We start from the raw sequence: 60948 nt of genomic DNA, 5'->3' as shown, positions 1-60948 counted from the left end.
CAGCACCTAAGATGTCCTTATGCCTCTGGCCACAGAGCTCCAAGGCTGCAGAAAGCAGAGACGTCACAGGTCGGGACGCGCTGCTGTGCAGGTGAAAGCTGCACGGCTTCCTCCTGCCGCAGGTCTGGCTGGCAGGGAACGGAGGACCAAAAGTCACCAACTGGGGCATCTCTTCCAACCAGCTGCTACTGCCAACTATCAAGCCATACGGTCTCCTTTATTTTTCAAACTTAGCTAATTCACCTTAAAACTAGCTAGATTTTTCTGTCTATTGCTCCTATGGAGAGGGTGTTCCAGGACCCTGCTGTGGTGCTTGGAAATTTTACTTTAATTCCACCCTAAATATATTCTTAGACATTTCATTTTGTACCTGTATTGTCCTTCATTTTGAGCAGTCTTTGCTTTCTCTTCTCTCTATCCCCCAATGCTATATCTCTTCTTAAGCCGTCATTTCTTCACACCAAGATCTTTCTTGTAAGGTAAGCTTCCACATTCCCTTGATTTTCTTAGGTCCAGTTTGGATTAATCTTCCCCGAACATGTTTGACTAGGCCTTATCCGTGTATGTTATGGAGGTATTAATGCATTCCTTCCTCTTCGTCCTAGGAACTTATACCTTCTTCCACTACACTATATACCATATGGCTGACTGATACATCTCTTTTCTTCTCCTCTGCGCTTTCCACATGCTTTTAGAAATTGTTTTTGGTCCCTACAATCGTGACTTTGCATTTACTATTGAATTTCATCCTGTTTCTGTTACTGCAGTCCTTGAGGTCATGGAGGTCTTCCTCTATGATATTCCAAGCCTCTTCTGTATCACTAGTGGCTTCCAGCTTTGTGTTGTCAGCATATTTCATTAGCTCATTGAATTTCTGCTTTTTGTGCCAAGGTCATTAATGAAAAGATTAAATAAGATTGTTCTCAGAGTGAGTCTAGGAAATTCCATTAATAATCCTCTTCTCTCTTGGCAGAGGGCTCTTCAGTCAGTTTCTTGTATGCTTTACAGCTCATATATATATATTGATCTTTGTCTTAATTAATATTTTACTATGTAGTGTTATACAAAATACTTTCATATGGTTCAGCAAAATTAGGGCTAGTGTCTTTCTGTAAAGACACTCATCAAATATATCAAATCATCCTGGAATGATTTTTTATTGGTAAGAGGGTATTTTTATTCCATTTCCATGTTTGTCTTTATCTTTTATTATGCCTTCCTTCCAAATGCGTCCTAAAAACTGTATTTTTATTTTGTACAGACTAACACGCATGGACTTTGAGCCTGAATGACTTATTCTCTTTCTTGAATATATCTAAGATTTAATTTTAGGATACTGGAATTTTTTATTTTATTAGTAGTAGATTATTTCCTAGATATTTGGTACTTTATTCAAAATAAAAATGTGTAAGAGCTGGAACAAATTAAGTGATTTTGTAATATTCTGTTGAAAATTATAAAAGTGTCTCAGGGATGCACAAAAGCAAAGAAAACAGGAAAGCAGTTAAACAGTTACCATCTTTATTGCGAGCAGCGACCACAAATTCTATTAGCCTCAGTGCTTTCAGGCAGCTTGCAGCTCTGGGGCACAATGTTATCTTGCTGTAGTGCCCTCCACGTCAGCCTTGTTGCCCAGGATAAATCAATTAATGACAGTTCTTCAGGCTCAGCTGTGGTGCTGAATGTCCATTAAAAAAAAATGTTAGTGTGGGTTTTAGATTCAATCCAGATGTGACCCAGAGAGGAGGGTTTTGAAGAGCTGCAGGAATCCTAGGATGGTGCTGGAGCTGATGAAGTTGTGCAGATTTACCAGAGAGCCTAATGAACCCAACTGAGCGCCACTTGCTCCTGATATTTGCCCTAGCTCATCACGAAGGTGACATGTGTCACACACGGTCACATCAAACGCAGCCAGGACACCTTAGGGTTAATCTACAAGTCAGCCCCCATCGTAGGCTAGGGCTCTGGTTCCAAATCTTTGCTCAGGGAGGAGCATCATCTAGTGAATCACTAATGTGATACCTTTTGCTGTACTTTCCATCGGCTGGTCCCATGGGGGTGCTGACTCATTTTAGTTGTCCTTGCAATATTAGTGTGCTTTGCGGAGCTGAAATTCATGTATGTTCTATACAAAGTAGTCATGGTCAGGCTAAGATTTTAGCTGTTGGGGGTGAAGAGCTGATTTTACAGGCGACCAGGAGGTAGGATGGCAACTGTTGAGTCCAGAGCTAAGGAAGGTCAGTGCAGGCTAGAGGGGGAATCCATTGGCTGTGTGTATCTCTGCAACTCCTCTGGCTTCAGTGCTACACTGGGGAGATTATGTGGAAATACAGAAAAAAAAAATGGCAGCAAGAGCAACAAGGAGGTTTTTTTTTTCTTTCCATGAAATGTGAAAGGGGAAGTTCTACCTAAAACTTCTAGTCTGGTGCACTTATAACTGGGGTTTTCTCCAGTACCCACCTTCGTCCTCAAGTGCTGGTTCTCTGGGTGGGGAGATTTCAGAGAGCAAATTCCAAGAATAGCATTACCTTAAATGGTGGGAAAGGAGCAGCGCAGCAGGTTTGGTAGATCTGAAAGTCTTATTCAGCCACTTAGTCATAACTGCCCCCTCAAGTAAGAAAAAACAGGAGGGTCTTTTTGAGGAGGTGGGAACTAGAGCAAAGTGTAGTGAAGTGAAACTGTATGAGTCCTTTGGCTTTTGTGTAAACAAGCTGAGGTAAGAGAGCTCCCATGGTAAAGTATTATCCGATGACTAGAGCCAATAAATTGCACCTAATGATGTCAAATTCACGTAATCCGCAAAGCTCCGTTCACTTTCATGGAAAAACATTGATTTGTACTAGCAGAGGAGCTGAGTGGAAGAGAGTGCATTCCTGACTATCTTGCTTATGCGGGTAATCTGCCTGAAATAATTCTCAAGATTAAAGGTTATTAAGGATCTTTGTTTCACTTGTAGCTCCATTTTGCAGGTCCTTATATGTGAGTGCTGAAGTTGTCACAATCCAAGCGCACCAAGTGCAAGGAACTGCAAGGAAGAGGGTCTGAATTAACTCCCTTTCTCCTGTTCCTGTGAACTTGCACAGTGCCTGCTGTGTGGCTGGCAGGAACCACACATGGCTCACGCAGATCCATGGGAACTCAGCCGCACATCGACAGCACCCTGAACCCCCTGCATTTTGCATGCAGTCAAATAGGGCTTTGCTGAAAGAATTTTTGGCACCCATGGGGATGCAGGATTTGGCCCTACAGTATCACAGTCAGTGTGCTAGTTGTGGGCAAATCTGAACAGAGCAATCTTCATAACACAAGTGACCTATCCAAAACCCAAATTAATGCTTTGAATTCTTCTTTTGCACCTTTGGGAGAGGAAGCCTTGCTCCCAGTGGGAGGAGTGGAAGCATTTGCTATGCTCTTGCTCGTCGCCTGGCTCCCATCCCCGAAGCTGCCCATGTGGCCCAACATCCCCTTGAGCCATGTGTAAAATTCTCAGTGACGTTGGTTCAGCTGCTCACCATCAGATCCACCCACTCAGATTCAAAAATCTGTACGTCAAAAGGAAAGATGTGGAACAAGAAAAATGGAAAGTTATAGTGCCAGTGCTCTCAGTTCTCCCTCCCCTCACATACACTGAGCAGCTGGAACGAAAAGCAACCTTCACTGTGTTCAGTTTTTTCGCAAGACCTGATCTAGGACCTGCTCGTGAACTTCGACAGCTCTCTTTTTTTGACCACATGCATTACAGGTCTTTGCCTCAGGCCCTGAATGCTTCAATCCTCCATATTGCAACACAAGACTTGCTTGGTGTTAAGTACAAAATTATAGTTCTTATTTCCACCTACAATGATATAATCTCTCCTGGTACCATTAAGGAGTCTCTCCTTTACTGTGAGACTATTGCAATTAAATAAAGTGTTAACGGAAAGCTACCTGTTATTTCTTCCAGATTCATTCTTCCAGGTTATAGCCAGCCCTGGTCAACATCATAAAGTCGTGCTGTTTTAGCGATGTTGGCTGGGAGTTTGCAAGAAAAAGATCACCCTCAGCTGGCAAAGAGAGGCTGATGGACAAGTGCTTTTGTGCTCCATGGTGGCGTGGGCTAGTCCAACTGACTTGGCTCTCTCCGCATTTGCCAGAAGCGAATCGCGGGGAAGCGCCGTGTGCTCCACTGAAACCCCACAGCGAGATCTGCACCAGCACTTTCCTTGTGGTGCAGGAGCCAGATGCTGCCAGGAGGTGTGTCTGCACCTACGGGCAGAGGGTAAAGTGTTGGGGATGTAATGTATTTGTGGCACAGAAAGAGAAGCATGGGAACAGCCCTTCTTTATCCCTCCACAGCCAGGCCACAAGAACGTGCTGGTCATGATCTTCCCAGTGCTGCAGCACAGTAGGTTCAGGCTGGTCTAACCCCAGGTTGTCAAGGAAAAAGGCAGGGGAGCAGCACTCTGCCTTCACCCAAATGTGCACCCTGCACAGGCAGCAGGCATGGCAAGGCAGCCGAGGGCTGGAATGAGTCACAGATCCAAAGGAAAACTATCCATTTTTTGATAGGAAAAGGAGCAGGGTGATCCCTTTCGTCAGTCAGCCAGAGCATCCAGTGCCAGAGCAGTTTAAGCGCTGTGCAAGAAGGCACCGACCCCTGCGGAGGCGCCCGGGGGCCGCCGAGGGCCGCTCTGCGGGCGCGTGCTGAGGAGCGTGGCGGTGGGTAACGCAGAGCCCCGCGGCGCTCCCACAGCGGGCACCTGGGCTGCAACACACCTGCAGCTCAGCTTTGCTCAAGTGCAGGTTGAAATAATGCGTTAGCAACACCCCAAGAGGCCTCCTGAGTGGTTTAAGCCAATTAAAACCTGTACTGCTGCTGAAAAATGTGGTCCTATCCCTTGTTATCTCCCTATGTTCCTGTTGTGCTGGTACAAGGGATCCATCTGAAACTGATCCCTCAGGAAAGCAGGTAAGCTGGATCAGCTGCCGATCCTTGTGGCTGAGATGCGCGGTGGCGGCGGGAGGCCGGGCCCTGCCCTGCGAGCGGCCTGACCCCCGCGCCGCTCGCTCGAGGGCTGCTCCCATTCCAGCCCCAGCAGCAGGGACGGTGTGAGGAATCGCACGGAGCTGCCCGGTCTGCAGGTGTGGGCAGGAGCTGAAGTGCTGCTGGCTGTGCTACGGAAGGAGCTATTCAGTGCTGCTATGAGAGCCGCCTCTGCGGCGCAGCCCTGAGCCCCCCGAGCCGGCCGCGAGGCGCCGCAGAGCCTCGTGCCGAGCACGCCACATGGCTGCACCTCTGCCGCGTCCTTTCTGCCACCAGCTGCCCCAACACGGCTTGAAAACAGCAAGTACCTGCGTGGCTGCTAAGTCAGGAAGAGCGAGCCCAAAGATGCGTGCTTAGCCAGTCAGTGTCTGTGCGGGTGAATTTTTAGCGTATGTTACACATGTTAGGCTGTCTTATTTTTCTTCTGACTAATCCTCATGTCAGTCCTAAAGCCTCTGTCTGTGACGATAACCTACAGAAAGGAATACATTTGAATATAGTGTGGGTTATTTTACTTGGACCACTGGGAAAACAGGCCTTAGACTGTGAGTGAAACACAGGATGCAGCTCAGGGTGGCTGCTGCTCTGCTGTAAGTGCCATGGTAGCTTCACGTGGAGATGGAGGCAGCTCTGCTTTTGAGTCACGTAATGTTAGAAGAGCCATTCCTGGCCTTTAAAGAATGCCTCATTTTACTGAGAGGGACTGATTACAGAGAGGACTTGAAGCCTTGGGAGGGAGGGGAAACATGGCATTTTGTGATGAGTTGAAGAGAATAGGCAATTGCTCTCAGGCAAAACTGAAAAAAGGATGAGGAATGGGAAGAGAGGGCCTAACAGAGCAAAAGAAAGTGATCAGCAGAATGAGAGATTAGGAAGGAAAAATACTATATGCATATATATATATATTTATATATATATAAAGGAAAAAAAATCCTGAAAAGCAAACAAAAATGTAAGGAGAAAAGGAAATAAGAAAATCGGGATAAAAAGACAAAAAAGGATGATTTTTCTTTACCATGAATAGGTATACACTGAATTAGGCAGAAAGCGTCACTCAATCGATTGTGGTGGGAGAGGCGGCATTGTGAGGTCCTTCTTGATATCCATTATTGTGCCCATGACAGGACATGACAAGCGCTGCTTTGTCTAGGCAGCCTGGTGCTGCCCTGCTGAGGCAGTCGGCCTCTGCGGAATGACGTGCGCAAGGTCAGTTTTAGCAAATCTGCTTTTTATCCCTCTCGGTCAGGCTTTCTTCAACAAGGCCTTATTTATACAGAGAGGCCTTTTTGTTGTTCTGTCTTTTTCTGAAACTCTTACGAGTCCCTAACCCTGACAAATATCATGAGCGCTAGCCCTGATGAAAGCACTGCTATGAATGGACTTCTATTTTTTACTTCAAACCTATCCACATTGGATGCGAAAAGAGTGATTAAAACACCTAGGAGAAGTCTCTCATAATGCTTCTGTCATAGCAGCTACTGACTGATAGATTTAAGGCTCTTTCCTGTGAGGCTGATGCCCCAAAGCAGTCACATTGCCCTCCACGCCCCTGGGATTAAAACAAGCAGCTCTGAAATGAAAAACCTGGCATGCGACATGGGAATAAAATCTTTCTCATTTCAGTTGTGATGTCAACAAAACCCTTTTTTCTGTATCTTCCACCAAATGTTTGTTTAAGCTTTAAGTAGAACAGTGACTGTCCTAAAGAATTTAGATTTTTGGTGCCAGAACTAGGAGCAAGTTAAGACCATTAGCGTGCCCCAAAGTGGGGTCAGAGATTCTGGCTTTCTCATAAAGACATTGCCAGATTTGGGAAGAGTGAGCTGAATGAGTCCTTCTGAATATTTTCTAAAGTGCTCCAGGTTTTGGTGGTGTTTGAAAAGGGATAAAGGAAAAAAAAAAAAAAAAAGTGCCCCTGGAGTTTAGGAAAAGAGCTGGGTTCAAACACTTTAATTCCAGGTTAGGCAGCTGAAATACTGCTCCCTCTGATTGTATTTGTAGACATTTCTGCACACCCCTCTGCCCCAGGGAAGGAAAGAGCCTCTATATGATGACTCCTAGACAGCCCCATATGGGACACAGACCCCTGCATCTTCTGTGGGAGATAGAGGCCAACTGTGCAATCACTTGAAATAAAGTGTTTGCATACAGTAGTAATTGCACACAATCTGCTGTAAGAAAGTGATGATTATGTTAGTGCAATCAAAGCAGAGAAAGGCCTTCTGAGGACTTTGGTGTTCAGGATAAGTGATTTTTACCTCTGTTTACTGGATAATATATTCTTTCCTATACAGCTTCTTAATATCAGTTCATGCACTTGTGGAAAATGAGCCTTTTGGTAGTGCAACTTGCCTCATGAACGCAGGTGTGTGCAGGCAGTTAAGTCCTTCATGACAGACAAGTACAAAGAAAGAATATTTCTCCAATGCCCATGCATATTAATTTTTAAAAGAAAAAAAAATCAGATTCTTTCCAGGGGAAAAGAGTACTGAATTGCACTACTATGTATATGCATACATATATGCAGCATCTGGCGTAAAGAGGCCAGGATGTTAAAACTGCGCAGTGAGCCTTTCAGGATCCCTGCAGCCTGAGCAGAAACCCACACATCCCTGTTATTTGCATGTGGCCCCATTATGCTCCGGAATTCACTGAACTCTGTTGCACAGTGAGAAGCAGATCTTTTTCTGATGGAAATTATTGTTCTTCAGAGCGGCTAGAAGTTATTAGGCACTTCCTGTACTAAGCTGTATTTTCCTTTCTTCTCTTGAATATTATATGTAATGTTTTCTCTCTGTTCCTCTAATCCTACAGGTCTCATACTCTTTTTTTTTTTTTTTCCCATAGAAAGATCAGTTTGAGGTTATTTTTTACTAGAAAGTATCTATTTCTATGGTGAATAAAAAACTCCACTGAAACAGAGTGGAGTTTTTTTGAGACCTGCTTTATAGTAAGATTTTGAAGCCTTTTTTTCTCCTTCACTTTTAATAAAATCTAATATTTAAAAGCTCTAGCTTTTCTTGGAAATAAAATGTAAATATTATTGAGTCACCTTTTTAAGATGTAATTTTCCACTGTGACACAAGAGACCCTTGCAATATAGCTTTAATGATACTTTCAGTTAGCGGAAGTAGGGAAAATCTAAATGAAGTATGTGAGGGAGTAAAGGAGTGGGAAGAAAAAAAAAAGTGAGGGGGAATGAAAGAGGCATCAATCTGTCTTTGAGATAACCGGAAGCTGGTCCAGATGTCCATGGTTTCTTTGCAAGATGTATCGGGGCTCCACATGAACAATATATGAAGTTGTTTGGCAGTTAAGTTTAGTGAGAGAAATCAAGGGAGGGGAGGGAAATAAGAATAGCTTAATGTGTCAGTTAGCTAATGAAAACAGCAGAACTACAGCACGTGCATACATCAAGCCCTTGCGTTCACCAAATCTTGCAAGTAGTATTATATGGCACGATGCCAAAGAGTGGCAGGTCTTTAGGTCTCTGCAGTGATTCCAAATAAAAGCCAAACATTTGTTAAACTGCGTGATTTCCAGGTTTCCAAGGCTATGATACTCATTTAATGCTGATGGCTCTCAAACACAAATGAAACATGTTCCTGTTGGGGTAAGCGACTCATTCTCAGGCAAAAAGTGTTCCTAAAAGTATGTATGTAGCACCCTCTACTGACATTAGAAATCTTTGCAGGTAAATATTTATAAACAATCTGTTCTTCAAAGACCTGTGTTGCAATAATGCAGCAGCAGCAGTTTCTTCATTTGCACAGGATCAGCTTCTCATTCTACTTAAACTCTGTAAACTCAGAAAAAAACAACATCTTTGTCCTCAAGAGTTTAGCTGCTCAAATCAAAACAAAATAAAATAGGGTAACAGGGTGTAAAAATACGGATTAAAAAAGAGGAAAAATGAGATAAACACAATAACTATGCGTTGGTGCATGGCCAGAGTTGAGTGCATTGCTCATAAGGGGAATAAATCCTTGTGATGTAACTGGAGAGCTCATGGACTATCTTTATCAATCAGATACTTCTGTCAAATATGTACAGTTCAAGAACACCTAACTTACTGTCCCTTGGATTTATGCTATTCTTTTCCTTTCCCTCCCTAAGGAAAATACTAGTACCAGGGTCACCCAGTATTTATTTTCATCCTTGGGCCACATACAGGTTTGCTGTGTGTGAAAATGCCACTGCTGGGGCCACCTCGGCACTGCTGGTCGCTGCTGCCTGCCTGATGGGCGCTTTGCTATCCCCTTGCTTTTGAGTATCAATTGCAGACAAGACAGTCTCATCCCCTTGGCTTGTGCCTGTCTCATTTAGAGGCCTGAAGAGCTCTAGAGAGGCAGAATTTGGGGAGTTTTAGATAACCTTTAAAATAGTCCTAGAATGAGACATTTCCAAAACTGAGAACTCACTGGTCTTTGCAAATATCACAAGGTCAAAGCTTTGCATGGTGATGTTTACAGCAATATGCCCCTTGTAACAGTTGTGAGGCAACTCCCCCTGCTCAGGGTGCATCCTATTGTTCGTACTGAGAGTCTTGGAGCTTTTCAGCAAATCCCAGTCCTCATGGCTTATTCAGCTAAAGGCAATGCCTCTCTGAACACCTGCTTTCTTATAGACTGATGGTCTGGTTTCTAACAGTGCTAATACACTTTGAGACACTGTCTCACCGAGAGAGCATCCTGCTCTCCTGTGGACCTTGGCTGTGCTTAGCTCCCAGGTGGCTGCAAATAAATGTGTATGCACAAAGCAAATGGGTCTCTCCCTCTGACGGACAGGCAGGTGAAGAGGTGGTGTGTTCTGTACCCACAAATTTAGGAATGTGCCCTTTCAATAATTTAAGTTCCAGAATTATTCTTAGCAAGCAATTACAAGAAGGAGCGCCATAAGCAAAGCTCATCCATAGCTCCTGAATACAGATCAAGTAAGAAAAACCTAAGAGAAAATACTATTGCAGAGCAGACACATTTTGGGTTGACCGTCCTGAAATAGGTGACTTATTTAAAAAAAAAAAAAGAATTTGCATCTCATTTAGCAGCAGATCTCACTTAGCAGCTCACTCTCTCTCTGGCCCTTTGTCCTCATCCTCTGGTCTCCCACTCCTCCATCCCCCTTTGGAGATATACATCTTCTCAGAGTCCATGCAACTTTTCCCTTCCTTTTTCTCTCTACTTTTTCTGCTGGTTAGACAAGATGAGTGAAGCCAGAGACTGATGAGGCTCAGAGCTGGTATAAAGCAGGTGCCAAGGTGTACACAGAAGGAAAAGGGAAATTGGATCTTACCGAAGAGCTGTCAGATTGGTTCAGCTACAACATGAAATTTTACTTTTGCTGGGCTATATTTAGTTCATTGACCTGGTTTATTATTGTTACGTAGTCATAGAGGAGAGTGTGCAAACAGCCAGGATGGAATCCCCTTAGGCGGGGTAAGCTCTGCTGTCTAAGGAAACATGATGTGATACCCCCAGCCTCAGAGTGGACTAAATAAATTGGGTCTTGGCAAGATACCACTGGAAGAAGTGGTGCTCTTCCTGCTAGCCCAGTACCCAGGATATCCTTATGGCAGACAGAAACATGCACTCAACGCCCCATTCTGGTTCTAGTAAAGGATCCGACTTCGCTTGGCCTCATTTTAACAGATTAGTGCTGGTCTTTCGAGACCTGGGCTTGCCTCTGTCCTAGAGCCAGAGATCTCTACAGTCACAGCATTTCTGCTTTCACGCTCCATGAGGATGCCACACAATGGGCAGATGAAAAAGGAGTATGTTCTCCCTCAACCTCCAAAGCAGCAGCAGCGAATGGCAGCACTGCCCCAACAGTGGGGAGGAGCGTGGGGACAGAAGTAGGACACAGGGCTGGCAGAGGTTGATCAGGGCAGGACAAAAGATTAGTATCATGGATACTGCTGCTTAGCAATTTTCGTTATTATTTGGTTCAGATTAACCTTAGAGCCAAAGTGCTTCTGTGGCAGTGGAATATGCACTTCACTCGCCTCCTTTCCATCACAAAAATGACTAAACCGCTTCTGAAACTCAACAGTACAGCCATATAACTATATTTTTGCATATGCATTTCAGTTGATCTTCCTGCAACATCCAGCCGGAACACTCAAGCCTTGGGAGCAGGGAATCGTCTTTTTATTATTTGTGAAGCCTTTGCACAGCAATTCTTAGACTAGGGCTCCTTGGTCCTACAAAAATATAATAACAATAAAAAAACAAGGTCACCTTGATTTTTTTTCCCTAAAATAGGTCAGTTAGATAAGAGGGGTAATACAGTGCTGAGCACAGATGATGAGCAAAAGAGGATGCTAAGGCACGCAGGCAAACCCCCAAAACAAGTCAATATTTAAATAACCAATATTTTGTAGCTGTAGCTTGCATGTATCTGTATCAACACAGAAATTCATTGTATACGTGAAAATTGTGTAAGAAGCAACATGTATAATGATTGGGGGAACAAAATACTGAAGGCCTCTTTCTGAAGCCATAGGATGCACATGTACCAAGGGACAATTCTCATTTTCCGAATTGCAAGCCCGTTTTAAGCAGAAAGCTCTGAAGGCTTTCTCTACATTCATCCTGAGGTTACACGAGTGGGATGCCTCAAGGATCAGCTTCCCGGCCCATCCAAATCCCTACGGCACTGCTGGAAACAGCGCTCTGCCCCACTGGAGCCCCCACGTTGTGTAAACGTGTGCTCGATATGGATCCGATTTGGACGGAACCAGCTCAGGACGATTTGTTGTGAGATTAATCTGCAGCAGGGCCGCTCTCCTTGTGCGCCGGACACCGTGCCCACCTAACGCGGCTAAAGGCGTTCGGGGTTTTCGGGAGGGAAAGAGGCCAAGGCGGCGCCGCCCTCTCCTCCTCTCAGCGGCGGGCGGGCGGCCGTTGGGAGCGGCGGCGGCCGTTGGGGGCGGCGGGCGGCCGTTGGGGGCGGCGGCGGCCGTTGGGCGCGCGCTGCTGCCTCGCGAGACGCGGCGCTCTCGGGCCCGCAGCCCCGCCCCGCCCCGCCCCGCCGCTGGGCCGGGCCGGGCCGGGCCGCGCTGCGCTGCGGCGGGCGGGGAGGCCGGGCCGGGCCGGCGGGCGCCGCGCGCTGCCAGCAGCCATGATGGTGGGTGCCGGGGCGGGCCGCCGGGCTCGGGGGTGTGTTTGCGGGTCCGTGCTAACCTGTCCCCTTTGTATCCCTCCGCCGCCCCCAGCAGGAAGGCTCGGACGACGGCCCAGATTTCCTCTCGGAGGAGGACCGGGGGGTAAGTGCCGCGGCCGGGGGGAGGGGGCAGCACCTGGGCCTCCCCTGCTGGGCCCGAGCCCCTGCGTGGCGGCCGGGGGTCGGCTGGGGGCCGAGTGGGGGCCGCTGGGGTCTGCGGTGGGAGCAGCGCGGCCTGCCTCTGGGCTGAGCCAGTGTCTGTTTTTGCCGTGATTTCTATTTATCTCTTTATTTTTCGGTCAGCCAAGTTGCTCACTAGTGCTTTCGATAAGAGTAACTTGAGGCAGTCTGTGAGCACTGCAAGAAATTGGTATTTTATCTCTCTGCCACCCACTGTCACATCCCTCCCCTCACTCCCTCTCAGGCTGCTGGGCCCCTGCCCATGTTGAGCAGCCTGGAGGAGAGCACCTGGTTCCCCCTGTCCCCATGAGCCAGGGCCTAAGGACGACGGAGCACCTAAAGCCTGGGGTGCCTCCCCGATGACAATACAAGGCTTATATTGCAGGCACGCCACATAATAAACTTATTGTTCAAAAGAAGTTCTCTCGCTGTATGGATTACTGTCAGTACAGGATGCCATGGTTATGTTTTTCTCCGGGAAAACCTTTCTATCCAGCCTGCTGAGTCTGGCCTTTGTTTATCCTCTCTTCATGACTGTGCTATCCATCTTTCTCTAACTGTCCTGTCTCAAGCAACTAATCAGCTCACGTAGTGTAACTCATCCAGCCTAATTGCTCCCATCGTCTCGAGAAAAAAAGACTTCGAGCAAGGCAAGAGAGCTGCTTTTTTTGGGAAGGAACACTGATTAACGTGGTTGTTGCAGTTATTAAAGTAGCTATACCCATCATTCCTGAAATAAAGGTGCTGAATGCTAAAAATGCAAAATCCGAATGACTGTATTGGTATACAGTCGTGTTGTATTGGTTGTATATTTGTCGTGCATGCCATACTCAAGTTTAATATTAAGGGCTTTTTAAAGATTAGCGAGAATTTTGACTGGATTCCTGTACATTTTATGCTCCAGTATGGCCATGAAGTCAAAAGGGAGTATTATCCTTGATGCCTAGTAAGGTACTAGGCCCATTCTGCCCACTGCAGAGTTTGTGCCTTAAATTATCTAATTCCTTAAGTAAGAATACTGGATGAAAAGGAGGAAAGGTGGAAATTGTAGTGCCTTAAGTATCTTAAGGACCTGGACTGTAGAATATGTTAACAGTGGAGTCATATTTTACACTTGTTGTCTCTAAATACAAGAGACAGACCTGAAAGCATGTAATTTTCCTTATCTGAAGCTGTAGGTAGAACATAAGAATGGAAGTCTGATCCTGTGTGAAACCTTTTTTTCTCCCTTTCTGACTACAGGTAGTCCAAATTCATATGTATTTTTAAGCCCTTTATAAATCTCTTAGCAGTTTTGTTTGTGCTATTGGACAACCTACATCTCTGTTGTCCAAGTGCAGTCCCACTTTTTCTTATCCCACTCACTCCAGCAACCAACGCTGAGGAGTTAAACTAGAGAAGAGTCCTTCTCCTTCCTGTTCATAACTGTCTGCCTATAAATGTGCTCCTTGTGCTTTCATCTTCAGAAGCGTAGCTTCTCTTTTTCTCGGTAGCAGCAGTAAAAAAACATTTTTTCCTAAGGTATTTCCCTGGCTTTGATTTGTCACCTTCTGCTGTGATTTAAAAAGAACGAGGGGGAGGGAAGGGTTGGGCAAGCCTCTAGTTGTAGAAAGGCCGTGTAGCAACTTCTGGTTGAAATAACCGAGCTTCCAGTTTGGGAAATAAAGATCCTTTCCTTTGTAGAACTCGGAGGCTGTTACGCCTTCTTTTTAACATGACAGAATTGTTTTGGTAAGCTACAGTTGCCTTGAGTTTAACCTTTTTGGGGAGATAGGATGAAAGGAAGACTGGAAATTATGTTGGGCCACATAAAACAGTAATTTTCTGACAAATGTGTTACACCATATGGAGCATTTTCTGGTTGGTTGTAAAATAGAGCAGAGCACTGAGAATCAACTTTGAGGAAATGGCAGTGGGTGGTCTGCAGAAGGAACTTGTTATTAATGATCTGCATAGATGAACTTGCAGGAATTGCTTTTGTGAGTCTATTGAGTCCACTCTGAGTAGCTTGGTTCCCTTTTTTTTTTTTGTGATTTCTCTCCACAAACGTGCTTGAAGAGCAAGTATAGTATTGCCCTACTAGTGCTGTCTTGTGTATTTTATAACTATATATACCTGGCTAATGTTCTTGTTTACTCTTCTAAAGGAAACCACCTATCACTTAGCACAGGTCTGGGAGAAACTTATTGCTATAGTGACACTTAGCATTTTGCTGTGAATTGTTTGTTTCCTTGCTCTGTTGCTGCTTCTTCTCTTTACAAAAAAAAAAAAAAACCTTCGGGGGGGGAAAAAAAGCACCTATTTTCTCTTAACATTTTGGAAAGGGGCTAACATATCATAGTTACTGTTAAAGGATGACATTGCTGGGGAGCAGGAAAGTAAGACTGGGTTGTTTCTCTTGTCTATAGCAACTCCCTTCCAGTATCATTTGAAGCATATCTGGTCCTTGAACAAGAGCTTAGTTGCCAAATTTCCTCACATTTTATTATTTTTCTTTTAGTATGATAGCATCACTTCTTGGCCTCTGATATTTTCTAGACCCTTAGAGTAAGGCAGAGACTTTGCAGTAGCATGGGTTAGTAGCATCGGGAGCTGTTAACAAGTAAAAAGAAGTTAGCTTTTGTTTTTCAAGATAGTCAGCAATGATATAGAGCATGTAGTGATGTATAGAATTGTTGTGCTATCTTTCAAGTGTTTGTAAGGGGGGCAGAGACAGAGGGACTCTATGCCGCCTTCAGGATTTCAGAATTTAGGGTAGTTTCACTTCAGCTTTTATCCAAACCTGACTTTGGAAGGTTTTGTAGCATTATGTTATGTATATGTATGTAGCGCTATACATTATACTCCCTGGATAACTAGAAAACCATCTGTTGGTGGCAGTTTTCTTTAGAGGTAGTGATGAAGAGCTTGCCTAAGTTTGTGGTGTGATTATATTGTTTGAGTATTTAATTCCCAGTAATACAATATGAACCATTGTGCCACATGAATAAATTTGGAGTCCTTCAACTTTCTGTTTGTCTTTTATACCTTTTATAAAATGGCTTTATTTCCATTTCAGATTCAAAAATTTCCTTTTGGCAGTCAGGCTAGATAGTATAATGTAGCATACGATTAAACTGACTTAAACTTGTGACAGTCAAGGATATAGTGCTTTAGACCTCTGGGGGATGAGTGAGGTTGCCCTGTTTGCTTTTAATTTCCTCAGCACAGAAAGACATCTTGTTTCTGAACCTGTGACCAGTGCACGTGGCCTGGGTGTGCTACACTACACACTGCAGAAGCACTAGTGACAAACAGATTTATCCTGAATCTTGGAATTTTGTGTTATGCTACTTTACAAAAAAAAGAAGAGAGAGAGAACAAAAGGACAAAGCATTTATGATCTGTGAAAGATTGCAAAAGCGCTGTTTGGATAATGAAGATTATATGCTGAGATTATTCTGTATTTGTTAATTTATTCTGAGGAATGTTAAAACTAACGATACTGCAAAGAAGCTAAGTATTAGCTTCTTCATGCTGAGATAAGGCAGACATTGCTATGTCAGATTGTATTTTTCTTTCTTAAATTAGATGCTAAGTGCATTGAAAGCTTGGTAGGAGCTTCTCCTTTGGAGGTGAGATGCACTGGATTGATGCACAGTAATATCTTGCCTTTGTGTGAGGCTGTGATCCCTAAGCCTGGGTGGGAGTGAGGAAGATTCCTGAAGCTTATAAGGGAATACTGTGTTATCATGGAGTGATTTTAATACTTCACACGTTTTGCTGAGGATGGCTTAACTATGTGTGTGGTAGATGCTGAAGTGCTACAGTTTGCTATATTTAGCAGAATATGCTAGACAAGTGATTTTGGCTTATATTAATTGCTGATTGTAAGCTCTGTTGGCAGGTTGCTGCGTATAAGCAGCAAAGTTGTGTGCACTGAGGGCAGAGAGAAGGGGGAAATAGGAGTTAGTGCCAATTACTGCAGTGTATTAGGGTAACAGGGGGCAACAAGATCCACAAGCTGGTGCTTCTTTCCTAACACTCTCTATCCCAGGTCTTAGTGCCCTGCAGCATGCCATTCAAAATCTGCTCTGGATAGGCTTTGTACTAGGAGCTGTTGATACTTAATGCCTTTTTGTACTTGAGCAGAGTCTTGAAAAAACAATCCAGACGGAACTTGTTGGGAGGGAGTGCTTTTTCTTTGTACAGCGAAATGTTTTTATGCAGTAGAATGTGGTACTCCTAGAAGAAGAGCAACAGAAGAAAATGCAATGTCTCAGTAAAAAGTGAGCCTTGTAAGCATGGAATTGCCAGAAATCATTTTAATGTGATTGCAGGGGGCTTCAGAATAGCCTTAGTATTTGTAAAAATTGTTCTGAGTTCTCGTTAATGGTGATGAAGAAATTGTTGTGCAGCAAATTGCTCTAAAACAGCAGAGCTATAAAGGGAAACATGTTCGTTTCACTGAGTACCAGTGGAGCATTGGTCCAGTTACTGCCCAAAATGACTCTGTTAGTTACAATGCACAGATATTGTTGGAATTTTCTGTATTGGATCATTGCTTCATTTTCTATTTAATGTAAATTTTGTATCACTCTTTGAGATTTTAGAGCTATCTTTTTATATGTCCTGTGTGTATATGTGAAATTGAATAACTATACTCCTTGTATTTGTAGTGCTGTTTTTTTAAAAAAAAAATCATAAAAATGCTTCCAAGGAAACTTAGCTCTATGAAGTTCGGATTTATTTTTTATTTTATTTTTGAAGCTAAATAAATATTTCTTTGTTTAGCTTAGAGCAATAAATGTAGATCTCCAAACTGATGCTGCTCTGCAAGTGGATATTTCAGATGCACTCAGTGAGAGGGACAAAGTGAAATTCACTGTCCATACAAAGGTAAAATCTTTACACTGAAAATTTTTGCAATTATATAGAAAAGAAAGTTTGCTTATATTGTTTATTAAAACAAATCCAATACCTTCCAAAGGAAACAAAAAATAGCATAATTTCTTGTTTAAGAGAATGTGTCAATTATAGAAAAAGATTGAAAAAAAAATAAGAAGATTAAAAAAAGTAATAAAAGGAAGGCAACCCCAAGACAGTTTAGAAAATAAGGACTGACAGTTTTCTGAATGGTTGTCTTGTCATGTTATTCCTATGCTTAGTAATTGGCCTATTTACAGGCATAATTTTTAATATACCTAAATATTCCTCAGTGTTGTTTTAATGAAATTAGACCTTATTTCAGATTCTAAAACTGTATTTTGTAGTGGGTTACATTCAAGTTTTGTTAGTAATGACTGATTATTTGCTTTTTAATTTTTTAAAATGTATTCAAAGGTTTCTTTATGGCAGAATCAATCACAGAATAGTTAAGGTTGGATGGGATCTCTCTCTGGACATCCCATTCCAGTTGGCTGATGTACTAATTAAGATAAGGATAACTATTACTGTACATTCATTTTCAAATCCTTATCTAGATGTTGAGATTATTTTTGCAGGGATATTTTTTATTCTTCCTTTAAGACTTTTTCATATAGTATGAAAAACTTTGATTTTTTTTTTCATCATTTCTTCTCATTTTCCTCCCTTCAGAGTTCCTTACCAAATTTCAAACAAAATGAATTTTCTGTCGTTCGTCAACATGAAGAGTTTATTTGGCTTCATGATTCCTTTGTTGAGAATGAAGACTATGCTGGCTATATTGTAAGTATTGCAGTTCTTCCACTTTATTTATACTGTTTTCCTAGAACTGCATCAAAAATACTTGCATCTGCTTTTAAATGCAATGGGAGTGGATCGTGCTCATTCCTTCTGTAATCAAACTGAAGGAGTGAGTGGTTTAATGTTTTATCTGTATCCTAGTGTAATTTTGGCCTACAATATTAAAATGTTGGAGATAGATGACCTTTATAACATGGTGCTATTGTTCTTGCACATAACTGTTCTAGTTTCATATTTCTATTGTTTTAGCTGGAATGGCAAGAGTGCAGTAGTTGAACTTCGTAATAGTTAAGCTTTTCCAGTTTTCGTTACGAAAATCAGAATCCTTTTCCCATAAATCATTTGGAAGAAGGATTAAAAAAAAAAGAAAGAAAAAAAGGCAAAATCCAGGTGGAACTATGGAGTATCTTAATATCCACCAACTTTGGCTTCATAATTTATTTAAGGTGTGCAGGGCAAGGATGTCCCCCAAATAGTTGCCATATGAAAGCACCTGTTAAAATCGGATGTTACGGTTATACTTTAAATAAAAGTTGCAGTTTTTGTTATCTTGGTGTGGAAGCTCTATATTTCATTTTGTGTTTGAGCTGAGGGTATCCACTGAATCAATACTTAATGTGTATTTCTGATTACTTTCACTGTAACATACCCATTAGTCAATCTGTGATGTTTCATACCGTTCCTGAGCTAGTCTTTTTCATTAAGAGGGGTTACCTGGGAGGTACAGACCTTCAGAATGGTAGTAATTAGTAATTAATTTTGAATGGTTTACTAAGTAGACCAGACATATTTTTATTATTTTTTTTCTTAAGATTAATATAATGGGTTAATACCAGTGAACTTAAATGTGAGCTTTGTTTTGTGTCTCTTTATTCATTGCAGTCCAGGATCAGTTTGATGACAGCATTTCCTTTTTCAACATTAATATACCATATTAAAAGAATAACTAGCTAGAGATTTGTCTGCTGTGTACTTTGTTATTTCAGCAGATGTATCTTTAATCTTAACAATTCTGCAAGAAAGAACTTGTGTCCATAAATAATACAGATGATTTTGATTAAATGTTTTCAAGAGTTATAAATGGGTGGTGTGAAAACAATCATCCAAGTTCTTCTTTTCTTTAAACAAGAAACAATCCTTACCAAATAAGTCAAAGCAAAAATAACTATAAAATTGTGATTTAAAGTTTTCATTCTCTGTATTGGTAGGTAGTCAGGTATGGTTTAATTTCTATTGCAATGGAACTACTGAATTCTTTAGTGATCTCCAAAATTGGTATAGTAATGCAGAATGTCTAACCCGTTTGTAAGAGAATGTGTCCATAAATGCCTTAATAAACAAGGAAAGGGAGAGCCGTGTTTTAAGAAGCTGCAAGTAACTTGAAAAGCACTCATATGCACACACACAAAAACTTTGATTCATTTCCAGATTCCTCCAGCACCACCCAGGCCTGACTTTGATGCCTCAAGGGAGAAATTGCAGAAACTTGGAGAAGGGGAAGGATCAATGACTAAAGAGGAATTCACCAAGATGAAACAAGAACTGGAGGCGTATGTAGACATGATTACTGCTTCCCTCCCTTTTTTAATGCTGTTTGCTTTCCTGTGTTTCTGATCTCACTGTAATGATTCTTTATGCAAGATGTAGGCATGAGCACCCAGTTACTATATAACCAGGGTTAATTTAGTGATCATGATCAGAGCCAGTAGGAAAATTGAAGAAATCGCTGCCCAGAAGTTAGAGCAATTTAATAAAGGACTTTCTAAAACAGGAAGAAAATCTGCATGTTCTTGAAACATTATTTTGTAAGGCAACACTATTAATTTTTTTTCCTTTACAAAACAAAAAAGAGGTAGCCGTTTTTAGCATTTTTTAGCATTTTAGCAGTTTTTAGTTCTGGTGTTTTGTATTTTTTAAGTATAATGGAAGGTGTATATGTGATATATATTGAACTAGTGGTGTTTTTTTTTTTTTTTTTTTTTTTGCATATGCTTGGTATTTTAAGCATAGATGCCAACCTTCTGTTTCCCAAGAAGTTTGGAGATTACTTGGAAATCTCCCTCCTGTCTTTTTTAAAAATTATTTATTTATTTATTGTTAACAAGGAGAATACGCTTCCTCAATATCTCCTGTTAGTGTGAATTTAATGTCTGCAATAAGGTTTTGTTCTATATTGAGTTAAACAGTGAAGTTTCACCTTGCTCCATCCACTTTTATTGTAATGGACTCACTGCTTTGATCTTTTTCCTGTTGTTGGTTTTAGTCTTCAAGTGTATATTTACACTGCTTCTAGACTGCTTCTCTCAAGAGCTTGGAGTTGGCAAGAAAAGAGGTCTCTCAACTGGTCCTCTCTTTCCTGCCTCCAGCTGCTGTGAGCTTTAAAAGCCCTGTATTAGGGATGCAGACAACATAATTTGATAGCGGGGTAGATGAACAATATGCAGAAAACTGGAAGTTAGCAAAACACTATAAATTTCGAAGAATCTGTGGTTTTCCAGCGGCCCTGATCATGATTCTCTTGTGGTCTGGTTAGGGGTTGGATAACACAGAAAACTTGGGGTTTCTTCTACTGCCACCTCCATCCTCTGCATCCTCCTTTTTTGTCTTCACTGAATGACTACTACACTCACGGAGATCAAACATCTCCCAACACTGGCCCTGCTGGTTTGCTGGTATGTAAGTCTTAACCTCCTTGCACATAGTGGAAGCAAAAGTGTTACTGTTTCACTGTTTGACCTGAGAAGGGGAAAAAGAGCCCCTTCGTCATTTCTGGGCAAGTTATGTTGTGTTAATTGAATTTGCAAAGCAAAATGAACTGTAGCAAACTTGTGTTGATAAGAATGTCTTCTTCTTAATTAAAGTTGAAGTTGAATTAAATTTAAAGCTTTAAAGTTGAGTTGCTTGAACTGCACAACTATGTGATTGGGATGATTAATCATGATTTTTTGGCTGTATTTACCAAGTACAGCACTTAATTTCACTTCTAGAACTCTGTAAAGCAAAACTTCCATGCAAGTTTCAGCCCCCAAAGGCTAGATGCTTTCAAAGCATTTATAAAGCATCTATAAGCATTTCCTATAAAAGACTTCTGATCCAAAGAGCCAACAAACTACATGGACACTTAAAGACAAATAAGTCTAAGACAAAGCAAATAGGTCAGGGGATGGAGATGGGGGGAAGCACTTTGCCCATCTACTATATATTCTCTATAAGCAGTATCTCAACTTCTTGATTTTTGACAAGCAGCAGTAGGACACTTAACCATGGGTTAAGTTTGTAGCAAACCAGGCTGTGTGACAGTTAGTATAGAATGTATTTACTGAGTCTTCTTTAAAAGCCTGCAAGTTAGGTTTTCAAATTTCCCCCTTGTATTTATATTTTACTATATATTTATATATGTATCAAATATCAGAGTAATAGTCTTTACTGTGTCGGGTTTGCCATCTTGTATCTTTACTAAGGATCTCTTAAAACTTCTCATTAGGCTTATTTGAAACTTAATTGCTTCATTTGAAACCCTTATGTCTATCTGTCTTCTTTTCAGTGAATATTTGGCAATATTCAAGAAGACGGTTGCGATGCATGAGGTGTTTTTGTGTCGTGTAGCAGCACATCCCATTTTGAGAAAGGATTTAAATTTCCATGTCTTCTTGGAATATAATCAGGATGTGAGTATTGAAAACTGTTCTGCTAACAAGAGAAATCAAGATATACTTTTATGACAGCCTGGAAAATTGATAAAATTGCTTTTTACCTTCCAAAGCAAACTGCATCATTTCCTCGTACCAGACATCCATATATCTTAAAGGTTAAAAATTCATTTAGCTCAATAGGAGTGCATTTTGTTGCCATCTGGGGGACCAAAATGTGCTCTGTGCTCTAGCTTCAATGTTAAAAATATTTATATGAAATGAATATACTTTAGGTTAAAAAGTTTAACCTCTGTTGGCGATTGCACATAGTATTAAACCTACCCACTCCTTGACTAAAATCCTTTGAAAAAGAAAGTACAATGCAACAAAAATGGAACACTAACTTTTAGGATTTGGAGTCACTATTTTAGTTGTTATTCACATAATTAAAGAGGATTTCTGATTAACTGTTTTGATAATAAAGATTTTTTTAATAATGCAGTTGAAACTTTGATTAATGTAGTACCAAGGTAACATCATGACAGATTGGTTCCATTGAATACATGCTTAACTTCAAAATATGTGAAAGCTGATCCTCTTGTGGCTTCATGTGGATGTGTCAGCTGCTTCAGGGACTCTGCTTTGTAAATTTGGGCAAATTTAGACTGCCAGGAAAACTGTGAGGAGACTGTGAAACTGGCACTGTCAGTACAGTGAAGTGTAAGCGCTTCTGTACTTCTTCAAAATGAAGTTGCTGTCATTTTACTACCTAGAAGAGGAAAGCCTGGTTATATTAGCTTAACTAGTCAGCAGCTTTACAGTGCACGTTAAACACTGTATTACTGAAACCTTGAACATGCACCTCCTGCATTTGCAATTATCCGTAACTGCTGGGATGTTGTTGTCTTTGTTGTTTTCTGGGAGAGCTCATTAGGTGATGAAAGACAGCCTGGTCTCTGAGGGTAGTCTGTCACTCAGAGGTACATGGGGCCTGATCCCACCGATCAGGTATATATAGGACTAGGAAGAGAGCAGGGAAAACTGCTTCAGAGGAAGCAAGTTTTGCTATGTTGTTACTGCTCGCCCCCCAAAAGCATACTTTTTATTATCTCCAGTAAATTAGCTAATGTGACAGACAACTTTATTTTTCAGTTGAGTGTTCGTGGGAAAAATAAGAAAGAGAAGCTTGAAGACTTCTTTAAAAACATGGTTAAGTCAGCAGATGGAGTCATTGTTTCCGGAGTAAAGGTGATTATCATTTAGTCTTTCAAAACTAAAAATTTGATGTTGTTGTGTCTCTTTTTTGTTTTTAATGTAAATGTAAATAAATGTAAATCACCTATTTAAATCTATCTAGCATAGTTCCATCTGAATGTTTTTAAGAAACGTGAAGAAATCTTCTTTACCTAGCACAGGTTGCACCCAGACACTGTGCAGTCTCCGTCCTTGGAGATACTCGGAAGCTGTTTGGGCACTGGGATGGGCAATGTGCTCCGGGTGTCCCTGCTTGAGCAGGAGGGGTGGACTAGCTGATCTCCCGAGGTCCCTTCCAGCTTCAACCGTTCTGTGATTTGCACAATTCATGGATCTTTCTCCAACCCTTATTTTGCTTTTAGTTAGATGTCCTATTACTAAGTAGCTAATACTTCTCCTATTTTTTTCTGTCACAAAAGTGATATTTGCTAATGAACTTTATTCCCTTCATTTCAGGTTTAGTGACATACACCTCTAGGATACTTCTTAGAGTGTGTAATATAAATCTGCAAATAAGCGAAGAAGAAATCAATATGTTAATACTATTTTATAAGACATAGATTACGTTTCATGTTACAGCAACTGCAATACTTGCAAATTCATTTATATAAATTGGACTGAAAAGAGTGAATTAAAACTTCTTTTTGAAAATGTTTTTGTAGGACGTGGATGATTTCTTTGAACATGAAAGAACATTCCTTGTAGAATACCACAACCGAGTCAAAGATGCCTCTGCCAAATCTGATAAAATGACAAGATCACACAAAAGTGAGTTCTTTTTCCAAGATGAAAACAGTATTAGCTAGAATGTAGAGAAGTGCCTGTTGAAATTCTGTTTGGAGAAGTATAGCAATGACCTGGGAAGCTGGTTTTTGAAACTGGTGAGCTGTGGTTTATGGATAACTTAGTCATGACCTACAGAGAGATGCAGTATTTGCAAAGATACTGGCTTCCTATTTGCGGCAGAAAATCAATTTTTACATTTGGGAGAGGTAAGTAAAGGGAACTCCCTAATGCTGCTATTAGTTGCAAGCAGTTGTATTAATTTCATAATGATATTATGAAATAATGAATCAGAAGGAAACTAACACACTACCTTAAAAATAAAACATAATTTAAAAAGTGACACTTTGATACGATAGAATTCATTTTAAACAACCTTGTTTTAACATATAATTAGTTCTGACTTTGTACCTTAAAAAAGGGATGATGTAACAATGTTGCACAATAAACTTCACCTAGCACCTATTAAGTGTATTAAATATCCTTAGACAAATTACATACTTAATAATTTTCCCATCCTTCACACAGAGAGAGCTGTGCTTAGAATGTGAAGTAATATAAGACATAATTCAAATTTTAGTTCATTTTTTGCATTAGACCTTGGTACCTTCTAGAAAAATGCATGCTCTTGAAAAAATAGAGGAACTGATGCTCTTCAAAACTTGCACAAAGGAGAGACATGAGGTATTAAAACAAGTATTTGTTTTTTCTTCTAGATGTAGCAGATGACTATAACAGAATTGGTTCCTCATTATATGCATTAGGAACACAGGACTCTACAGATATATGCAAGTAAGATTTTGTTATTCATTCATGTGAAGTTTGTTAAGTAGCAGTCTTTGAATAGTGGCTAATATCCCTTTAGTTATAATAAGAACAGAATTTATCATAATTGAATACAATTAGAGATTTTCTACAGAGATTCCAAAACTTTGAAAACAGGGTCTTTGCATATAGACATTTGTCCTTTAATCTTTAAACTTGAATATGAGGCATTTCAGTACCTGAAAGTGAAACTTAACTAGCTTCAAAACCTTAGTTGATGCTTATGAATGTCTGCTCTTTAACTGGAGCTAGTGTTACAATGGGAGATGTCTGTGCAAGTAGCTTCTGTCAGTTTACATGTGTCATAGTGTTATCCTTGCAAGTGTTCCCATAGTATCCATGGCGGTTACTTCATCCATAATAGCGAAATTTGAGAGATATGAGAGTCTGTGAGAGTCTGAGTCATATATCCTGTTTATCCTCTTTCAAAATAAAATGATTTTACTGTAATTGACTCTGCTGATATATTGAACCTTATGTCACCTGGATTTTCTCCTGTGGTGATGATGTGCTACACTTGCTTAAACTGCCTGAATTCCAAAATTTCAAGTAGGGCGTATGTCTTACTACATGAAGAAAAGTGCATGGAAACTCGAGTGAAGGAAGCTTGATAACATATAGGCCTGGTTCAGAGTTTAATTTTTGCAAGCATAGTCCTTGAGCTGTTTAGTTATTCTTTAGTAAAAACCATCCACTATACTTTTTGTCTTATACTTCTTAAATTGCATGAATCCCAAATTTCTGAAGCACTGCAATTTGAAACCATTGCGTACTCAGAACTCTGTAAATTATAATTCTAAAGAATTCCCTTAAAGCCTTTATTGTCAGCCATAGACTATTGTTTGACTTCTAAATTGAAGTAATTAGACTTTTCAAATTTATATTGTAATATAACCTAAATCCCATTAAAGCTGTTGATATTTCTTTCATGCAGATTTTTCCTGAAGGTATCAGAATTATTTGACAAAACAAGGGTATGTATTATGAAACCTTCTTAGATATGTTCTTTGTGTACCTCCTGGAAGTGCTGGTGTTAATTAGACATTAATATATGACTGTTTTAAGGATGCTTCTATATTGAGTTTATAAATTTACAGAACTGTCACTTTAAATACAAACAAGCAAGTTTCTTGGGAGTTGGTATTTGGGTCTATTTAATACAGTGCAGCAATTACACAACTACTCTTCAAAGAGGTCTTGGAGAAAAATGTGTTTCCTTTGGTCTCAAAAAAACAACAAAAAACTACTTGTGTCATTCTCTTATACTAATTCTTTGTTTCCCTGCAGTTTTCATAGTGCAGAATGCACATCATTGAAAACTAGAGGAAAGCTTTATTCTTTAAAATAAAGCTAGCTTTTATTTACTACTTGCACACTGGGCTATTGCTTAAATCTTAATATGAAATGCTAGTGCCATTTTTTTGTGATCTCTCCTTAAGTATTCTGTCACAAGCCCATGACCTTAATATTTGAGAAAGATAATCTGTCATGCACTATTGCCTATCTTATCCTCTATTTACATCATACAAGTGAGTATTCAAAGTCTGGATATTTTTAATTTGATATTTTTACATACTATTTTTTTCCAGAAAATAGAGGCCCGAGTGTCTGCTGATGAAGATCTTAAACTTTCTGATCTTCTCAAATACTACTTAAGGGAATCTCAAGCTGCTAAGGTGAATCTATATTTTTGTTCAGTATTCAGAAATACTATGAGTAGTATTTCATGAGAAATACTAAGTGGGTAAGTTAAGATGCTGCAACTTCTGGCCTGCTATTTCTCCCTCAACTGTAAAAACTACATCTCTACTGTTAAGTTGTAGCAACACCATTACTTAGGACTGCAGGATCCATTTGGATCTTTTACCAAATCTTGCAGTGAAATTAAAAATAGTGGAAGAGCTTTTGATGCTTGTAAACGGCAAGCATTTCTACTATTAACATTAAAAATGGATACTTTATTTCATCAGCTCTGCAAGAGCTGATACAAAAATGGAGGTTAAACTTTAGATCATTTACCTATAGTAAATTTCATTCTTAAGATGTTGCTTGAGTGAAAATGATTGATTGAAAATGATTGATTGACAAGAATGTTTTGTACTTGGAAGATCATAGAAAAGACTATGTTGTTTCTAATCGCTGTGTGTATTTCAAATCCATAATCTAAATAGTAATTTGTTTCTAACCTGAGAAGCTATGAAACTTCCTATGATGATTCTTAGGTTTTTTTGCAGCATCATCCATGCTGTCTGATGCTGGCCTCTGTCAGACAAAGAATATTAAATATGATGCAGACTAAAGAATATTAAATTGCTTGTCTTATCCAGGATGGAGATTTCTGTGACTTGCATGTGATGAGAATAATTCTGTAATAACTGAAATATAATAAAACAAAAAATTATTTCATGAAGAAAGACTAAAACTAATCTGATTGTTTTGGATTATGTGTTACATACTAGAATGCATTTTTGGTAGATATATATATCCTTCACACTTCATTTTATTTTCTTAATAGGATCTCCTATATAGAAGATCTAGGTCACTAGTGGATTATGAAAACGCTAATAAGGCATTGGATAAAGCAAGAGCAAAAAATAAAGATGTGTTGCAGGCTGAAACCACTCAACAGATATGCTGTCAGAAATTTGAGAAAATATCTGAATCGGCAAAACAAGGTATTGAGTAATCTCTTATTGTATATTAACATTTGAAAATTAACAGATTTGACAGTATTAGTGTGAGATTTTTGTTCTGTGATTCCTAAGTAGAGAGCTGTTACCTTATAATCAGTACTTGCTTATTTTGGAAAGTTTATACGGTGTTTTCCTTTGGATCCTGACAGCTCCAATACTATGAATGTCATAATTTCTTGGCTGGATTCCCTCAATGTCTAGATGCAAATTATTTGTTACCACTTCTTTAGGCACAGAGAAAGGAAAATTCTGAGCAATAAAGTCAAACCTAATCTTTTTCAAGTAGCATTGAAATACCCTTCTGATTTTATGCATTATTCTGTGAGGATAGCAGTCCGTAGCAAAACGATACTAGATCAGAAGAGGGAGAAATCATGAAATGCGATTTCACTGAAGATGCAGATTTATAGTAGCTCTGGAGAAGAGGAACCTGGTTTCTTCCCTGGAAACTTACATGTCTTCTTTAGGTTAAGGTCGTTGTGAGTACGCAGACATCTGACTCATTATTTGAGGCAGATTAGTACAAGGTTTAATCACCACCTTTTTCTGTCTTTATCAGTTAACAGAATTCTCCCTTGTAAATCTGGCTAATGATTTCTGTAAGTGAGACAGTGGAGGATCAAAGATCCTGTTAGCCACAGAGGTGAATGGTAAAACATGCTTACTTTCCCTGTTCTTCATACTAGTCACAGCATGGTAGCTTCCTTATAGTTTATCATGTACCAGCCTTGAAAGAAAAGTGCATACAGTAGAGGAGAATTTAATGTTAAAATGATCCACACTGTGGTCTTGTTTCAAAAGAGCTTTGTGTTCACAAGAAAATGGGTAGAGTTGAGGAGTTGCAGTGATCTTTTACTTCTTTATTTAACAGTGCATCAATATATATGAGCTCCCAGTGTGCTGAGATTAAACTTGATTTTTTTGTATTACCTCCTGTCACCCTTTACCCCTTCCATCCTGAAAGAAAGTCTGTTAACAGTTGAGGGCAATAACAATGATACTGTTAATGAATATATTTTTTTTATTATTTTATACAGAACTGATAGACTTTAAGACAAGAAGAGTTGCAGCATTCCGAAAAAATCTAGTGGAACTAGCAGAACTGGAATTAAAGCATGCTAAGGTAATTGTGGTCCTTTCTGGCCTGTAGTTCAACTGCTTTTTCAATATTATATGCTGGAATAGCCAAATAGTTTTGTATGATATACACTTCACTTCCAGAAAGGGGAAGCTTGAGGGTAAGCAACCTAAAGAAAGGTGAGTTTTTATCTTCAACTCTCTTGAATAATAGAGTATGAGTGTGAGTGAAAAAGCTCTGTGGGACTAGTATGTTTGAGGTGCCTTTGAAAAGCTCATTTTGAAGACAATTTTCACTACAGTTTTATGTTTGTCTAGCTATCTTAGTGCTTCAAAATTTGAATATCTCCCTATTTTAATATCTTGCCATTTTACTGGGAGATAGAAAGTGGTTTCTGTTATCCAGATGCTGGAGGCCTGATGTATAGGATAGGCTATACTTATGAAACAGTTAAGGACAAGATCACACAGAGAGAGAGAGCCTGTAGGAAGTCAGGAACTAAAGCCAGAAAATTGGGAGCAATTCTTGATTTGACTGGGCTGAGTAGAGTCAGAAGAAGCAAAAAGAACTTTTTCATGGGGGCAAGAAAATCATCAAGCAAGACCAAAAACCCCCCACTTTAATATTCTGGACATAATGCTCTGGCTGTTGCTGCTGTAACCCTTGTTGTCTTGTTTTTACAGCCACTGAAGGCATTTTAAATGTTAAATATTAAAAATGTTAAGTATTAAATCTCAGCTTCAAACTGAGAATTGTTTGGCTTGGACTATCATGTAAAGTGCAGCACTCCCAAACCTGCCAGTATGATCTGTTATTCAGCTTTATATGCTTTCTCCAGTTAAAAAAAAAAAAAAAAAAAAAAAAAAAGGCAGTATTTAAAGAGAAGAGACAAGGGGAGTTGGGGAGTTGTTTGTTGCCCTTTTTATCACTGTATGTGTTTGTTGTTTGTTTTGTCTTTTTTGCTGGAAGGAGTAGCTCCATACTGTATACATACTCATATAGATGCATCTGGTGCTGAATCTAGGTATGTAGCTTCTGGACTTGAAGCTGCCTGGAATAAAAAAACAGAGGTGAAATCTGCTGCAGCCACGGGTGCTGGAATTCACCTGGCAAGTTGCTTTTGAGAGGAATTCAATCCCACTGACTTCATCCGTGTGAATTATGGTTAAAAGTCACTTATGCTGTTTTAGTGAAAAGAAAAATATAAATCCTAAAATGAAGGCCACCATATCAAAGAAGTCAGAGCGACGGAAGTACTCAGCATTGGTTTTGAGAAGTGGCTGCTGTTTCCTGAGCTGCCTCTGGCAGTGGGGCTGCTAATAAGCAGTCATTGCTTGAGACGGATGTGAAAGTCAGGCTTTTACTAAAGCAAGGACACTGTATATGCAGATATTCAGCATGGTGACTGTGCTGGATATCTTACTAGGCTCTAACTAAAAATCAGACTGTGTTTTGAGAATAGTTTTAAATTGATGATTTATATTTAAATTGATTGATTAATATATACACTTCCTTCTGCCCTACAAAACAGAGTAATGTTTAGTGTTAGAAGTATTCTTAGAGCCTTGACTATGCTTGTAGAGTGGTTTGATGCTTGACATATGAAATTGTAACTAAATATGACAGCAATCTCTATCCAAAAATGTAAACATGATTTTTCTACAAATACTAATATAAGCTCTTGCCTCTGAGTTCTAGTGGATGAAGAATTTGCTGCCTTACTGGTAACAAATTTCTATTTTGAATTAGCAGAAGGGGAGGAACCAAAACCCAAAGCAAGTTGTTTTCATTAAATGCTTTGTCAGTTTACTGACTTTCCTGAAGAAAAAAAAAAAAAAAAAAAAAAAGATGTTTTTGCTGGCATTATTCTAGCATTAGCTAGAGTTTAGTAATCTAGGAATTGTGAAGAAACGCTGTTCTGCTAATCGGAAAGTATAGAATGTTCTACAGTTACATTGGAGTAGGCACAAGTATGTCCAATAGAGCAGCCAGAGCCATGGCTCACACCCTCTATTGTCCTTTAGTCTGTTATAATTTAAATAAGGTTGTTTCTGAGAGCTATGTAAACTTAATGAAACTGAATCTCTGTAAAATTTCACCTAAAATTTCAGTAGACCGGCTGAGTCTGTAAATGACTACTGTATAAATGACCTCTTCAGTACCCTCTTTTCTTTAGGGTGTTACCTAGTAGCCTGTAAATTGCAAATACACTTCATACTTATAAACTGAAAAGAGGCAGAAGCTCACTGGCACACTTTCATTATAGGTAATACGCATGCACAAGCATACTTCACACTGAGGAAATACTGTGTCTCATAACCTCATTCCTAGCTAGTAATCGGCTGTCACAGTGACGTAGAATTAGATTTAGGAATCCTGTACAGTGCCAAGACGTCTCTATGCATCTTGCGTGGAAGAACGTGTTTGTATCATAGAATTAGGAACTCTCTGAGGTAGCTTGTGGCTGCTTTTTTTGCTAGTAAAAAAACAATCTGTTCCAGCCTTAATGGAAATAGCAGTCTTTGGGAAGAGACTGAAAATGATTCCGTAGACACATATGCAAACTAGGGAGTCTTTTGTTCCGAAGCCTTTAACTTAGTAAATTGCTTAATTTGGATTGCAAGAATTGTAGTGGGGGATAGCTGTGATTTCTGAACTTTTCTGAGACTGCCGTCCTCACCTCTCTTTACTGACGGTCACTTTCATGTGCTTTCATCTGATACAGTAGGAATTACAAAGCCTTTAATAGTTGTGTAAACTATTTATCAAGAATATGCAAAACATAGCTACAGATACTGTTTAATTACACAAAATTTTATTTGGAGCCACCTTCAGTATTTTTTTTTATATTGAAAGATTTACTAGGTTGAAGCAGTTTCTCCCATGTTTGGGTGTTCAGAGTATTTTCTTGCATTTTGTTTTTTGTTCTTTCATTTTATTTAGTTTAACACTCTTAACCTGACATTCTGTTTCTTGCACAGAGATCTCCTATCTGGGAATAAATCCAATAGTTATTTATTAGTGAGTCGCTAGTAGTTTAAAGTGATCTAAGCATAAATGAATGCACAAAATAATGTGAGTATTGTTTGTTCTGGAAAGTAGCACTTGGCTTTCTATATCTAGTTCTTACTTGTGGACTCTATTTGCTTAATTCAGAAGGGTATCTTTATAACCATCAGTTTTTAAAATTTATTCAGAAAACAGAAAGTCAGCCTTTATGCTTTATACTGAATGTTTACCTGTGTTAAATAAGTTATCATTTCCATGCCTTTAAAAAAAGGATCAGAGCTGCAAACTTAAGTGTGTTTTGGGTAGGAGACTGTGAGTGCTGAGAAAGGGCGACCATTGCTTAAGGAATCCAGTGGTCTTCAGTGTATGAATACTTCTACTATGCATATAATATTTCAGTGATAGTAGTGCCATTAGTCTATACAAATAGAATGGTGGTTTAACTTCGCCCTTCACTGCTGAAAGAATACTCTTCAATATGTTTTTTCTTGTGTGCTCAGAGTAATAAAATTGTGAAGAAAAATGGAAAGGTTAGTAAATGCTTATTTTTGAATCCCAAGTTGTTGGGATTTGTTTTCTTTTTTTAGTTCCACAACCCAGTGTTACTGTTATCCTTCAGTGGTGAATGTAAAAAGATCTCTTTAAATAGCAGTTGCCAAAAGGGAAAAAGAAAGTAGGGAAACGTAGTCATACTTTTATTTTTTTTTTCTTTTTACAGGGTAATTTACAGCTGCTGCAGAGCTGCCTGGCAGTGTTAAATGGCGACACATAAGCAACACTCCGTCCTCCCACTAACAAGGGCTGCTCTCCTCTGGATGTTTGTTTTCGTGACTTTAAATAGGCATTTAAGATTCCCAGGAGAAATCCTTTGGCAAAGTACACATAAGCAAGCTCCTCCTCTTTTCAAAACAATTAAAAAACAAAATCTGAAAGTAGCTCCAGATTATATGAAGCAACAGCATACTTGTTATCCATAAATACTCATGTTTATTTAATCATTCTATGCTTTCATTCTTCAGAAACCAAATGCTCTGTTTGTGTGAAAGTAGCCAATATAATTATGTTCATGTTATGAATAGTATGATATGGCTGCCAATCTTATTTACCTTTGTAAGTAATTTCTGAAGTTGGCATTTGAAATACTGTTCAAATGGACAAAATATTACCATTAGATATTTCAATATTGTCACTATAATGCATTGTATACCCTGTCATAGTTTTCTCCATGTACTGATACCAAGGAATTTAATCTTTTTTTTTTAATTGTGAACATTTCTTAGAAATTTTGGAGAACTTTGTGTAACCTTTATAACTATCATTTTAAAAAGAAAAGCAAATGCATTAGTATGTTTGCCTTAACTTGTAGACTAATCCAATTATTGTAAAATAAACCATGAAATCGATGATTTTTCTAAAATATATGCACTGTATCATCTGTAAGCTTAATATTTTCTAGTAAATCACATTAATTTTATTAGCATTTTCTCTATTCATCCTGTAAAACCACTGAAAAGTACTGGATTGGTCCGACTAATTACTCGCCCAGTAACTTCTCACTTTCATTCTCAGGTTTAGCCATTTGCCTATGTGGCGGTCCATGACTTTCCTATCCCGTGTACTTAAATTGTTGTTAGGCCAAAGGCTTGGCTGCCTTTGCAATTTCTTTGGCAGAAATGCTTTTAAGAGAGCTTCTTCATTGCTTTCCAGAAGGCACAGTGGAGTAGCAGAAAGTGTGTGAAACACCAAGGAGAGGTAATATTGCCCTTTCTTTGATTAGAAAGAAGAAGCTGTACTTGAAACAGGAGAAGCTGAAGGTATAGCCCAAAAAAGAATGCCTGAGAAAGATCTCATGCTGCTAACTGAACTTAAAACTTGGAGCTATGATTTTTTTTTTTTTAACGTAGTTGAATCCTTTGTCCTTTGTATGTTGCTTTTGTCTCACTTGAACCACGAACCTTTTCCAAGAGCTGCTGTTCTGTTGTGCAATTTTTGGAATATCATAAACTTAGGCTTTACTTGCTGAATTGTTCTTCACGGTGGGACTGCTGTTTTATAGGGCTTTAATAGAGCAGCAGCTATTTGGACGGATTGGGCTTTTATGTTTGGAGATGCAGACCAGAATAACTTGGTCTGTGCTTACAAACTGTCCTGTACTGCCTCACGGTGCAGTATATGTCTCCGGTAGCACTGCACATCTAAATGTTCCTAGGGTAGCAAGTTTCGGGCCGAGCTGCGTCGTGCGGTCAGTGTGCATCAGACACGGAGGCGCACGGCGCACACCTGCGTGCCCAGCTGGAGTAGCTCCCAAGGAACTCGTCTATGTATAGCAAGGGCTGATGACCGCACTGTGGATTCCCTCAGCACGGTCCTGCTGGGGGTGAGGCTTTCTAGGGCTAGCTCTTACGCTGCTGACGTGCTGCTCCTCTCACACGTGGCCAACCGGAGTAGCTCCCAAGGAACTCATCTATATATAGCAAGGGGTGCTGCCCACACTGTATATACCCTTACCACACTTGTAAATATTTTAAGTAGGCTGTGTGGGAACAGTTTTTAGCGTAGTGCTCATTGTTCGCTGTTACTAGCTCATTAAATTTTTTTCAAGTCTCTTGGTATTGGGTGTCTCTCTTCAGCCCTTCCCTAGGAAAGGGTGATGGGAAAGGGGACGAGCGGCCCCCTCCGCAGGCCCCACCAGGGACCGTCATGGCGGCGGGCGCCGCTCGCGCTCGTGGTGAGCGCGGCTGGGCGTGGCGCTGCCGTAGCCCGCCGGAAGTGCGTGTGCGTGGGGCGAAGAGGCTTCCGCGCAGCCGCGGCGCAGGCGGTGGCGGCGCCGCCATGAACCGCCTGCGGGAGGAGGAGGATCCTTATGTGGTGGAGGAGCCGAGCGACGAGGAGCGCGCCCTGAGCAGGTGCCGTGCGGAGCAGGGGCTGTGGGCCCGGCGGGCGCCTCCCCTGCCGCCTGCGTGCTTCCCGGGGGGCGGCGCGCGGCCCATAAACGCGCTGGGCAAACGCTTCCCGCGCAGCCCTCGGGTGCGCTTTTGTGGAGCGGATCGGTCGCCGTTGTAAGTCAGTGACGGTAAGGAGGTGTGTGACGCTTGCCTGTACAGCTCGGAGGACGAAGTGGACGTGCTCCTGCACGGCACCCCCGACCAGAAGCGGAAGCTGCTCCGCGAGTGCCTCACGGGAGAAAGCGAGTCTTCCAGCGAGGATGAGTTCCAGAAGGAGATGGAGGCGGAGCTCAGCACCACCATGAGGACTATGGAAGGCAAATGGAAGGAGTTAGAAACGGGTAAGTGCGCTCTGACATCTGCCTGCCTGCGAGATGGTGAGTGAAGTGGTGCCCGCTTGAGTTAATGTGTTATTCTGTGCATGGGAATGGCAGTTAAGCGCTGTCTAAAATCATAAAATCATGAAAAGCCTGTTCACTTGTGCACAAGTGAGCACTGGGTACTAGTTAAGGGAATGCCTTTATTCTTGGCCTTACTGAGCTCCTGATTTTCTCTCTTTGTGACAGATTTTTCTGTGGTTTCTCTTTGTTGGATCAATAAGTTTTCTCCAGTGTCTATAATGCTTGTTTTTATCATCCACATACATAATTGCAAGTCTAAGCAGGTTGAGGTCTCTTGTACTTTCTCTGTCCAGTGGTTACTTATGCTGTCAGGATTTGGAGCCCTTTCTTGAAGACAGGAAGAGCATACTGTGGAATTCCAAAATCATTTGGGGAGAAAAATAGGGAAGATTTTAATCTTTCTCCCTCACCTGCAGATAGTTACAAGCTTTATCAAACAGTGCAGTGGCACTGTATGTTTTACTGTGGTGGATTTTGAGAGTAGTAGCTTGCTTGCTTTGGCATTCAAAGAGCTTTTTTTTCACCCATTATAAAGTAGCAAATTGTCCAGATTTCTTGAGAATCAGGAAATTATGGGTTTAGTAGAACAGTTTTGATTTCAGTATAGGATTTTTATTCTGCATTAAGCAGAATAGTTTGAATGCAATTAAGAAGATGTAGCCACCTTTAGACCATTAAATGCATCCACAATGAAATATATTTTTGGTGCAAACTGACAGTGTCTGATGTGTTTGGCAATTGGCCTAGTGCATTTTTGGAATTTTGTGGTCCTGAAATGCTTTTTTTTTGTGCAAATTTTGTTTTTATCAAAGTTTGTGAGACAGCATGGGAGGGAGTAAGCTGCTTTGTTTTGAGAGAGCACCTGTAAATGAAGTAACATGTGCAGTGTGGATGATCAGGGCTAGGGGATAAGTTGTAGACCTGTTACTTAACAAACCCATATAAAGCAGAACACTCTTGAGTAAAGTGACTTGGAAATGGCGGCTGGTTCTGGACCATACGTACTGCTATCCCTGTGTGGGATGTTTTTACTACTTTTCTCTAATTTTACGCACAGGTACCTCTTCAAGTACTGGACAGTCTGACCTTGCCACTACTTCAAAATACTACGATGATGTTTACTTTGATTCTGATTCAGAGGATGAAGATAAAACAGGTAAATGCTTGAGGAGAGAGGAAGACATGTTGACAGGAGCACCATCTCAGACCCTGTAGAATCCATTGGGGGACTGGGGACAGTTCATGAGGAACATCTTTACGGGGAATTTCCAGGCTCTGTCATCTCAACATCACTACTGCAGCTTTATAGTATGTTATTCCAATGTATTAATTCTTTGGGTTGTTGCTTCTGAGGAGTGGTGAGCTAGACCTTTATGTTTTAGTTCAGATTTATTGCATGATCAGAAAAGGAAGACTAGTTAGGTAAGTAGAGAATAATGGTATGTGTGATGGGTGCTGATGTTGCTGACCTGAGCTTGCATAAATCTTGCAGTGACACAGGATGCCCGGAAAAGAAGGAAACATCAGCAGCGCCGATTTCTTTCCAATGATGAACTGCTGTATGACCCAGAGGAAGACAGTCGAGACCAAGAGTGGGTAGACTCCCAAAGGAGAGGGTAAGGAACTACGAATATTTGAACTGCAAGATGCACATCATAAACGGGGGGAAAAAAAGAGAATATGCTGAATGTAAAGAAAAAGCTTCTTGTAGAGCCTGTATGGTAAAAATAGCTTTGATTTGGAATTTGGAATCTGCAACATAGGAAATTTTAATGACTGAAAAAATGGTTTATGTATGTAATGTACATAATGAATCTGTCTTTCAAAATGACACAATTCCAAAATTTTCAATTTCTTGAAATTGAAATTTCCTAATAAGCCATTTTTATTTTAGTTCTCATCAAAATAGCTGTGCTATGTATGAAAAGTTTAAAGATTTGCTAACTCCATTTTTAATACCATATGATAATGTCATTGCTATGTTAATACCGACTTCTGCTAAATACTGCATTTCTAGCTGGAAAGTTGTATTTCCTAGAATTTAGACCCAAAGCATTCAGATCAACCAGGAACAGCACAAAGCAACTTTACTTGAGGTCTTTTTGAGAGGTTGAGGAGAAAATTAACATTCTTAGGGTGTTGCAGATGAAGTAAAATTCTCCACATAAATCTGTGGAAGAGAGCAAAATATATTTATCAGCTACTGAGATTGCACTTGAAAAGTCTTTCTTCTCAAAACAGGATTATTAAGCCTAAATCCACACTTCAGATGTGTATGTCCTACCAAGTGAGAATCCTGTGTACAAAGTAAATGGAAAAATTATGGTGTTTTTTGATCACGTGCTCTGGATTAGTAAAAAAGTTGACTAGCAGCAGTCAAACACTTGTTGATGTATTTTAATATAAATAGGATTTGGCAGTTGAGTTGATAGGCCGAACAGCAACAGCAGATAGTTACCCTTGTTGCCTCTTTTGCCTCCCTCCTCCAAATGGTAGGTACCGGAATCAGAGACGAGTGCAGCAACAGCAGCAAAAGCCTCGAGCGGTTCCAAATAGCGATGCGGTCCTGAATTGCCCTGCTTGCATGACAACGTTGTGCCTGGACTGTCAAAGGTAACTAGGGAGCAATAAGGAGGCTTTTTGTAACAGCTTTTTTCTTTTTTTCTTTCCTTTTCAGTCTGTTGTGTTTTTAGTGTATCCAGTGATTTGCTCAACTCTCTAGGGAGATAGAGCTAGTCAAAAAGGAGGCAGGTGTATGTGAATCAGATTTAGGCTTGCATAGTAGTTTGGAAGATTAATGATCAGTTTAACCTGCAACATGGAGATGAGTCGAAGAGCAGGACAGAACTTCAGGCTAGTAGGGAAGGTGAAACATAAAAGAGCCCTTTCGTGTAGACTACCTGGGAAGTTCAGGCTCAATTTGTTTCTGGAAAAATACATTGGCTTGGTTTATTTAATAAAGAATTTAAGATATAAAAAGTGTTCAGGTGCATGAAGTTATTCCAGGATAACTGGTATTTTTGTGTAAAGGTGCCTTGTTTAGATGAGTTAGGCAAAAGCAAAACAGTGTGTTCTTTTTTGAATGTAAGCAAATGTGGTTTGGAGTATAGCTGTGTTACTGAGTTTCTGGAATGAATTTAGGTGTGAATTCACAGCTGTCAAGTATCTGCTGCAGGTGTGCTCCTAACTTGCGTGAGATAGAGGACTTGTGATTAAAAAAAAAGAAAAGGAGAAAGAAGCCCTGTGAAATGAGGAATAACCTACCTCTCGGTTACTGAGTACTTCTGGTAATTCAAGATAAAATTCCAGAGTAACCTAAACTTATCTAAATGCTGGGTCCTATTTCCTCCTCCTTCCCTTTTGCTTCTGTGATACTCCCATAATTAATTGTTTTTTGGGGAGCTTAGTAAGTTGAAAAGGCTCCCCAGTGCTACAGAAGCCGCAGGGCCAGCAAAAGTCAAGATAGGACTGGCTAGGATGGCCCCCTGTTATCTTGGTTGAATCTGTTGCAAAAAGGCAGTCTGAGGGAAATTATTTTATTATTGCATACCCTACCTGCTTTTTACAGCTGTTACAACGATGGCAGCTGAAAATACATTTTAAATTCTACTATAGACATGTGTTTGTTTTTTTTTCTTATTTAGTGTTATGTGTCAATGATTGTTGTTTCTAAATAAGAAATTTCCAGCATACAGGAAGTTTTGACATGTAAATACTGCTGTTTGCAAGGTTTGCACTCACAGCTTCATGATCTTTTGCCTATCAGCAGCAATAAATAGCCATATGTAATGCTGTAATGGTAATGTCATTGTGCTCCAGGGATGCTTGCTTCAGTAAGAACCAATGTATTTTTAAGTATCTTACCTTAGAAAAAAAGACTGATAGCAACAGTTCTCTTTTTTTACTTCATAGTGCTTTTTTTTTTGTGTGTGTGTGTGTGTGTGAGACTTTTTATTTGTTTGGCCTGCAGCCCTTTGGCATAGTACTTTCTATCTTTAATCCCATTTCCAGTGATGATTATGAAGCAACTTCTTGGAAGCAGTTTTTATCTGTGGTATGACTTGCATTTTCTTCCCTTCTTCCTAGGCACGAATCCTACAAAACACAATATAGAGCCATGTTTGTCATGAACTGCTCTGTGAACAAAGAGGAGATTCTGAAATACAGAAAGAAGGTAAATAAAAGAAACAAGAAAATGAAGCACAGCAAAGAGACTACCTCTATGCAGACCAATCAAGAGGAGGAGGAAATATATCATCCAGTAATGTGTACTGAATGTGCAACTGAAGTGGCAGTGATGGATAAAGATGAAGTTTTTCACTTCTTCAACGTTCTAGCCAGTCACTGTTAATGTGCAAAACCACTGAGGACAAAACCCTGTGCAATTTAAGACTTTGTGAAGTCTCAGAAATTCAGACCTGTGACCCTTTATATCTACTGCCCTTTAAAATACATCTTTCCATCAGAGAACTTTGTTGTAAAGCTTTTGCAACATTTTATGAAAGGAATCCAGTTAACTGTTTCAACTGGGGAGAAGAGTTCCTTCAAACCATTGGTGGCTGTGTCATTGAAGATGGAAATTTTTGTAAATAGAACATAGTATCTGTATATTATGATTGTTGCTGTGTATATACTATACATTATCTCCATATGTATTGGAACAGCTGCTTCGAATAAATAGTGTATAAACTGGTTCTTCATATCTGCATTGGTCATTTGTACAGTGCTGATAAACTTAGCTAGCAGTTCTCAGGCAGGATGTTTGGCGTCTTTCAGGTTGATATTCTTGACTGTTTGCATGAAGGTAGGTCTGCTAATGGAGAAATCGTTTGGATTTTTGGCCCATTAAGATGTCAAAAGGGGACATTTTTATTTATGCAAATTGGAAGATTGGGTTATATCTAATTTGCTTCTGATGTGAATCATTTAAATCAACATACTGACATTTAATAATACGATCCATAATTAAGTTGGTAGTATAAATGGGAAATTACATAAAATATCTGCTTTTTTTTGTTAATTGGTATTGTGATACACATTTTAAGAAATTCGTGGTCAGTTATATGGCTATAGAGCTAGTTTGGGGTTTTTTTGTTGTTTGCTTAATAAATTTGCTGCTTCTTTATGGAAGCATGAATACCTTCAATTCTCTGATATTCAGACTTCTTGTCTAGTCAATCTATGAAGACACTGTAATGTTAATATCATATTCTTCCTTCTGTTCTTCAAGGCAGGCTCCAAAGAAGTGAACTCTTGTTTTTGATTAATAAGTAACATCTTTGTAGCCAGGTACAGCACTTCATTTTGTACAAGAGTCTGTTGGGAAAAAGATTCTCATCTTTTTGTTTTTTTTCTTTCAACAGTACCATAAATAATTTGGTATATGTGCTTTGAGGAGTTGTCAGAAATGTTTGATCTTAAGAAATCTAAGGAAGATACCCTTGTATGTGCCTTAGATTATAATAAAATCCTCTGACTCTTTGATTATCTTTTGTTGTCCCTGGTGCTGTCTTACTGGTCCGTAAGCACTGGTTTCATAGTGTTGCATGCCAAAGAAAGAGGGGAAAAAAGATACATATTTTGTCATGACAGCAAAGGAGAGTTAGGCACCCATAGAGCCGACAGTATTGACTTCATAGGATCATCCAGTTTTTACAGTAGATGTGCCTGGGATTAATGTGAAAGAAGCTGTGATTTAAAAAAAAAAAAAATCCCAATGTTAACTTTTCCTATGCCAGTAGAGAGTAAAAAGTGAAAAACTGCCTGGAGAATGAAAGCCTGGGTAGAGGTTCAGCAGCGTGTAAGAAGCTGAAAGAAGACACGATGTGAGAAAATGGTTGATACAGCTGCTTTAAAGCAGTGTCACTGCCTGAACTCTGCTGAGGCCAGAACCCCAGAGGAGGGATGTGCTAGCAGGAAGTTCCCTTTCCCAGGCAAACCATGATGCCATTGGATGCAGTGGGTACATTCCCCCTCACCGAAGCAGTTATCATCAGTGGATAACTGCTTCGGAAATGCAGAGCGTGGGCAAAATTTTGCCTCGTCTGTCACAATTTCAGAGCTTCCCAAACATCCCGTGGCTTGGTCCTAATGCTGTAGAGTGATACTTGTGTACTTAGTAACTTATGTAGACCAGCTAATGGTTTTTATTGATGTGGAGTTGCATTTTTTTTTTTTTTAGGCAAAATTAGTATTTCAGATTTAGAGAAAGAATTTAGTACAAATCCCGCTACTTGCTCTTTTCAAACTCTAAGAAAATGACTACTAATGATGGGGGAAATGTGAACTACCAAAGTTTGTGGATTATAGGAGTAGAAAGGAGTACAAGTATTCTTGTAAAATTTTGGTAAAATGCAGGCTGTACTTCCCAGTTAGAAAAACAAAATTCTAATTAATGTTTGGCAGCTGAGGAAGTCCACTTTTAGTAAGTAGCAACATTGATTTTTTTTTTTTTAAATATTTTTGTTATATCATTCCAGAAGTTTAGCTGTGCAAGGCTGAGGACAGTGGGAGCTTGGAGAAGAGTAAATGTTGTAATTGGCTTATACAGCACCCAGAGCAGGCCTGGCTCCTCTCTTGAGGGGGCGATCCCCAAGCTTCGCAGCCTGAAGTTACCCGCGTGCTGCAGGGCCGGCTGCCGCGTTGACTTCGTGTCCCAGGTGCAGCGCGGAGCTGTCGCGCCTCTTGCCATTGCCCTTCCTCTTGTGTATCTTCTTACTGCTGCTGCTTGGTTGCTTTATCATTTCGGAGGTGCAGGTGGTTCTCTTGGGAAAGGGAGCGGTAAGGGAGATTGGGACTCATTTGCCCCATGCTCATGCTGCTCTTGCAACTCTGGATGGGAGTAATGCTTTAATTTGCTTAATCCCCTGCTTGTACGTGTTTACGTGAAAAGAAGTTTTCATAATTACTGCCACTTTTACAGGCAGCAGCACCAACCCAAGACTCCGCCAGCAGCAACTGCAACAAGAGACAGCCCTCTTGCATGGGGACAAGGGCTCCTGCAGCCGGTTGTGCGGAGGCACTAGCTGTGTGAATGCTTGCATTGCTCTCTTGTGCTGAAATAAATCTGCATACATCAAGTGTACTAAATGTATTTTGTTTAGAATAAATCCCTCTTCAGATTTTGCCACATAAGCCAGTACAGTATTCAGCTGTCTTGGCCAACAGATCTTCTTTCTCAGTTACCTCCCAGAACCACAGCTGTATCCTGCAGCTGTGTAAATAATCAGTACACACATTTTCCACACACTAGGATCCTGAGTGAAGCTGGTTGCGTGGCTGCAAGACCAGAACCACGCGGCTCGTGTAGCCGAGGGTAGTGGGTTGCCAGCGCAGTCCGTTCTGCGGTGCGCGTGGGCCCCGGCTCCTCAGCCTCACTGAGACCCGCTCCAGACGCGAGGAGCAGGACGCGCTCTCTGGCCACCCAAAACGCAAGGGCCCGGCTGGGGGCCTGACCCGCGCTCAGCTTGGCCACGGCGCCTCCTGGCCCTACACCCAGGACTTGCTAAGCGTGTCGCCCAGGCCCATCCTTCGGCTTCCTCCCTGTCTAAGGTCAGTTATCAGTTCATCGGGGGGTTTCTGACACCCCTGGGCCCCATGGCACAGGTGTGCAGTTGGCCATAGCTTTGCAGCTAAGTTGGCTGCTTTGTTTTAGCCACTCCTATGGGGTTAATCCAGTGAACCAAAGCTGACAAAGGTGGTCGAGGTCTCATTTATGGAAGCGGTATTTTTTGGGGGGGCTTTACCCCCAACAAGCAGAGACATCGATGGCCTTGGCAGAGCTTTCTCAACACGCTCTCCATGGACTCTCCTGAGCGTGCAGCCGGCTGCTCTTCCACCGCTCCCGATGCAGCCGCACAGATGCCCGGGACAGGAGGAAGGAGCCTGCGGCAGTGCTGGGGACGCCATCCGCTCGGCCCCGCGGGTACCCCGGCCCGCGGCTCGCACGGGAGCACCGCGGGGCTTCCCCGCTGCCGGCTCGGAGGCCTCGGGGGGCGACCGCCGCCTCCGCCGTGCCGCGAGCTCCTCGCGTGCACACGAAGGTCTCTGCGCGATGGGGACGTGCCGCAGCCGCTGGGCTGCCGCCGTGCTCGAGCGCTGCCGGCATCTTTTGACTCGTGCTGGAGATTTTATTTTTCCTGAGCGAAGGGGCGAGCGGGAGCTTTGGGGTTAATTTTATTTAATTAATGAATTAGGAGGAGGAGCGGGAGCCGCGCGGGGCGGCCCCGGGGCAGCCCCGGGCCAGGCGGGGCCGGCGGTGGCGGCGGGGGGCGGTGCCGCCCGTGGCCGCCGCCCGCCGCTCGGCCTGGGCGCGCGCAGTCGGCGCGGGGCCGCTCGCAGGCAGGCGGCTGCCATGGCGCTGGGCTCGGCCTGGAAGCAGCTCTCGTGGCTCTACTACCAGTACCTGCTCGTGACGGCGCTCTACATGCTGGAGCCCTGGGAGCGGACGCTCTTCAGTATCCTGGCGGCCGCGGCGGGCGGGAGGGCGCGCGGGGCCCGGGCCTGGCGGGGGGCAGCGCGGGGCGCCGCGCGGAGCCTCCCTGCGCCCGGCCCCGCTTCCGCGTGGCTCCCGCTGCGGCGGCGCCCGCCGCTTCCCTTCCCTTCCCTTCCCCGCCGCTCCCTCCCGGCGCCGAGGCCCGCGCCGGGGTCCGGGCAGCCCTTGGGCGGCCTCGCGAGCGCGTCCCTCAGCGCGGAGCCGCCTCCTGCGCTGGCGCGGAGCCCCCGTCACGCGCGGGCAGCGGCGGGGCCGGGCAGGGGGAGCCCTTCCAGCGTGCCGGGTGCCCGGGTGGCCGCTCCTGCCCGCCTGTCCCTCCGCGCTGGCGCTCGTGGCACGCTCGCAGCGCTGGCGGGGCTTGGGCTGCAGCCTGCCGCCTGCCTTCCTGCTACCCGTGCGTGGCTTTTCCACGTGTTCTAACCTTGCAGCTTTTTTAGCCTGGGCCAAATATTTAAGTAAAGGTGCTTATTTTTATTACCTGTTGTTATAAAGCACTCTTATTGTAGTGAATTGCTGCTTAACACACAAATGTTGTGTCACTTGCCATCCCAGGCCAGTGAATGAAACTTATTTTGTTTTTTATTTGTTTTTCTCGCCTGGGTCCCTGGGCCGCTCCTGCCTTGGTGGGTGCTGTGCAGGCACAGCATGAACCCGGGCCCGTGTCCCCCGGTACCTGTGTGCCCAGTGTCACCAATGCTGAAAGGTGGCTCTGTGAGCTGACCTTCAGTTTAGTATCTCGCCTTGTGTAGTCTCCTCCTGGGACTAAAAATATGCCGGGAAGCTGGTATGCTCTAATGAGCATGACCAAGACCTCTGTAGCAGGGAGATCGGTCAAGCAGCCTCTCTTGTGCACATGCTGGGGGAACTTGGTTTCTCCGGGTTGCCGAGCACGTGCAGCTCCTCCGATTTCACCCCTGGAAACTGAGTACTGTTAGCCAGTGTTATCAGGCTCATTAATCTTAAATGCCCTTTATAGTGTTGTTTCTGCCCAAGTTGACTGAATCATTACATGTACTTGGGTGAAATCAAAAGTTATTGCTTGTTTTAGAATAATTCTTTTGAGTTTCTGAAACCTTAAGTTTTTAGTTGGGGTGATCCTTGAGTAATCCACTACCATTATTTCTATGGACAGAGCTTTGAAAATCCCAGAGCTGGACAAAGGTCTAGTTGTATGTATACATTACAAGCTATCATCTGACTTCTTTATTTAAGTTTTACAAGAGGTCTTTGTTCTCGGTTAAACTAATAAATAGTCATCTTAAAATTGGTTTGCAGATAGGTTCATGCAAGCTCTGTTTCGCAGTGTGACCCGCTGCACCGAAGGGCTGTTTATTTGCTCCTTCAAAGACGCAGCTGGGCTCCAGCCGTGCTCGGATGCTCTGCCATTGCCATGGCTAGGAATGTGCGTGGCAGCATTACTCAGGCTTCCCATTTCCCCGGGGATTTTGGTTTTGTAAGTGCTGTCAAGCAGCACATAAAGTGAACTTCTTGCCCGTGAGGAAAGGCGGGATCATGATACGGAGATGGAGACATGAACAAACAGTTTTGTGACTTAAAGCCTGCAGCTGGCACCTGGAAATGGGTTTCAGGTCTACTGACTTAATTGAACCAGCAGTGGCCTTTCCTCAGCAGATATGCAGTTGTGCTTCAGAAATTAAATTTCCCTAGATTATTCTGTTCCAAGAGTTTGAGGCTAGCATTTAATGACAGTTTTTTTTTTTTTTAAAAAGGAGTAGACTATCTAGAAGTAGAATTTTTCATGTAGCCATTCATCTATTTTTTTTTCTATTTTTCCTTTCAAAATATAAAATGTTCATTTTGCAGCAGCTGTTCTCTCTCTCTCTCACACTGTGTATGTGTATACACACACACATGCACATACATATATATATATTTATTTTTTGGTTGATGTGGCATTTGGAAGATTTGCTAATGCCCAAGAAGGTGCATGTAAAGCTTCCTGTCTTCTCTCTGCCAGGTTTCTCTTCCTCCTTCTACCTTGCCACTCAGGTCTGTGCTTTGTGTCTCTGACAAGGCAGGAGGTAACTAGCAGGACATTCTTCCATAATTCAGTTAATGCCTGCTGCTGGGGCTCTGGTTTTCATATTCCTGTAGGCTCTTCCTAGAGCTACAATAGTTGAGTGCAGTTGACCGCTTATGATTTAAAGTGCAATGTTATGAAATAAGTGACGTGAAGGTTTCAGTTCTTTGCTTCTGTGCTTCCAAAGCACTTTTAGATGCCCTTTTCCTTATTGGCCGTTCAGATTCCCTGCTGGTTTCCATTGTCGGAATGGCCCTGTACACGGGCTACGTGTTCATGCCTCAGCACATCATGGCAATACTGCACTACTTCGAAATTGTGCAGTGAGGAAGAAGGTGCTTTCGAGAAGGAATCATGATCAGAACGTCGTCCTGCGTGGAAGAATGAACCTCTTGGTTATAACAAGACTTCTACAATGTCAGAAAGAGAAAGATGCAATTATGGCTCTGAAGACTAAGACACCAGATATGTAGAGATGGGACATGACGTGTCCCCTATGTTGTGTTCGTTCCTTTTAATTTTACAAGATGCCCTTGTATAGTAGTTTTGTCTATTTTAACATTGTGATTGTACTTTGATATCAGTATTTTCTTAACTTTGTGACAGTTTCAATATTGCACTGTGAAAGCTTTTCTTAATTGTAATTTTGAGTAAATCTTAATTGCCTTCTATTTTTAATGGAAAAGTCATCTTATTAAATGGGGCTTAAAGCTTTTGCTATTGTACGGTATGTATTTGCCTGGGTATTTCTATTAATGCATTTTGTAAGAAAATACACCTAGATTCATATCAGGAACATAGATATATTCATTTAACATTATTTACAAAAATTAGTTTGTATGACTGAACTCAGGTGTACTGTTTGCTGTCCAGACTTTGTTCAACAGTGTATTTGTGCAGATCAGCTGAATTTGGAAGTAGCGATTATTTAAAGTTCCTCTATTCCGCCTGTTGGAGGAGGGTGGCAAAGAGTGGAGAGCCGAGGCAGACCGAGGGCTGCCTGACGGGTGTTTGGAGCAAGGCTGTAGTTGTGATGCTTAAGTCGCGGGGGAAAAAGGACATCTCTTGACTGCCGTGGGTGCGTGTAACCTTTGGGATAGCACTTCAGCACTGTTTTTCTAGCTACCAACTAAATCATACTTTTACATAAAACTTGATTATGTTCTAATGGGGTGGAGAGGAGGTTTCTGCTTCTTTTCACTCAACAGTGTAACTATGTCGAGGATTCAAAAGGTTCTTTTCTATTGCTGCTAGTGTTCCAAACCCGTTCTCCATACAAACAGCTGAAAGTTTTAAAGGGACTTGAGTTACAACTACAGCAATATGGAGCTGAGTACTTGGCTGAAGTCCTGTCTTTGCGTGGGTTTTTTTTTTTTTTGGTTTTGTTTTTTTTTATAGGGCTTTTCCAGATTTGTATTATGAAATGTAAGATGGGAACAACCTAATTTTCTTAAGTGGAGGACTTTTTTGTTTGTTTGTTTAAAAAAAATAAAAGTTTAAAAGCAGAGCTTTGGTGCACAACTTTCTTTGATAAGTTAATGTGTTTTTGAGATGCTACTCACTTTTCTCAGAATTTTGCCTTGGTGGGGATTGGTGTTTGACCAAAGAATTGTGATTTTTAATGCCCTAGGAGTAATAGGTGTTTTCGTCTCCTTTATGCAACTTCCACTGAAATCAGGAATTATATTTAAGTTGTAAAACTAAATTGTTTTATGGAGGTCCTGTGGTTTAGAATTTAGATACTGACTTGTGAGATGAGTGTGGTTTTTTTGTTGTTGTTTGTTTGCTTGTGTTTTCTTCCTGAATGGTTCAATAGTTCATGTACCTTTACTTTCAGTTGAACCTTACGCATTTGAACATTAAACTAACAGCAGACCGAGCGTTTAGTTCTAGGTGAACATGAGTTTTACTGAAGTCCCTCCCACTAAACTAGTGCCTTATTTGGGGGTGAAACTTGTGATGAAAGTTATCTGAAAGCTGTTAAATGCAAGTTGTGGTGTCTGAGAGGAGGAAATTCCCCGTCGCTCCCCCTGCGCCTGCAGGGAGGCCGAGGCGGCCGCGTTGCTGCTGCAGGTGCTGGAGGCCGCTGCCCTGTCCTGCTGCCTTCCCTTGGTGAAACTGGCAGTGCCAACATAGGCCGGTTTGGATCAAGAATTGAACGTAACTCTTTTAAATGTATGTAAAAATAATGATTAGCTAGCTTATTCTTTTGAAGTAACCAAGCATAATTTCCTGCCGTCCAAGGATTATATTTGCATTATGATGTTTCTTTGGGAAGCACTAGTACAGATCTGCTGTTGAGAGGGGGCTTTGATGGTATGGGACGGTGAGGCCAAAGCCCTTCTGTGCTTTTGGGTTATGAATGTAAACATGATTTTAGCTGGATGAGGTTTTATGCAGGAGTTTTGATATTCTGACTTTTATTAGCTGTCTGTTCTTGTGGTGAAAAAAGAGTAACTGTAAACTCTCTTAACGCTTGTATTTTTGTTGGAATAGGCTTGACTGATGTCATGCTTTAATTCAATTTGTTAATTTGACTATGGTCTTTTTCAGCACTTGAGTTTTAATTACAAACTGAGTGTCTCTCAGAAGCCTTGGGCCGTTCTTTCATGTTCCAGATGCCTTATTGAAGGTGGAATAATTTCTCTTCATTTAAAAAAAAAAGTTCTGTTTGCTACTAGGATTTGTACTTCTGGAAGAAAAGTATTTGCAACATGTGCTTTTCATTAAGCTGGTCTAGTGAAGTGATAGTTCAAGGTGTGATAATTATCAATCTGATTTTTTAGGGTTATCATCAGGGTTTTAATTCATTGTTAAATATGAATAATAAATGAATAAGGCAACAAAGTTGTTTTCCCACTGCAGTCTGTTTCATCGTCACATCAGCTGGGGGAGATCAAGTCATTACGTAACTGTAAGCTTTTTTTGTGTCTGAAATTCAGAGCTAGAAGTCAGTTTAAGTATTTGGGGGCAGCTAGTCAGTTATGCTTCTGTTCAAAAAGGATATTAACTGAGCCATCAGTGTTTTCGATAGATAATGCTGACAGAAATAATCACGAGAAGTATTTCTTTTAAGCAAAAATATCTCAGAGCTCTGAAAGCAGCTTTATGGTGGCCCTTTAATAGTAGTAGCTCTCAGGGCTTAGCTAGGGCCACCTGAAGTGGGCCTTTCAGAACGCCCCGGTCCTGTTTCTTTTTGCTGGTTTCTTAACTACTTTTTGAAAGAAGAGACCAGAAGGGAAGTCTTGTAGCAGACACTGAACAATAAAGTTGACCAGAGAGCATAAAAAGCCTTTGTGAGTTACACCTTGATGTGAATATTCAGAATGAAAAACAAATAGCCATGAAAGGGCTGTAGCACTGTGAAGTTTCATCTTGGTTGTGCGGCAGGTATGTGTTTTATTACTGTGGAGTGGTGCAATGACATGATGCTATGAAGTGTTGCACTTCGGCACAGCAGTGAAGCAAAATGCAATATATGTATAATGTAATGCAATAACAGAAGGTTATGAGGAGGAATATAAGAAGGGAATGAAGAAACCTATCCCGAAGGGATCTGTTACCTAGAGCATTAGAGGGCTACCCAAGCTGTGGAGTCAGAATCCACCTTCTAATACCAGAACGGTGTTCTCTACACTTGGAACTCCAGTAGTTTTTTGGTCTCCAGAGTTCCTTTTCACCTGCAAATTTGCCTGTATTTCCTTTTTCCACCCACCCTTGCTGGGGCTGCGGTCTGCCTGGTGATCTGCCTGCTTGCTGAGTCTGAGTGCTGAGGATGGCAGTTTGGGAGCCAGCTCTCAAGCCTGCTGTGTGTCTCTAGCTTCTGCAAATAGTGTTCTTTTTGTTTCCTCATTCTCACATTTTTTTTTCAACCAATATGCCTTCTTTTTCTTTTCTTCTGCTTTCCTGCTCAAGGAAAAGTAGTTTTCTGACTGTTTTTTTCCAGAAGAAAGTTGTGAGTCTGTTTGGTTTTTTCCAAAGTAATGTTTAAAGGCGATTGTGAAGTACTAAGGTTTTAATTTGGTCTTGGTTATCTATATTGAAATCATTGAAGCTTCAGTTCTGTGTGTTTTTCGTTTTGTGACGTTTCTTGTCTCTCTTTAACTGCATATGTGCATTTTCCATTGATTTGGAGCAATTTGGCTGCTGGTGTTTAAGCATAACAAAGCTATGAAATGTTTGTTGGAATATGAAGTCATCTTATTTTTGCCTCAGAGATGCAACTGTAGAGTGTTTGTAATTGGCAGCTGGTTTTCCATCAGTTCATCATAACATCTGAGCTTTAAATCTTGGATTGCATTTCCTGATTAAGAACTTGGAAATGGGCTTGCGTGTGTAATGTGTAGGAGAAGCTTAGGCAGCTTAGGCATACATAGTTGCATTGTTTATCTTTTTCTATATTAACAGAAAAGCAAATTCATTGTATTATGCATCAGTAAAGCTACTATAGTGGGGTAACAGTTCTTTGTCCCCTCTTGCTCAGCTGCTTTTTGGGTTTTCACTGTTTCTCTGGTCTGCTGTGGGCAGCTATAAGAGCAAAGCAGTCCCTGCTTCATCCATTTTGTCTGTAATGATAAGTTAAGGAGAAGGTCTGGCATCGTAGTCCAGTCCTGTGTAATGGGAGGAGATGGAATTCCGGATTTGAGATGCCCTGGGGGCGGATTTCAGCAGAAACTCCTCGGTGGTTTTTGTTTGCTTGTTTTTAACCCTTCAAATTCAGCACGTCATCACAAGATATTTAATTTGCATAAACTGGCCTAGCCTGATTGAAGACTAGGAAGTTAAGGCCACTCGCTCTCCCTGAGAGTTTGGCATAATGAGAACTGAATAGGCGATGAGGTAAATGTGATTCAAACTTTGATCCCATTTCTTTTTCTAAGTTGATTTTTTTTCCTTTGCAATAGTTTTGCAATGGTGGCATGTGTCCATCTCAAGTGTACTCACACTGAAAAATAACAAAGAAATTAATGTATGCAATTTACACATAAATGAATGCTAAACACATTGTAAAAATGCTGGGAGATGTTCTTGGCTGAAATTCAAATGGAATCAATGCTGTATTGCAAGTGAATCCTTTAAAAGCCATTTTGTGGATTCTGTGAGTCTGTCTGTGATTAACAGGATTCTGTGTATTCACAGGTGGAATTTTTGTTAGGAAAAAAAACTTTGACATGCAGAAGACAGTGGCTAGCACTTAATTTTGTAAGTAATACTGCTTATTTATTTGCAAATAAGAACACAGCATTCATGTATGATTCACAACCAGCATCTGTTTATGGATCGTGTATTTAGATCTTGCAATTTGAGTGTGCAAAAGCATGTTTTATTTTGGAAGGAGGCTTGTCAAATAGTAGGAACTCTATGCTCACAACAAATCCCTTACATTTTGCTCTTGTCAAGGGGATAGATGCTGGCCCCAAATGCATATAATTCATTGTCATTTTAGAGCGTTTTAGGAGACTGCACTTTCCAAGCAGAGAACACCCCCCATTAATGGCATTCTTCATTTTGCAGGATCTTCAAAATGACATGCAGTGATTCTAATCTAAAATTACTTAATTATGTGAAACCAAAAGGGCAGTGCATCCAGTGGAATTAATGTCCTAGAAGAAAGGCTGAAAAGAAGAGAAAAAAAAATTCTTTGCTGGACAAGCATCAGGAGGCCCGATGGACCAGAATCCTTTCACAAAGCATCTGATTTCTCTGGAACTCCAATGCTTGCAAAATGGGTGCTTTTAGCAGATTCTGTTGTTTTGAAAAATGTAGATTTATTTCCCTAAGCAGGAAGAAGTGATCTTGTTTTCACAGTATGGGGTTGAAGTTTGTAGTCTGAAGCTGGCATCTGTTTGTGACCAAGCACGAAACCCCTCCCATAGGAGAAGGCTCCAAGGAGATGGGCAAGGGCCAGGTGCCTGGGAATAATGTAGAGTGTCACTGAATACAGCTGTTGCACAGAAAGCTGACTTGATCCCAAAACGAAGTGGATCTGAGAGTGGCCTTTCTTTAGATAAACAGCTGTGTCCGTTGAGTGGATCAATTTGAGTACATGTTTTTCCCCAAGCTCCTCAAAGAGGGCAAGTGTCTCCCTGAGTTAGCCAGGACAGCGCAGGGCAGGGGTATACGTGGTGGCTCAGCCCAATGAGGACAACATAACAAGGTAACTTCCAAGAGACCAAGGGGCTTGAGTAGCCTTCAACCCATGTGTTCCTTTGTGTTCTTTCACGGCGACTGGAGACGTCCAGTGTGGTGAAGGTGAGTGTATTTTGGAGACCAGTGATGGAAATCACACCAGTATCGTGGTTGGGCCGCATATCTTGCAATTGCCATATTTTGCTGTGTACGCTTGTGTTGTGATTTCAGTTTATTGCTGTATCACTCTGCTAAGTGAAAAATCCTGTGTAATGGCAAATATTTTCTTACATGTGAATATAACAGTTACCATATTAGGAGCCTTAAACTGAAGAAAAGTTAATGTAAGGGATAATAATACTGCATTGATTCTGAGCTGTTTGTTTAATCTTGAGTATGTAGGCACATGGTCTCACTTGGGATGGTGCTCCGGCAAGCTAAAGGCACCTGATGGCTTTGCTGAGACATTGCTTAGTTTAGCTTTGGAACTACGGTTTTGGGGATTAGAGGCTGAATCATCCTAAAGACTCTTTTACCCTTTGTTATGTGAACTGATGTTTTGACATAATATCCCCTGGAGTCCCAAGACCTGTCAATGGCCAGACAAATAAGCAGGGAGCACTAATAGCTAAATGTCCTATAGGACGTGCCAGTCACATCTACAAAGCACACATTAGTATCTAGGAAACCCAATGTGTCTGTGCAGAGAAGAGCCCTCCTCGTGTTGGCAGGATCACAGGGGTGGTTTTCTTCCAGAACATGCTACTGACTTTTATAGGTTGATGGAAGACTTCTTTTCTCTTTTGTTACCCTTCCTTAATCTTGAAGGGTACATGCTGCCCATCCTATCAGTCCTGCCTGTGCAGGAGCTTTCGCTAGACTCGATTAGGTTGAGAACGTTTTAACAGTGAAGAGTTGACTAGTTCAGGAGGTGTCTTTTTAATCCTTATTGCTTGAGCTTTGGAAATGAAGCATATGACTAGCAAATAACCTATTGCTACCTTCACCCCCCAAAAAAAGATAATATCTCTTATTTGATCCTGTTAAAGAGGCTTAGCAGATAAATTGAGATCTTAAGCTTCTTCCTCAATTATCATTGTAGTGACCTGACTTCATATTGATCCATGCTGTTCCCATACAACTCCATCTTTAAAATCTAATAGATTAGCTAAATCTGATAATTTAAACTAATAATTAATGAGCAGATCACTAATTTTTATATAGTTCCAATATCATGGTTGATGCTTGTATTTATTTCTGTTCTCATCTACAGGTCGAGTTGTCTTGGCATCTCTTGGATTTTACACTTTTGGATTTTGTGCAATGCTCTTTGGGCAATTTATGTTAGATCCATGTTTCCAGATGACAGAAAGACATGCTTCATAGCCCCCAAAATATTTTTTATGAAAAAAAAATGGTTTTAATGTTGGTCTTGTTTGCCTTTGGTGTGGAACTCGCTTATCTGGGACTGTTTAGGGAGAAAAAACAAGTTCTTATGCCTGTATAAGAAACCAAGCCAAAAATCCTCTGGGCAAGATATATGTTCCTCTGCTACTTCCCTAGTGATTAGTTACTGTCCTCTTCCATTTGATTTGCCCTCCCTCTCCCCCCCACCCCAAATTACTCTAGCTTCATATGTTTCAAAATACAAGACATTGACACTTTAGAATATGGTTTTCAATGTTGCTATTTAACACTACAGGTGTGCATTTTGAAATACTGGAGAATAACTTTGCATAATATCCCTGTTGGCACAGTGGCACTACGATATCAGATTATCTGAGGAGTTATCTAAAGTCAAGATTTAGCTGAATTTGAATATCTAGTTGCAGTCCCAGAGCTGAGAGCTGTGACAGCTTGTTCTTTTGGTTCTGTTATACTACCACCGCAAGCTAACATTTTGGAGAGAAAGCCTAGTGTTTTGAATCCCAGGACCTGAAAAGTCTATTTATTCTGGAAATACTGGCTGATTTTTAACAGGATTACCAGATAGTTTCCAGAGTCAAGCTTGAAATTAATGATTATATGTGGGGAAACAGCAGAGCAGGCAACAACTCAGAGACCCCACAGCCTCTTCTACATCCAGGGTCTCTCTAACAACCTTCCCAGGTGATCCTTATATCCCCTTATCTCTTTACCTTCACTGAGTGATCCTTGTTAACATCTAATGTTTGGCCTCAGAAAATCCTTTAATCTGTCAAGTAATCAGCATTATTATTTTCATTCCCAGCCAACCTTTCTTCCTATTCCTTATTCCTACAATTATATGAAAATCTTTCTCATTCATTGAATATTTTTTTGAAAGTCTTCAAGACCTCTCCTGCATGGCTGTAGAGTATTCTACGAGGCTGGATAAAATAGTACTTGGATCAAAGAGAGTGAGGGGGCAGCTGGTTGCACATTCAAGGCAAAGGTTGACCGTCCTATGCTGCAGGAGCAGGAACCAAGTTTAGATAGATAAGTTCTGCTGGTCTTGTGGTATCTAATGAAATGGAGAGGTGGGTGCCACTGAAAAACAAGCAAGCAAACTTCTGTGCCCAGGAAGGAGGAAGGAGCTTCTGTAGAAATGAGGCCTCCTGAATCCACATGCAACTTTCCCATAGTATGGTGGTGCCTAATGCTACAAGTCCTCTGCAGTAGGGTTTGTGCAGCTCTTTTGCATTGCTACAGAAGAAAAGCTATGTTAAGTCCTGTTTCCATTAAGCAGAATGAATAGCACTCATGGGAGGTGCTGAACAAGCTGAAACTCAGACATACAAGCTCTGTGCTGCACTGCACGAGGCAGATGTGCCCTTAGACATCTGTATGACACGCTGGGTTTTCGGTATCACATTTGGCTAAATGTGATGTGTATGCGTACTCACAGAGATCATCTCTTACCTTTTGGAAGTCACGAGGCTTGTTCAGATGAACCCACATTGGTTCAAGCTTTCATTCCACCTGGGGAGCAAATGCTGTGCTGACAGGTAGTCTGCAAGTAGGTGGATTGCTTGCAAGGGCAGCCTGCCTTTAGAAGGCAGCGTATGTGCAGTCATGGAAGAACTTCTTCATTGTGAGAGTGACAGAGCCCTGCAACAGGCTGCCCAGAGAGGTTGTGGAGTCTCCTTCTCTGGAGATCTTCAAAACCTGCCTGGATGCCACCCTGTGCCACGTGCTCTAGGTGTCCCTGCTGGAGCAGGGGGGTTGGACTAGATGATCCCTAGAGGTCCCTTCCAACCCCAACCATTCTGTGATATATCAGTTTCATGCATGTTGCTGTTACCTTCTCTGAGAAGCTGTCTGCTGTGACAGTCTCCATTGTCTGGTACTGCAACAGTGTCTGAATTCTCTGTGCCAGTACTGACCAACCCTTTGCGCTGTGCATTAGAGAGATTTGTAGAGAAGCGCTTTCTCAAATAGTTTCAGGCCTAGATCAAAAGGCCAATAGACAGGGGTGAAATCGGAAAAAGAGGAAAAGGATACACGTTGTTTTGTTTTGCCTCGTGAGTTAGCACATGCATTTTCACTGCTGGAGACTGAGGTTCCCTGGCATAAACACAGAGTTACCATAGCAAAGGAACACTGAAAATAAGGTTGGTGATGCTCTCATGGGGATCTGAAGACCACCTGACTATGAGGATGAAATGGGAGAGGTTTTCTACCAACAGCTGTCAGAAGTTGTGAGACTCAGTAGATCAGAGGCCTTTTTACTCATGAGAAAAACAGCATTAAATGTCTGCTGAGGGGGCAATGCGATGTCAGCAACACAAATAAACTGGGGGGCATTTTAGACTGTGTTAGTAATGCTACAGAGGCAAACAGGTAATGCTGCTCAGAGTCTGCTGCTCCCAACCAGGAAAGAACTAGTGGCAAATTGGGGCACAGGCACCCAGGTTCGTTCGGTTCTCAACCTGATGCTGGAGAAGTCTGTGAATGAAAGCAGATAGAAGTATGGACTTCTGAACAGTGGACTTCACCTTGTTTAGGGAATTGCTAGGCAGCTTTCCCTGAAAAGCAGAGGGTTTTTTTCCGCCTCCCCTCCCCTCCCCTCTCCTCCCCTCTCTCTCTTTTTTTTTTTTTTTTTTTTTTAAGAAAACTTGCTAAATACTCAGGAGCAAACTACTGCTTGTGCAGGAAAACTGGGAATTTTTGCAAATGGTTTGATTTAATAAACAGGGTATTTTAGAAGGCTAGAAGGCCAAGAAAAGCACTCAAGAAATGCAAATAAGAACAGGCTCCAAAGGAGAAGTGTAGAAGTATTTCTTGTGCAACCTGATTGCCTGCCATGATTAAATGACTTTTTGTGTGACTGCAGGCAGTGTTGGGTGTTCCTGTACTGTGATGTCAGTACAGATTTTGGACAGTTTGGGGTCTTCAATTCCAGAAGGATGCTGAGAAACCAGAGAGCTTCAGAAGAAGCTACAAAGGGGTCAAGAGCCTGTGATCTGCCCAGCAGGAGTTGAGGGAGCTGGACTTGTCTACTCTGGCAAAGAGAGGTTAAAGAAAAATTTAATAACGACCAACAGATAGTTGAAGAAGAGTTACAAAGATAGGGACTTCTTTATTTATATATGTATTTATTTTTGGTAGTAGCAGGTGGTAAAACAAGGGGTAATGGCCATAATTCACACCTGGGAAGTTCAGATTAGACCTGAGGCAAAGTTTCCTCACTTGGAGGTTAGTGAAGCATGTGAAAAGATTACCTGGAGAGGTTGTGAAAATTGTCCTTGAAGGTTTTCGAGACCAAACTGGACAAAGGCTTGACTAACCTCCTTAGAACTAGTGCTGGCAATAGCCCTGCTTTGAGTGGGATGTTGGACTAGGTGACCACTGGAAGCTTCCTTCAGTGAACTTCCTTATGGTTCCATTAAAAATAAGAAGAAATAGTTATTTTTGAGGTAGTTAAAAACCAAAGGATATAGGGAGGGGAAGAAGAACTTATTTGTTGAGCCTAGATGGTTGGAGATGAGGCCCTAAACAATCTAAAAACAGGTGCTGAAGTCATGCTGGTGATGTGATCCTAAGGTGATCTTCAAATTAGTGCTATATTTCTCTCATTACTTTTATTAGTCAATAAAAGTTGTAGTTAATATGATTGATGACAGAACAGGAAGCATTATCGTCTGAGCTTGAAATGAGGTAAGAATCAGGAAGCACGTGTGCTGTAATGACTATAAATGTATTAACAGTCTGTTTCCTATAGGACTGAAGAGCTTTTGAGTTGATCAGAGTTCTTTGCCTTCTCATTAGCTCTATTTTCAGCATAGACGTCTGGGCTCATTCCTTCACTTGTTGCTGGTACACATCATAGTGATTTTTTTGCTTTGGAATATATATGATTCCTATTATATATAAGATATGGCTAAGTGATATGTTATATGTGATAAAAGATTTCTGAATTACTTACAGGGGCCATAGATTGATCCATATATAGCGACTTCTGTACCTGAGAATTAATGTATTATCAGTCATGAGTGGCTCAGCCATTAAGAAATAAAATTGACTTCCATTTTCTGTGATGTACTAGTTCTGGGAGAGAGCAGCAAGAAGAGTCCAATTTTCACCAATTCAATTTGAGTTCTTGTGAAACTTGGAAACAGCATATTTACAAGGCTTGAAAGGCTTGAAACTGTAAACCAGAGAAAGCAAGTTTGTTTTTCAGTGTATATTTATGACTTTTTTTTTTTTTCGTTTGAATATTACAGAATTGCTGTTGATCTTTCTTATAAATTCCCAAATGATGTGCGGTTAAAGAGAATTGTTAAAAAGGAATGCTTTGTTGCCTCACGGTCCTGGATCTTCACCAACAAGAGAAAATGCTTTATAAAGATTTGCTTTCTTTCTTGTAGGTGCCAGAACACTTGAAAAGCAGACAAAAAATGTTGTTTCAGCTTTCTTACTAGTGGGAAAGTGAAAGAGGACAAAGTTAGGACTGAGTAGCCGCAATGGCAGCAGAGGGTGGAATATAGCTGACCTGCTTAGCTATGTCAGGTTGTCTCTGGTGGAAATGATAAATGCCTGGGTTAGGCTGATTTCATCCTTTTGGACACTTAGGAGCCTTCAGTGAGAAATTAATGCTTTATTTTGTGCCTTTTTGCAGTGGGTGAAAGAGGCAAGAGACAGTTTCTGCCCTTACTAGCAGTAGTTTCCGAATTTCTTGGACTAAACAGGGTAATGAGACAAAAAGAGTTTGTGTAGTTTGTATTGCTGTTGTCCATTCATGAAGTCTCAAGTGTATGTAGGGTGGGAAGCAATACTAGCCGAAGTGTCAACTTTACTTGTGTAGATTCAGATAAAAAATGCAGTCAAGTGATCACTCAGCTGTGGAAGATGAATTTAGGAGGATGTAAGGGAGACTGTAGCTTCCCTTAAGCACCTTCCAGGGCTTGGTGTCCCCCCATCCCTCAAACACAACTGTGTGTTTGGCTCTAAGTGCTCTAACCATGGGCTTTTCTATGCTGTTGGTTAAAAATTTCACTCTGGGAATGAGAAGGATTGCCCAGTGAAAACTCAACTGATCAGTCCAGGTAACTTCATCTGGTCACTGCACCCCCTGGCCTGCTTTGGCAACAAGTCCAGACACAGTAAGGTATGTTCTGTGTGATAGCACTCAAGGAGTTATGGCTCAGCTCTACGTTGTGGTGGAGCTTGTGAAAATAGTCACTGATCTCCATTTAATTAACCTGTTTGACACGCTAGCTTGATAGACTGGTATAACAAGCTAGTGTGTCAAGTGAATTACAAACAGCAAACAATTGCTACGCTTTTTAAAAGGCTGTAGGTTCAAAGCTTCTAGTTCAAACCAACGCCTTCTGCCTCAAGAAACGTGAACCACAGCCTCTCCCCACCCTGCCAAAAAATTGGTTCCTCAGGAAGATGTCCATGTGCCACCAGCATGAGCATCGGTTTCCGCCAGCGGAAAGGGGATGGAGACTGTCCAGAGCTGGCTGATTCCCCAGGAGTTTCCAGCTGTGCAGCTTCACAGAGCTCTGGTCTAGCTTGACACATTTATTTGGGGGATGGCTAGTACCGTGGAAGCACTGTGCAGTTTTGAAGAGAAGGGAGTCTTTTCTTGTGGTTGATAGAGGGTGATCTGTTCTGGGATCCATAGACTCTTCTGATTATTTTTGTCGTATGTCTGTCTTTCAAGCCTTTTTTTTTTTTTTTTTTTTGTATTAAATGTGTGCCTGCCCATTAAGGAACAAAATGGTTTATTACAGGAAAAGTCAAAGTTCTCTTAAAATAATCTGTTGTATCACTCGGATTCCCCAGCTGTGGTTAGAAGCAGCTTTTCCCTGGGAGGAAGTTTAAGGCAAAGAGCCATTGCAAAAATAAATGCAAAACTGCAAAGACTTAAGTGTAGAATTCCCTAGCATTTTCATGTACAAATTTTATTTTATTGTCCAAATTATTAGTGAAAGAGGTGAATAAAGTTGAAATTGGTACAGTTATTCATGAAATATAAAGTTCAAGGAGTAGGCTCTATTCCTTTTCACTAGGAACTGTTGTTACAAAACCCATAGAACAGTATCTGTAAGGTGGCTCGCAGGTCAGAGGAAATGCGTGATAAGGCTTCTGTCTTCTTCCTGCCCTCTTGTGCTCTGAAATGTCTGGCTGTGAGCCTACAGAAAGAAAAGTACCACTTGGTTTTAATCTACTGAAAGAGGAGTTTTTGAAGCTACAGCATAACTTTAAAACTGCTGGGGTTTTTGAAGCTGGGAAAAGATCCTAAGAGGGAATCCTTCTATTTGTTGGAAAGCAGGCAAGCCTAATTTATAATATTAATCCTTCAAAATCTCTAATTATGAACAGTTTTCTAGAAAGGCATAATGTTTTTCCAGTAAGAAACATTAATTCTGTAACAATAGCAGAGAATGAGATTGTATAGTAGGAGTAACAAGATCAATTCAATTTGGAAATAAAATATTAAATTTGCTTGTTCCTCCATACAGAGTACTAGGTTTAATTGACTCTCATGTGTCAGGAAACAGGAAAGTGGTGGAGTTGGTGTTTCCCTGCCCCCAGTCTTTGAATAAATGTAGCTTCTCAGATTTCTGGTTCTTCGCATGCAATATCACCACCGACTCCATGCAGATACAGGCGTGGTGCAAGGCAGGGTGCCGGGAGGCTGGTGATGAGAAGCATCTCAGGTCTTGATGAGTCATGTTTGCCTGGGTGTCACAGTTCAGGTCAGAAGATATTTTCTTGAAGATCAGACTGTGAGGACCACTGACTTATTTCATTTGATGTGGAAGTTGTAAATTTGGAAGTTTTAAATGTGTTTTTGAGTACAGGTATTGCAACAACAAACAGCAATCTGGTGAGAAATTTGGATTTAATCTGGCAACCTTTTGTAGAGCAACGTCATTTAAGGAGCAATGATGAACGTGAGGGTTATAAAAGGAGGAGGAAAAATTAGAGATTTATTCTTCCCCTATGCTTGCCTGTCATTTCTGACAAGTATTTAACTAACTGTTTAAAAAAAAAAAAAAAAGAAGGCTCAGAACAAATCAACAGCAACAAAAAGCTAAGCCTCTAATTCTACAAACTCCACAGGCTCCTCAGGTAATCCATTGTGAGGTGGGGGCATGCTAACCTTCTGACTATGAAGATTTTTCTCATCTCCAACCAAAACCTTGCTTCCATCTAAGCTTACTACTACTTTATGTGAAGAAGACTATTCTTTTCTTCTTTGCTACAGCTTTTGGAATACTGGAGGGATGATGTTTGGAGTTAACAAATTTCCATAAACTAAACTCGATCAAATATTTTCCCAGGCCATATATTGTAGGTTATACTCTGATCATTCTGGCTGGAGGGAGTCCAAAGGGAAGCAATCAGTCCATGCTTCTGCTGAAGACCGGTGCCTAAAACTGGATGTTATCCCAGCTGGGGCTTTATCAGTGCTGAAGAAAATGCAAAAAAATGCATTCGTCCTGAAAGATGTATGAAATAATTGTGTTCATGCATCCTTTTCTGAAGTCTTTTTCACAAGTAGGGTTATACTGACTTGTCTTCTGCTTGTTCTCTATTATGCATTCTGTCCTCTTACTAAGAAACGTTACCTCCAGCAATTTTCTGTGCCAAGCTGGGTATTCTTAAAAAAAAAAAATCCTTTACATAAGTTCCTACTCAATTTGTTATTTTTTTCCAGCTTGCTTCTCCAATCCATTTATTTGAAAGTGTTTGTTATATGGGATAACTGAAGGTCTCCCTAGCACTGTCATATGCAAATTTAGTAAGCATATTTTTTATTCCATTGCCAAATTATTGGTGAAATCTCTGAATAAGGTTAGAATTGGTGCAGTTATCAATGAAATATCCTGTTCAATGCATGTTTCACATGTACAGATGTTCACCGACCATTAATTGTTAATAGCTAACTGAGTCTGATGACTCCTGCAGCTGTTCTGTAGCAGTTTTATTCAATATTTGCTTCTGCAGCTTACTGAAGAGAAGGTGATTTTAGGTACTGTCAAAGGACCTTACTGAAATCAAGCTCTGATATCTATCACTTCTTCCTCTCACAATATCACCTCTGCTGATTGAGTTGAGGGAATGGGTGATTAGGTAGCCCTCCCATTGGGTCATGGGGCTCAGGTCATCTTGGCCTTA

General features: G+C 41.1%; 3 protein-coding genes across 4 annotated transcripts; all 3 read left to right on the top strand.

The window, feature by feature from the left end:
• Positions 1–12066: 12066 nt before the first annotated feature.
• Positions 12067–32815, top strand: SNX6 (sorting nexin 6). 2 transcript variants are annotated; one of them, XM_088529263.1, is made up of 14 exons: positions 12067–12148; positions 12237–12287; positions 17138–17242; positions 17942–18052; positions 19499–19620; positions 21615–21738; positions 22855–22950; positions 23619–23724; positions 24456–24531; positions 25499–25538; positions 26154–26240; positions 27080–27239; positions 28295–28380; positions 32063–32815. In XM_088529263.1, exons 1-14 carry the CDS (start codon positions 12143–12145, stop codon positions 32114–32116), a joined length of 1224 nt encoding a protein of 407 aa, XP_088385389.1. In that variant the 5' UTR covers positions 12067–12142; the 3' UTR covers positions 32117–32815. The 2 variants fall into 2 exon arrangements, with proteins under 2 accessions (XP_088385389.1, XP_088385390.1); XM_088529264.1 differs by having other exon boundaries at positions 12069–12148; positions 12240–12287.
• Positions 32816–34173: 1358 nt separating this feature from the next.
• Positions 34174–39355, top strand: EAPP (E2F associated phosphoprotein). Its single transcript, XM_088529204.1, has 6 exons — positions 34174–34250; positions 34449–34630; positions 35748–35846; positions 36183–36306; positions 37187–37303; positions 38777–39355. Exons 1-6 carry the CDS (start codon positions 34177–34179, stop codon positions 39039–39041), a joined length of 861 nt encoding a protein of 286 aa, XP_088385330.1. The 5' UTR covers positions 34174–34176; the 3' UTR covers positions 39042–39355.
• A 3680-nt stretch (positions 39356–43035) lies between these two features.
• On the top strand, positions 43036–46163 carry SPTSSA (serine palmitoyltransferase small subunit A). Its single transcript, XM_088529203.1, has 2 exons — positions 43036–43146; positions 45449–46163. Exons 1-2 carry the CDS (start codon positions 43044–43046, stop codon positions 45550–45552), a joined length of 207 nt encoding a protein of 68 aa, XP_088385329.1. The 5' UTR covers positions 43036–43043; the 3' UTR covers positions 45553–46163.
• The last annotated feature ends 14785 nt before the right edge of the window (positions 46164–60948 follow it).

This window comes from Tinamus guttatus, unplaced genomic scaffold (genome assembly GCF_059628265.1).
Source record: "Tinamus guttatus ecotype Peru unplaced genomic scaffold, ASM5962826v1 Tinamus_guttatus_pri_ptg000327l, whole genome shotgun sequence".
Classification (NCBI taxonomy): domain Eukaryota; kingdom Metazoa; phylum Chordata; class Aves; order Tinamiformes; family Tinamidae; genus Tinamus; species Tinamus guttatus.
Note: the sequence above shows the minus strand (reverse complement) of the source record. Positions and strands in the feature narration are given on the sequence as shown.

Excerpts from the sequence above, each read along its gene's own strand:
- SNX6 (XM_088529263.1), top strand. Across the intron at positions 18,053-19,498 it reads AAGACTATGCTGGCTATATT|ATTCCTCCAGCACCACCCAG; the intron begins GTAAGTATTGCA and ends ATTCATTTCCAG. Across the intron at positions 28,381-32,062 it reads TGGAATTAAAGCATGCTAAG|GGTAATTTACAGCTGCTGCA; the intron begins GTAATTGTGGTC and ends TTCTTTTTACAG.
- EAPP (XM_088529204.1), top strand. The coding sequence starts at position 34,177 with ATGAACCGCCTGCGGGAGGAGGAGGATCCTTATGTGGTGGAGGAGCCG. Across the intron at positions 34,631-35,747 it reads ATGGAAGGAGTTAGAAACGG|GTACCTCTTCAAGTACTGGA; the intron begins GTAAGTGCGCTC and ends TTTTACGCACAG. Across the intron at positions 35,847-36,182 it reads AGAGGATGAAGATAAAACAG|TGACACAGGATGCCCGGAAA; the intron begins GTAAATGCTTGA and ends TAAATCTTGCAG.
- SPTSSA (XM_088529203.1), top strand. The coding sequence starts at position 43,044 with ATGGCGCTGGGCTCGGCCTGGAAGCAGCTCTCGTGGCTCTACTACCAG. Across the intron at positions 43,147-45,448 it reads CTGGGAGCGGACGCTCTTCA|ATTCCCTGCTGGTTTCCATT; the intron begins GTATCCTGGCGG and ends TTGGCCGTTCAG.